The sequence below is a fragment of the Saccostrea cucullata genome, unplaced genomic scaffold (assembly GCF_032062105.1).
Source record: "Saccostrea cucullata isolate Sc308-1 unplaced genomic scaffold, CSIRO_AGI_Scuc_v1 ctg1111, whole genome shotgun sequence".
Lineage (NCBI taxonomy): Eukaryota > Metazoa > Mollusca > Bivalvia > Ostreida > Ostreidae > Saccostrea > Saccostrea cuccullata.
In genome coordinates this window covers 130,029-202,117 of record NW_026922636.1, presented here as the reverse complement: position 1 = coordinate 202,117, position 72,089 = coordinate 130,029, and the positions used below count along the sequence as shown (strand labels likewise).

At 32.7% G+C, this 72,089-nt stretch overlaps 1 protein-coding gene across 1 annotated transcript; it reads left to right on the top strand.

The window, feature by feature from the left end:
* The first annotated feature begins 38,088 nt into the window (after window positions 1–38,088).
* LOC134262116 (uncharacterized) lies at window positions 38,089–58,341 on the top strand. Its single transcript, XM_062744504.1, has 5 exons — window positions 38,089–38,293; window positions 51,231–51,463; window positions 51,664–51,946; window positions 52,187–56,061; window positions 58,258–58,341. Exons 1-5 carry the CDS (start codon window positions 38,089–38,091, stop codon window positions 58,339–58,341), a joined length of 4,680 nt encoding a protein of 1,559 aa, XP_062600488.1.
* The last annotated feature ends 13,748 nt before the right edge of the window (window positions 58,342–72,089 follow it).

Below are 72,089 nucleotides of genomic sequence, written 5' to 3'. Positions count from 1 at the left end.
ATATTATTTTGTACTTTTTCAGCTTTTTACCGCATTTTCAATAAATGGTTATACTGCTGTCTCCGGGACAGTACAAATATCATGAATAACACACGGGGTGTTTTATCTTGCATTATCGTATAGATATATATCACATACATTAATTTATATCAAAAGTTGTGGATCTAAATATAACGAACACATTTTTAAAAAGTAATTCAAGAATTAGTAAACGCTATTTGAAAATTGCTTTGAAGATTTTTATAATTATTTAGTAAATGAGGGTGTATTTTTTTGTAAAATTAAATTTTAAAATATCATTAATTTCATTTTATTTTGTTTTGGTTGATATTTTCTAAGGGAGGTACCTCACGTTTTAGATCAAGACTGTTTTTCACATGTAATCGCTAAGACGCACCGCGACGGTGTGATTTACCTGGATTACTGATTATCAAAATATTTTCCCCTTTCGAGATATAAAGCGTCAAAGATTTTACATTCTGACCACTTGTCGCCCCTATTTATGTGTCATATGACATAAAAATCATAATATATACTTGAAGAGTGTTAAGATAAACGTTTTTGTCAAAATATATTACAAAAATTTACAAATATTGTATGTTTTCACAAAATATTTATACTTTAAAAGATATGATACAAAAGGTCTCGAAAATTCACTTTTTATTCGTGTCCTTAATTTTGACCCCTACCGAGCTTCCATACTAGGCACTTTTGGAAAATTTGAAAACCCAGTTGCACAACTAGAACATTTGCCTACTATCACAAAAAAATTCAGCTCTCTAGCTTCTGTGATTTTTGAGTTTTTGAGTTGACAAAATGGTCATCTAAAATGCGATAAAAGGGCGATAACTTCTTACCTGAAGTGATACACAAAAAACAGAAATGCTGGAATTAACTTCAGATAAGGATGCATAAACCCTGTAAATTTGAACAAAATCGATCGAGCCATCTCCGAGAAATCCTCTGCACAAAATTTGTAAAGAAAAAAGTATAATAAAAGTGAAAAAGAAACAATAGAATTATAGAAGGGTCTTCTGCTGAAGACGGAAGACCCTAATAAAAGTGAAAAAGAAACAATACAATAATGAAAGGGTCTTCCGTTGGAGACGTAAGACACTAAAAACAGTAAAATCACTATAAGGTCTTCCGACTGAAACGGAAGACCTTAATAATAGGAAACCGACGGAAAAAAGGTCTTCTGAAGGAAGTCGGAGGACCTTAATAAGAATAAGAAGAAACAGTAGAATCTTTTCCGTTGGAGTCGGAAAACCTTCACTTGATGTGATCTCAGAACGAGAAACGAGTTGGTCTTCCGTCCGATATCTGATGGAATAAGACCTTTGTTATGTTAATTCCATTGATAGGATAAAACATGTCAAATAGGCACAAGAATTCTTCAAAATATGTTTAAAAACACAAAAAATGTAGGATCTATCAATTCCAATAAATAGGTACTACCTCTTCACTTCCTGTGCAACCGTATGTGCTCAAAACTACTTACAACTCTACATCAAGCATGCCGTAATCATCCCTGAAAGCTTTGATGGATTTTTAGACATCTTTTATTTGGAAATATTAAGTACTACGCATTCTTAAAATCTCTATAATGAACAATTATATTCATAAGAAAATGAAAAAAAAATGGCTATACATGTATTTAAATGACATGTACATGTACTTCCGGTTTACAACGGAAGTGTCGATAGAAAAAATGATCAAATTAAAAGTATGCATATTGTTAGGATCATTATTTTGACCATCTTTCGTTCAATATTGTTGATCAAAATATTAACACTTTTAGAGATATAAAACGTCAAAGATTTACCATTCTAGCCCCCTGTGACCCTTTATTACGGAACATATGATCAAATTTTTAGTTTATATTGTTGCAAATCGTTCAGTTAAAATATTTTCTTCAGTAATGTATCACAAAATATTGAACATTAAAGAGTTAAAGAGTTAAAAAAGAGATAGTTTTGGTCCCTTTATGCCCCTAATATGAAACGCTAACCCTATTTTCGTGATACCAAATGAAAGGTCTTACTATATTGCACATTTATTATTATATATATATCTGAATAAAATATTAACCAGTTAAAGATATGAAAGAAAACGTATCAATTTTTGCGATATGCGTATGAGCCTATTTTTTGAACCCAAGTGAGCGTCCATGCATTTTTACCTGCAAAGCTATATATATAAAATTTCACATCTACTATCCTTCTTCTACCTTCACTGAAAATCTCAAGTTGATATCTTCAGTCGTTTAGGAGGACCCTCTAAAAATCAGAAAATCTTCCATATCTCACGACCGAAATTGACTTTATCAACGAAAAAAAAAAAATCCGACAAGTTTCTGATGAATATCGAAAGTTTGGTGAAAATCGGGCCAGCCGTTTCCGAAAAATCGCGTGCACAAAATCGGTGAGAAAAATTATAATAGGGAAAAAGAAACAAACCGAAAACAATAAGGTCTTCCGTTGAAGACGGAAGACCTTAACTAGATGCTCTCTCGTTGCAAGCAAAGACTAGGTCTTCCGTCCGATATCTGATGGAATAAGACCCGTGTTTTGATAATTCCAATGATAGGATAAAAAATGTCAAAAAGTCACAAGAATTCTTCAAAATATGTTAAGAAACACAAAATTTTGTAGGATCCATCAATTCCAATCAACTTCCGGTTGTTCTTTTTCAATTTCGGTGCGACCATATGTGCTAAAAACGACTTTTAATTCTACATCAAGCATGTACTAATCATCCCTGAAAGTTTCGATGGAAAATACTTAATTTTAGGCAACTTCCGGTTGGAACAAACCGTACTTCCGATGGATATATTGAGACGCTACGCATTTTTTAAGGAAGGGATAAATAACGAGATGGTGTTGAATTGTTTAGAGAAAACATTTTCTCTGAGGGCCGAAGGCCGAATGAGGGGATGTTTTCTGTAATCTATTCAACACTATCGAGTTATTTATCTTACTTTTAAAAATTCCGTACTTTGGGCCCCAAAGAAACATTTACCCATTCAAATATCCAAATTGCTGTAATTCAGTATGATGTAGCCAAATAAAAAATCCAACCGTGAATCAAAACAATAGCCTAATCGAACACCCCTTTTATTCATGGACTAGTGAGCATGAAACTACATGGTGCTGATTTCATTTTAACCCTTTTCATTGAACTGAACATTCATGAAATTAGATGAAGGATATTTTTAAATCAGATGTTAATTAGAAAGGTGAGAGCTGAAAGCTGAAGAAAACTACAGGATTTTTTATAAAAGGTTGAGATTTTGTCATTACACATCATAAGGAAAAGCGTTGAATACTTATGGAGTTCCATTCGGACATTACTTATGAACAATTTCTTAAACGAGGTAAATTATTGACAAGCAAGTTGATGAAACAAGAATATCAACAGTCTCGTTTAAAGTCATCATTTCGTAAATTCTATGGTTGATACAATGACCATGTCAGCAAATACAATTTATCATTGAATGAAATGCTGACTGACGTTTTTCATACCAATTGTTAGTCCATTATTTATACACTGAATTGACCACGGATTTTTTCCGTTATTTCCTGATTATGACAACGAGCACACGGTGGGTGTGACCGGTCGGCAGGGGATGCTCACTCCTCCATGGCACCTGATCCCAATTCTGATGTTTCGGAAGTCCGTGTTTGCTCTGCTCTTATTTTGTATATTTGTTTCATGGACGTTGAGATTGAATACTGTTCGTTATTTCCATATCCTTCTACTTGCAATAGTGCTTAAACATATACAACGTTTGGCGGTGTTATGCTGAACCTGCTGTAAAAAATTCTATATCAAGATCTGCAATCAAAATTGTGTCAAAAACTAGATGAACTGTCAATTATTCAAGTTCTTTTTGGAAGTAAGCCGGAAAAGAATGAAACAGAGATGAATATCGGATAGTTTGAAGGGAGATACTGATAACGGACCCTGAAATAATATTTAGCAATAAGAAGTAATGCAGTTTAGGATTCAAGGTGATAATGTATTTATGTGTTGTAAAGTGATGTTTTCGAGATTAAAGACCGAAAACATTCCTAAAAGTTTGCGTAATTCGGAGGAATTGTTTATTTCTGTGAGCAATGGAAGTGCATTTGAAACACAATAAATGTGAAGTTATTACGGTAATACGTTCTATTTCCACCATGGAAGAGTTATAGTTCTTAGTGCACTCTTTTGTGAAAAAGTCGGGGAAGGTACAGATCTCGCGGGATTTCTGGAACAAACGTAACATAAACATATGAACAACACATTGAATGTCGATGAACAAATCCTAACAAAATGCATATGAAATATTTTATTGTTGTGGACTTTATTTAAATGATTGTATTGATTGATTGTATATTGTTTTAACGTCCCTCTCGAGAATTTTTCACTCATATGGAGACGTCACCGATGCCGGTGAAAGGCTTTAAATTTAGACCTATACTCGGCACTCAGGGCCATTGAGCAGTGAGGGTTCTTTATCGTGCCAGCGCCTACCGTGACACGGGACCTACGTTTTTAAGGTCATATCCGAAAGACCCGTGATTTTCACTTCTAATGCCGAGCGCTTGGCGAAGGAACAGTCGCTACCTATTTTTACGTCTTAGGTTTGACGCAGCGCCGGGAACAAGATTCGAACCCGGGCCTCCCTATCACGAAGCGAACGCTCTACCACTAGGCTACCGTGAACGGTTTATTTAAATGAAGAGTAGAGATGACGAGGATATTGATTTACATCTTTTGGTGATCGTATATATCTATTTTTCGTAATGGTACATTTTAAGTCAATACACATACCTCGGAAATGTCGTATTTTTAATAATAGACGATAAAGTTAGGGGTTTCGCTCTTTTTCATATGTCTTTTAGTTCTTTTATTCTTAGTTATGTAACCGGGTTTTCCCAATAACGATACGAAAACACAGGTTATGTTGATGTGGGTTCTTTAATATTGATGATAAGAATATAAATGGATAACAACCCAAGTTGTGGACCTAGGCTGTCCTCTAATAAATCAGGGCGTCACGTCCAAACCATATTTGACTATAATCAGGTCTTATGTCCAGTCACAAAAGAATTATATCTAGATGTATATCAGACAATACTAATAAACTAGCGCTCTGGCTTGTGGCTAGATTCAAAGTGAATTTTAGAATAACAAATGAAAACTCACTAAGGAATTTGACCTCAGTGACCTACCAATAAAAACTCTCCATAACAAGAATAGCCAATCGACTATGCTTGACCTAGACTGGTTCTCCTGAAAATACCTGAATGAACTAAAGAGTTCTAGCTAAGATTAGATAACTCTAAATCTAAAATAAGTACTACCATGCAGTGTGAAGTAAGTTTAGTAAATTAAATTATCAAATGGAGTTTAAGTTTAAATTCATATTTATTTATAGCAGTAAGTTTGTTTATTAAGTTATTTCATATTTAATTTATTTACAGTTTAAAATATAACAAATAACCCGTTATTACAACCCCCCCCCCCCCCTGTTGAAACAGGTGTAACAGTTGGTGTAACATCTAGATCTGCTATTGTTCTTGAATTGTTGATCTGCTGTATAATGGCACTGGTGTTATTATATGGAAACCTCTTGTCCATAAACCCTTCAATATTCACTGTAGTGTTGGGTGGAATGATAACAGGTTCCCTGTGAGCAGATCTTATAACAGCAAGTCTTTGATCCTGTTTCCTTAAGAATCTCTCCCTCAAACCAATGCATCTAAATGTGAGATACCAATTTGTCTGGAGTTTTGCTCGCTGTAGAAATCTTTCACCAAGTTCTGCTTTAGCATCTTCTATCAAGGCTTTAAGAATGTTTGTTCCAAGTAAAATTGGCACTGACGAATGATAATCCGTGTCATCAACAATCAGGAAAAGTCTCTTATGTTGTTTCCCATCTCCTAAGCCTTCTGCATGTAATTTCACCTCGATGCATCCTCGGTATGGTAAAATACTGCCATCTGCACATTTCAATTCAAACAATTCCTCTATGTTCCGAATAGGTCTATCAGCAAAATGTTCCTCATAAAAACTTAGTGCCATGGTAGAAACTGTTGAACCAGTGTCCAAAAGTGCATGCGTTTCCACATCTTCAATCCTAATTGAAACTTCCACCGGCTCTCCTACCAAATTGTGACGCTGTTGATTAATCAGACCTATCTGCCGCGTCTCGCCATAGGCCTCCTCATGTTTAAAGATCTTCTGTTATGGTCCAAGAGTACACGACATCCGTACTTGACATGTCCTTCTTGCCCACAACGATAACAAACTACAGGGCCTCTTTGAGCACTGTCTTGTGGTGGCCTCATTGTGTTGTAAGTTGTTGGTTGAACACTGTTCCTAGCTCCCCTAAAACGTTGTGATGCATATTGACTTGACCTCTGTTGGTGGTATCCTTGGTCATTATCAGCTGAGTAAACTTTCCTCTTCATTTCTGTGACATCTTTGTTCAGATTTTGGATCATTGCTTTAATCTCTTGAAATTCATCACTTGTAGCAATAGCCTGTGTTCTCTCGGTTTTTCTTGATCTCTTTCTCAGATTCAGCTCTTCTTCCTTAATCCTAATTTCATGTCTAAGTTCATCAAAGTTGGGGATTTTGTCAAATATAAATCTGGTTGCATCCTTTAATTCTGCTTTGAGTCCTTCATAGAACATGTTTTTCAACATTTCATTCCTTGCTGAAGCTTGTACGAGTCCTTAAATTATAGCTTTATTCAAAAGGTCCTCCAATCTACAGCCCCATGCAGCTACACTTTCTTCCTCCTGCTGTCTAGCACTGTAAAATTTGGAAAGTACTGTAGCTTTGCTATGAATAGTTCCATAAACACTTTCGAATTTCGTCAAAATATCCGAAATGTTTGCATCAGGTCCTAAAACCATAACAGTTCGAGCAGCTTGCCCCTTGACCGATCTCCTTATGGCTTGGTTAATTACAGATTCTGAATAATTTTCTTTCAGTAAACACTGAACTTCATATTTCCATATATCAAAGTTTGTTTCTCCTTTTTGTCCACTGAATGAAGGTAATCTTGGAAATTTTTCTAAGGCATAATGATGAGGTGTTGCTTCTGCACTAGTTGCACCATGTGTTGATCTTTCGCTTTTCACTTTTGGTTTAGCTGCTGTTGCATAGTCATATAGCCATTTCTTAAATTCCTCTGGTGTTCCTGCTTTTGGTTGAAGACCAAGATCTGTGAATGCTTTTGACATAGAATCAACTTCCTTTTCTTGAAAATGGTTGTAATATCTTTGTTCGCAATAAACAGGTTGAAGATATTTTATGACAGTCAGTAGTGCAAATAAATTCCGGAAACTAAATGCATTCATTCACAAGATTTCATGAAGATGGAAAGAAAAAAAAAATATGCACAGTAAAAAAAAAATTGCGCGTCAAATTCAAGAAACCGCACGACTCAATGAAAACAAACGCGACAAATGTTCCGTAGAACAGTGATGAAAACAAACTGTTATTACAATTCGTTTTCCAGGAAATGAAACTTAATTCTCTAAATTTCACACCATGATTTCAATTTTAACACAGACAGACACACAACCAAATGCTACTGACAGACAGACTATACCTGGTGTCTACTCTTTTTAATTCCCTTTTTTATTTTATTTTATTTTAAATTTGTTGCTATTGATTTATAACTTGTATTTATATCCCTGTTTTACATGATTTACAATTTATTCTGAATATGAAATTCTAATAAACTTTTTTTTAAATTAATTTATTTTGAATCAATTTAATTTAATTTAATTTATTGATTTACTCTTTTAAACCAGCTTTTTTATTGTTTATTTGTTTAATTTATTTGTTTGTCTTGTTTATCTGTTTATTTTTGACCTTTTTTAATTTTTTTTTATTTAATTAAGTGCAGAGGTTAGTAATCAACTAACTAAACTAAATTGCTAAACTAATCAAGTCTTATCTAGACTTCAATAAACCTAAATGATAAACAAAAAAAAATAGAACTGAAAATGTAAAGCAACAGTAATGCTAAACCAATGGAATGCTTACCAACAACTGTACAACTGCCTGTTCTGTAATGTAAAGGTCAAGGTCAATGGAGAAGATAGGTATTATTTATCTACTACTCTTCCTTCCACTTTACTTTCACTTTCACCAACTACTCTGGTTTATATCATTGTAAAAAAAAATTCTATGAAATAGACATGATCAAGAATTGAATAAACACACACACAGGCCTGGAATAATTGAAAACAAAATAATAAACAATGTCATTGTGAATGTGAGCGCTCAAATACCAGTACAGCCACCTACTACAATCAGCTGTTCGTAGTAAAAATGAAAATCAGCTGTTCGGAATACCACGTGGTTTACATGCAAACTAAACAATTGATAAATGAGTCAAATATGCAATAGCAATGTTTGTTTGTCTCTGCTTTCTTACCACACGAAGTCTGGTAACGAAGTCTTTCACTGCTTGTCCATGGAAGCCAAGTCCAACGAATAATATCACAAGTCACAACACTGTAGGCCTAATGTTTAGAAAGCATGGTAACTTTCGGCGACTTCCGGTATGCGCTGTGACGTCATCTTCAGGCGGGATATTCAAACACCATTGTTGGGCGCCAAATTTTGTAACCGGGTTTTCCCAATAACGATACGAATACACAGGTTATGTTGATGTGGGTTCTTTAATATTTATGATAAGAATATAAATGGATAACAACCCAAGTTGTGGACCTAGGCTGTCCTCTAATAAATCAGGGCGTCACGTCCAAACCATATTTGACTATAATCAGGTCTTATGTCCAGTCACAAAAGAATTATATCTAGATGTATATCAGACAATACTAATAAACTAGCGCTCTGGCTTATGGCTAGATTCAAAGTGAATTTTAGAATAACAAATGAAAACTCACTAAGGAATTTGACCTCAATGACCTACCAATAAAAACTCTCCATAACAAGAATAGCCAATAGACTATGCTTGACCTAGACTGGTTCTCCTGAAAATTCCTGAATGAACTAAAGAGTTCTAACTAAGAAAAGATAACTCTAAATCTAAAATAAGTACTACCATGCAGTGTACGAAGTAAGTTTAGTAAATGTAATTATCAAATGGAGTTTAAGTTTAAATTAATATTTATTTATGACAGTAAGTTTGTTTATTAAGTTATTTCATATTTAATTTATTTACAGTTTGAAATATAACAAATAACCCATTATTACAGTTAGAATGACAAATGCACTTAACATTTAAAATTGAATTGATACTGGCATGTTTTGTATAATCCGCAATGCCAAATGAATGCTGTCCCAGTCAGACGACCAAACGCACCTCTAATTATGAAGAGTACACTAATGGAAATACAACGTATTCCGTGTGCACTGGAAATTAATTCTAATAGTGTGGCAAATTTGGAGAAAATATTTTATTTGTCATATGCATTGGGCCTCGTGGGGATCCGGGTTAGAATAGGTCCTCAGTATCCCCCACAGGAAGAAACAAGACGTTTCAGTTAAAACTGAAAGGCGGCATTCAGTGAATTTTCAGTGGCCATTCAGCCACTGAATGGCACGCACATTTCAGTGACCTTTCAGTTGCCTTTCTGTCACATTTCAGATACCTTTCAGTCATCATTCAGCGGACACATTTCCGTCAACTTTCAGTGGCCTTTCCATCAACTTTCAGTGACCTTTCCATTTACTTTCAGTGACCTCTCCGTCGATTTTCAGTGACCTTTCTGTCGTCTTTCAGTGACCATTCCGTCGACTTTCAGTGACGTTTCTGTCGTCTTTCAGTGACCTTTCCGCCACCTTTCAGTGATATTTAAGTTTCAATTTAGCAATTTTTTTCTTTAGCGTATTATCAAAAAATCAGATATTTTTCCATAACAAGGAAGCAATATTATGAATAAAGATTTATTGTTCAATCTTAATTGTGTGTTTTTTTTTACTTATTGTGATCAAATTCGGGTACCTTAAAATATGTCTAAGTAATTATTATTATTTTATAAAATATGTGAGACTTATTCAAAATGATTTTTAATTTTTTATTAACATTTAGAAAACAAAAATTCTTTAATTAATAAAACATGATGATCCGATAACCAATTCAGAATTTAAATAAATGTATAACATTCTATAGTTCTTATACGTGTATTTTTTCGTGGAAATATATAGTTTTGATTGATGAGACAGAATTTATATTATTTAAACAATTTCTTGAAGATCGCAAGTATTACTGATCAATATCGTTTCTTAATTATATCATTGTCAAAATTGCAGGATATTTAGTTTTTGAAAGACATTATTTTAAATTCATTTTTTATTAAAAGAATAAATAAATCGTTTATACATGCCTCTTGTAGAAAAAAAAAATATATAGGAGATTTAAACTTTCTAAATGATATTGCTTTAATAAAATCATTATACTAAGATAGAGAATTTACAACGATCTTAAATCTTTGACACAGGAACAGGTGCCCGTCTCTGATAATTGTAATCATCCCGATAGGAGATGTGTAATTAACTGATGGCCAGTTGGATCTTTAAATATACAACTAGTGCTAGTTGAATCGGTAGAAAATATGTAGACTGATAACAATGGATGACGTCAAAGAAGTTTTAAATCTTTATAATGAACAATTCCATTCATTATAAAAAGAAAGAAAAATTGTTATATTTGAACTACTTCCAGTTTTCAACGGAAGTGTCGACGGAAAAAACGAAAAATGAAAAAAATTAAAAGTATCAATATTGTTCAGAACCATATTCTGACCATCCTTTGTTCAATATTGCTTATCAGAATATTTACGCTCTTCGAGATACATGTATAAAGCGTCAAAGATTTAGCATTATAGCCGCCGGATACCCCTCATTGCATAACATATGATCAAAATTGTATTATATATTGTTGCAAATTGTCGCAAATTGTTCAGATGAATATCTTAGCCTCAGTAATGTATTTTAAAGTATTGATCAATTTATAGTTATATATGAGAGAGTTTTGGCCCCTTTAGGCCCCTAAATTGAAGGGTTAACCCCATTTTTATGATATCAAATGGAAGGACTTATTATACTGCATATATAATTTATTATATTTGTCTTAACAAAATATCATCAAGTAAAAGACATAAAAAAAATAAACGTGTCAGATTTTGCGAGATGCTTGTAAACCTATTTTTTGAACCCAGGCGAGCATCGATGCCTTTTCCCCTGGAAAGGTTTATATGCAAAATGTCAGATGTACAATTCTTCATCTACCTCCACTGAAAATCTCAACTCAATATCTTAAGTCGTTTAGGAGGAGATCCTAGGACAAGCCGTCCGCCTAAAAATCAGAAAATCGTCCATATCTCACGACCGGAAGTGACGTCATCAACGACGAAAATTGCCGACAAGTTTCAGATGAATATCTATCAAATCTGAAAGTTTAATTAAAATCGGCAGAGGCGTTTCTGAAAATCGCGTGCACGAAATCGGTAAGAAAAATAAAAATAGGGAAAAAGAAACCGAACGAAAACAATGAGGTCTTCCGTTGGAGAATGATGACCTTGATAGGGAAAAAGAAACCCAACGAAAACAATATGTTCCCATACTCCGTTTGGGGAACATAATAACAAGATTTTTTAAATCCAATGCAGCGTGAAAACAGAGGTTTAAGGTATTGTAAAATACACGTACTTTCATTTATAGTGTAGCAAGGTCGATTTTTTTAGCTCGGTACTTATTTGTTATTTTCTTTCTTCATTTGCTTTGATGTCCATAACATTTCACAAACTATGTCACGATTCTAAAATGTAATAGTTTTAGCTCACACGAGCATCCTCAGGTTGTGAAGTTTTAATTTTTTTCAAATCATGACCCCCGGCGGTAGAACGGGGCAACGATTGACGATTAAAGTTTTACAAAGGAATACATAGCAAAATCTTTAAAAATCTCCTTGAGAACAGCAATGCTATGATTGGTCATATTTATGTGGAAGCATTCTTAGATAGTGTAGACCAAAGTTTGACAAAATTATGATCCCCTTGAGTAGGCGCAGCCTCAATGAACGATCAAAGTTTTACTTAAAAATATATAGGATTTTTTTTTTTAAATTCTCTTTGAGAACTGCAGTGCCATCATTGGTCATATTTAAATGGACAAATCCTCGGGTAGTGTAGATTGAACTGGGGTAGGGCGGGGCCACAATGAACAATCCAAGGTTTACATAGGAATATACTGTAAACCAACTTTTATTCACGAAGACTTTATTTCTCGATTTACCGAGAGTAAACTAGTTCGCGACGATTTGTTTTCGTTTTAATAGTAAAAAAGACTCTAAGGACCCTTTCGCGGCGAGAAATATTTGCGATAACGAATCTCTTGCGAACCTTGCGAAAATTTCTCGCACGCGATAAAAAGATGGTTTACAGTATAGGAAAAATCTTTTTTTTGTGAAAAACAAAGCCATGATTGGTCATATTTTTATGGAATGATCCTCTTGTAGTGAAGATGCAAGATTTTTCAATGCATGACAACCGAAGGCAGGGCGAAGCCACAACGGACGAGTTTTGCATATGAATTTATAGAAAAAATCTTCTTGAGAACAGCAAAGTCATGATGAGTTTTGTTTATATGAGAGCATTCTCAGGTATTTGTTAAAACTATTACTCCCAGGGTTTGATGGGACCCTAATAAAAGTTCAAACTTATCGGGCATAAGCCACAGTTATTTAAACAAATGTAAGCATAGTTAGTGTAGATTCACTTTTGCATAGATTAAAGTTTGTTTTAATCAGACATCACCTCTTTTAGAATCAGGACCACTTAGGCATTTAATAATTGATTTTTCCAAGCTACCGTGCTCAGATGAGCAAAGTGGCCCATGGCCCTCTAGTTTACAGACTGTTTGGAGAAGAAACATTCCATATAGCTATATATGTGTTTAATATTTTGTCTTCTTAACGTATTTATCCTTGTAGGTTTTAAATTGAATAAGGCGTTTACTTCATCTTTTTAAACATTTTGTAATATCAAGCCAGGTGTAAAATTTTACTGCCTCATCCAACATAATATTTGTAGATAATAAATTTAAAAGGCACTTCAACTTAAAGCCTGGTTTTGTAAGAGAATATCTATCCTTTAAACATAAAACAATTCTGCACTGTTTTTTACACACGCACTCAACTTAACGCCCCTCTTCACATACACGGATAAGAACGTTTCATTGTATCCTCTTCAAATTCATTGTAAGGGAATTGAACTTTTTGCAAGAAAAACATACTTTTACGTTTGAGACATTGGCTCTATAAGCCGCCTTAGCTACTACACTCATCTACCCGAAACGTAGATAATGAACAGGAAATACTTGGCAGACGAAATATGACTGTTAGGGGAAAGTTTTGTGGTATAGCACCATTTTTTTTCTTAAGATACATTAACTTTATTTCACTTACCTGTAAAAAAAAAAAGTGGAAGGCCAATTTGCCTTTAATTGAAAATTTTTAATAATTCAATTTATATTTAGAAAACGTGGCCCCTCCCCCTGCTGCTATGTGTCTGTCTTATGGCAATTTACCATAGAACATAATATCATGAATATGTATCAGTCTAATGAATATGATAAGGTTTGGGCTTCACATGCAGGGTAGCCGGTTAAAAAAGTAGTTCTAACCGTTTTGTTAAAAATACTGAAATTATGAGGGAAATACCCCATAGGTTGACATAAGTATGTAATAAATGAATTTGTATAAGTCAATTTGGAGAATGCAAAAGGAAAACAAATTATGAATAGACTTTGTTTTATTCATACCATAGCGTACGAATAAAGGAAAATAGTTCAAGACTTCTTTATCGAGACAACCCGATGCACCCAAAACTTCCAAGCAGAAAAATGCTAAAAAAAACACTGGAAATTTTTCGAGTAATCTAATTTAGGAACTTGAAATACTGCATGGCAGAGAAAAAGGTAGGAATTGAATCTTTTCTGTTCAATATTCAATTTTTTCCGTAATTTGGTCCGTCTTGTTAGTGGATTTTTTTTACTAATCTAAATTCCCTTTGATATCGAGTTTCAGTGTTTATTTTGGACCATTAGGCCCGTTTTCATATGTTTCTCCAAGCATCTGTTCTGAAACTTTATACTTGTGTCTTGATTTTTTTTTCTAAAAAGGAAAAAAAAATGTGTATGTTTTTAATGGAATGCTTCTTAAATTCACGTTTCTCACAGATAAAAAAAAAATATGATAAGGTTAGGCTTTTAAATCTTAACACTACTTGTAAAAGGCATAGTCCATCATATTTTCCACTCGGCGATGCTGTTTTCTACAACTCCTACATGTATATAAGGAGCAGATCTGCTCATTATATAGGGGTTGTAGAGAGCAGCATCGACACTCTGCTACAAAAATCACTTTAAAAAATTTAAAATTTGTAATATTGATTTTCATAAAGAACTAAAATATTAGAGTCACATGGAAAATAGTTTGAAGCATGAAGCGCTGTTTATTTGTTTTAGAAATGATTTTTTATGTCAGATCATTATATGAAGAAATCGAACACAGGGAACAAAAAGAGTAACAATTTATTATCACAACATAAAATTTTAAATATAAAGTGCATATGAAAATAATACTTAGTATAATACCTATTACAATCATGTTAGAAAACATTATGAAGCGATGCTTCCTAAGTCAGAAAATCACAATGTTGTTTGCAGTTGTAAGAGAAAAAAATTATCTATTAGGAGGCTTTATCTTTTTTCTAAATATTTCTTCTTCTGAAAAAAGTCATACTAACAAAATTAGTGTGTTCAGTACTTAAACATTAAACCAATTTTAAAATGGCCCCTTAAAAGATACAACTATTACTTATTCGATTTATAAGGCTTTTGAAGTTTGAATTTTATATGTTTTATTGTTTAATATAATAAAACAATTACACAAAAATTGGCAAAAGATGTTAGATTTCATCGAATTGACTACTCTTAGAGGTCTTAATTAGGAAATTCTTATTAAGAAAACTGTGACTAATATTCACATTTTGTACTTTGAAAGTTATCTATCTTATCAGAAGGTCGATATGCCTTAAATGTACTTCTCTGTAGATGTCAGACGAGTCTAGATGTACATCTCACACCGCCGTGCTACTTCTGAAATGCGCCATGAAATTAAGTTTTAGAATTAGTTTTAAATGTGCCATCGGGTGTAAAGATATCGAAGGGTTTAAAATATCAATACCTGTCTGACAGTGCCTATTTACAAGCCACGTTCTGCTTAAAAGACAGCGTTGGTATTCAGTCTTTAAATATGAAAAAAACAGATGATTAAAATAGAGGCATTCAATTTAAAACTTCTTTTGAAAACAGCTTTTAATTGTGATCTACTCGAGATAAAAAAAATATTGGACAAAACTTGCTTGAAGTTGTTCACATTGTCAATATATGTCCTGGAGTGTTTTTCACTTTTTTATTTAATGTGCATACAGATTGGAACTTCTTTGTATCTTGCCTATTTGTAAAACAGTAATTTTGATGTGTGAGCTATGACGAAGGCTATGGCAAGACCAAACGGTACAGAAATTAAGATCTGTACATATATATGATATTATTCAGCATAAGCTTCAAGGCAGGGATAACCCTTTAATCCAGGTCGTATATGAGGATTCTATCCCGATTTAATTTTTTTCTGTTTTCCCAAAAATTAGCGTATAAATTCCAAAGAGACACAAATATTGATTTTTTGTCACTTTCTCTGCCCCTATAATCGAAGATTCAATGTATATATTGCTTGCCGTGTCCTCCTCCTGTCTGTCTGTGCGCAGAAAACTTTAACCTTGCTCATAACTATAAATTTAATCGATTTATGACTTTTATATTTCACTTGTGTATTTCTTGTGATATGATATTTACTTAGGTACCATCAAGTATGACATTTTAACGTTTGCCTTGGAGTTTGACACACTTTACATAACAATTCCTATCGTTTACATTGGCTATAAGTTAATAGCAAATACAAAGAAAAGTTGAAATTTTCAATTTTAATGATCACTACCTGTGACAACCGAAAGTGACGGATGGGCTCATAACCCAAATGAATTTGCCTACTTAAGACGATCTATTAATTAAGTCACCTGAGTCACTCAGATGACATTTTGCTATCCGTTTTTGTCCGTCGTCCGTTGTGTATCGTGCCTTAAAATTTGTACAATTTTAGCTTCTTCTCTGAAAGCACTGAACCAATTTCAACCAAATTTATTATACAGAATCTATGGGTGAAGGGGAAAAATGTTTAAATTTTATGGTCTCCCGCCTCCCTGGGACCTGAGGGGTAGGGCCAAAACCACTAAAATCTTCTACTTAAATCATTAAATTCATTGCCCCAGGGTAAGGGGTTCTTGTGCTAGGGCGGGGATACAAAGATTACATTGTGAAAATGCATTATTTCTTCTCTACTTCTGGGTGTAAAAGAAAGAAACTAAGTACATAGTTATGATGAGCAAGGGTGCCTCTTCCGAAATTGCTAATTTTATGGTTCCAGGGTCAGGGGTTCTTGTGTCAGGGAGGGTTCTCTTGCTTATAGTGAAAATGTATTAGATCTTATTAAATGAATTAAATCTCTGAAAATCCTCACCTCTGCTCCCGGGTATTAAAAAAATTAAATTAGTACATAGTTATGGTGAGCAAGAGTGTCTCATTCAAAATTGTGAAATTTATGGCCCTAGGGTCAGGGATTTTGGTGTTAGGGCGGGCTCTATTGTTTATATTGTGAAAATGCATTAAGTCTATGCAAATCTTCTTCTCTGCTACTGGGTATTAGATAACTTAACTAAGTATATCTTTATGATGAGCAAGAGTGCCTCATTCGAAATTATGAATTTTATGGCCCCAGGATCAGGGGCCCTAGTGTTAGGGCGGGGTTTTGATCATTATATAATGAAAATGAATAAAATCTTTGAAAAGCTTTCTCTCTGCTCCTGAGTATTATATAAAGTTACTTAGTATATATTGTAATGAGGAAGTGTTTCTCAGCTATCTTAAGGAAGGTCAGAGTTCACATTCCTTGTACACCGTATTTGAAGTTTAATTGTGACGTCATTGAAATTTAACAAGTCACAAAAATTAAATAACGACATGATCATGCGTTGATAACAGCTTGAATTTATTTATTTTATTAATTATTTATAAGATCTTGTAAAGTTACAATACTTGATAGGAATACAGTCGAATAATACATGTAGAATAAAGTCTTTCGTCAAATATGACTTCATCAGCCTTAGCTTGACATGACGCAACACAGGTAACCCAGAGGACTAGATTTACTGGTTTAATAACTACAAGAATGCTAAAATAATGCTAATCGTTAAAACTAAAAGAAAATAATTTATTGAATACAATTTGTATAGAATATGAATGTATCTAGTAGTATTGGAGCTGTACAGTGACAATGAATGTAGAGAATATTGCTAAAATGATAATCGTATTCGTGATTTACATCAAAAGTGCAAGGGCATAGACTATTTTGTTTCAGCTGAAATTTGGAATATTTATTGCATGGTTATAAAGTGTATATATTGAAAAGTGCTGGGAGCTAATCCTTGTCAGCATAACATTATTTTTTTTATAACAAAATTTAAGCAAAGTGGAAGTTTTCAGCTATTATAAGCATTTTCGGCAAAATTTCAGTATTTCGCAAACAGCACAGCACAGCACAGACTAGCTCCAAGCACTATTTGGGTAGAGGAAATGAACATTGACGTCGTGCTTATGAACGTTACTAAGCAATTTTATATTCAACTTTTAACTGTCTGAAGAGCCATTAAGCAGAAAGCGCTAACAGTAAAAATGGTTTTCGAGTCTTGTAATTTCTGACTTTTTTTCATTGGATATATATATATATAAATATTAGGGATGGCAATTTGTAACCGGTTAACCGATTACTCGGTCGGAACGATCCCAATCTGTTAGAAAATCTTTAATCGGTTAGTCGGAAAAAATAAAATTTATGTAAATTTGAACCAAATTTTGATTAAAATTCATTTTTGAAAAAAAAAATCTTTGTACAAACGTTGATAATCCAAATTGACTTGGATGTTCTTATCGTTCTCCGGATTGAGATTATAGGGTAATTTGCCATTGTTAGTTTGAAGTGATAATTACTGTTAAAACTCCGCGCATATCGTTACGCTGACTGTCCTGTATATATCTATATATATATATATATATATATATATATATATATATATATATATATATATATATATATATATATATATATATATATATATATATATATTGGATATGTATCCAAATTTCATTTAACACAGGCGCTTTCTGGATTTCATAATCCGTCTTCAGGTGTACATATTTTAACTGATTGCTTTGCTTGGTAACGTTAACTATAACAGTTCAAACTGTATATATATTTTCTCTCAATTCAGGAAAGGTCGCGTGATCCACTGTTGTAAACGATCGGATGTCGCCGTAAATTTCAAACATCAGGAAATAGCATCATTTTTTTTTTATTTTCAGCGACGGTTTTGTTCAGAATCTTTATAACATTCATATCCTTTTTTTTGTCACAAGTACTAGTAATCATTCGTGAACTAGTATGTAATATCAGTATATGGACAGTCAGTTTAGGATCTTTTAAGAATAGAAAAGAACATGTAGTTTACAAATGCCAAAAGAATTAGAAAACAAAAATTGGATAGTAGTTTCATGCAATACTTCTAAATGTATTTCATAACCATGTACTTTATAACCATCTGAGATTAACGGCAGATTTCACAAAAGAAAAGCATGTCACTATAAGAAACAAAATATGACCATGTTATTGGCGAGCAAAAATTGCTGCTTTATAGATATTTATTTATCAATATTTTTTGTATTCATTTGTTATAAAGGAGAGGATGCATGTTCTAAGTTTTAAGAACTTGTGTCCGATTCTTTTGCTGTAACATCTACACAATAATATATTTTCAAACCAAGCCAAGCGGTAATTTGAAATAAAAATATCCCCGTACATCTGACATGTCACTTAGTAATTATAAGTACACGAGCACCTAATACCATTCTTGCAGACAATCACGTTTTTAACCTGGAAAAACCAACAATTCATGTGACCTTGACATGCTGTAATTCATACCAATTGTAGTGGAAGAGACAAGTAAAGAAAAAAAAATGTACATGAACGTAAAACATAAATACATTGTTTCATTCCACTGGCCTTATCAACAGGTATACATTTAATTTAGTTCTAAAAACCACAGCTGAAATATTTTATTTCCGCATCACTCCTGGTTTACACATTGAGCAGGATAATGTACAGATCAATTAAAAATTGAGAATATTTAAACATGTTTAAGTTAACTGACACCTCTCAAGAACAGATGAATTGCAGTATAAAGTATTGCTCATGCATTTACATATGTTGTATATCCTATTTATTATAATATTACAAAAAAAACAAATCAAAATTACTACCGGTATTATACAATGAACTGGATGGGGGGGTGGGGGGGGGGGGGGGGCACTGCATGATTGACGCAGGTCTAGTTGCACAAAGTGTATATCATGCGCTGCCTAATAAAACTTACAGTTTAATGCACATAGAGAGTTCTTTTGCAAAGAAAATAAAATTACACTTATTATTGTTCAACAGTCGAAAAAAATAGAGAATTATGTATATTCACGCGCACAGCCCAACTTTATTACATGTAGAGCCTTCGGGTTTTCAAACTGTTTCATATTTACAGGCTTATATGGCGAATGCTAAAAAAATATATCTCGATCTTTATTATGCATAATTGTGAAGGGAAAAGCCTTCATATTAACGAGAGTTCATATGCTAACTCTTCAGTTAATCAGTGAAGTATGTATAATGCTGATAATCTATAAATTTACCACTGATTCTCAAATAATAGTCTCAATTCGCTTTCAATAATGTACCGTGTTTTAAGTGATATAAAATTTCTAATAAATTTCGTTTTCTGCCTGTCATATAAACCATTGTTGGTTGTTGATTAAACACAACAATTGTTTGTTGAAACTTGTATGACTGTCTTAGGCGAAAATCGCATTTTATAGCAGAAATCGATATTTACGTTACTGTCGCCGATCATAGTGAAGTTTTTATTTTAAACTCAAAAGAAGTTTTAAATCACCTACATATCTTTTTCTTAGTAAGATTGTCCTACATTTGAATTATATTTCCTGAATATCACACTCTTCACACATATGCGTGTCACAAATTTGTAAAAATTTTAATATATTTATCAAATTTTGATGTCACAGCAAAATCATTACTTTTCTATTTGGAAATTCAAAAGGACTTGAAGGATTGCTGAACTGACTCAATGGGATTAAGTTGTAACTTTTTAACATCATGAACACCTCTTCTATTGCATGGAAAGGTAAAAAAGACACTGTTTACCTGTATTTCTGGAAAATCCCCCCCTTTTCTTATAAGTCCAATGGTTAAAAAGTCATCGATATTTACGTGTGAGTATTTATTCACAAATTAAGTAAGAGAACTACACGTCTCCTATGGGTCAAACTGCCTTACACGCAAGCACTAGAATATGCCTTTAATTAGCAGTGGAATAATTAAACAACAGCATTAAAAATTACGATAAATCTCAGAAAGATATTTACGTTACCGATATTTACCTGTTACCAATATTTACGTTACCATGTTTTAAAGTAAATTAAAATTGAAATCTAAAGCTGTTTGACCAGATTTTCGAGTGAATTTTAATTATTTAAAAACTAAAAGCATGAAGAAATACACTGTTTCTTCAAATGGCATTATTTTCTGTAGCAAGAGTGCAGAAATGCAAATGAAGTGCACATGCAAAGGTGAACCTTTTTTACTTTGTGCATCCGTGTGATTTGAAAATTGAATTGACATACGAGTAATATTATTCACAAGTAGAATTGTGGTTTAATGATCGAATGTTTCCATTTTGTGCAATTGGTTATATTGCATAGCTTTAAGTGTAATGTACGTCATCATTCAGAACGTAAATCTTAAATGAAACTTTCTTAAAGTTTGTATTTTGCTGATTGTTTGAACTGATAGTGTATCATCAACTTAAAAAACTCGTAATATGCACTTAAATTGTATACCAAGCTAAACATTTTGAAGAAGAAAATGTCATTTTTCGTAGGAAATATAATTCCACAGAAAAGGCCCTGCGCTGCGCTGCATTGGGGGGGGGGGGGCTTCCACATCGGTTAAAAGAAAGAAGAGGGCTATGTGTGTTGGCTCTATAGTGCACATATGCATATTATTTGCTAGTGTATTTATTAACAAACCTTTTTAAGGATGGTGGGGGTAACTTTGTTTTGTTTTAGAGATTTGACGATAAAGTTTTCACAAGCAATAAAGCATTTGAAATAATCAACAAATTAAATGAAGGAAAGGGGGTGTCATAAATTAAATGATTCCTTTACAGATAAGTAATATCTTGAATCTTCAATTCAACAATTTGTCAAGAAAACAGATAAGAAAATTCATAAAATTCAATAATTTGAAACAATATATTCATTTTTCCCCGAATATACTTTTATTTTTGTATAAATTTATGTGCGATTTTTAAGTGATATTTAACAAACTCTTCGTAATCAGGTAACATTTTGAGAAATATTTCACCTGCTGATATTTTAAATAATGTGCGTCTCTCTGAATAGATTAATAAAGAATTAAATAATGAAGTATTTTAGGTAATATTGTCATTATTTACCTTATCGTCAGATTTGATAAAAACTTTTTAAAATAAAAAAAAAAATAATTTCATTCAAGTGAAAATTATGCCTACTTTGTTTTTGCTAATAATTGAATCAAAGTTTCACACCCTTTTACAAATGTTTCATAAATGTTTATAGTTAACAAAATTCGATGTGTATTATCTTTATTTTGCTTTTTTTTCACAATTTTTTTTTTCGTTTCCAAATATGGCTTTTCAACATCACGTAAATATTTTGGTGTAAAATTAGCCCTCCAACTGCATTCATATCGAAGGAGGTCAACAAAACACAGCATGAGGTATGTAAATCAAATTGTGATTTTTAATAACTATACACTTGCATGTTTCAAATGAGATATAAAAGTGTTAGTTTCAGTTCACATTTTTTTTTTTTACTTTTCCCAAAGTCGATTTGGCACTATAAATTGAGAATGCGTGTTATACAAAGCAATTTACTAATAAACAATGTGTACACAAAGTGTTAAGGAGGGGGTTGGGGGTATTTTCCTGATAATTTATTTGAAATTTAGATATAGTAATTAATAAACTGGACACCATTTTCTCTACTCTCATAAATGCAGTAAATTTTGAATGATTGTACGGCATTGCGATGTACATTATGTATGTATCTGTCCTGTCATGTAGCTCGATCATCAATAGCTTAATCATTTTTTATGAGTGGCGGTCTGTAAATTATTACTACTTAATATATTATACGTAATCAGAAAAAGACGGTGACTTGAAATTTAATACAACATGTATTTTATAAAATATAAAATATTTCTCTCCTCACTCACACTTTTACGCGAATAAATTTAATCTTAGGAATTTAGATATTTTAGAAATCACTTCAGTTAAATAAAATGATCAAATAGATACTGGATAATATTTGAATACTATTGATTGATTGATTGTATGTTGTTTAACGTCCCTCTCGAGAATTTTTCACTCATATGGAGACGCCACTACTTGCCGGTGGAGGGCTAAAAATTTTGTTCTATGTTCAGCACTCAGGGCTTTGAGTAGTAAGGGATCTTTTTCGTGCCAGAATTACTGCGACACAGGGCCTCGGTTTATACGGTCTCATCCGAAGGACCGGTCTCCACGTCCAAAGTTGGATTCGAACCTGCGACCTAAGGATTGACTCCTTACTTCGCGACTCTAGAGCAGACTTTCTATCCACTGCGCCACGCGGGCGACAATTGGATACTAAGAAATAATTTAACAATTATTTCTTACCGTAATTCTAGACTGAATGCCACAATATCGTAAGATATAAAGTTGTGTTGGGGAGAGAGAACGTCTTCCCTCTCGAAAGTCTAAGGTTGGAGTGCTCGAGAAGTTAGTATTGGCACGAATGCCGAAGAGACATTGAAAAACTAGTTTAACCACTCACACACTCGGATACTCTCACTGACCACTCACCCTTCAAGGCATTGAATGAACGTAGTAAATTCCGTAATGACGACGGAATTCACTAGTTACTATAATAAAATGATGCCTTATAATAATATATGAAAATGATATGAATGATAATTAGTAATATCAATCAATAAATTATAATTCACCCTGTGACAGAAGTACAAAGTAATTTTCCAGAAATGCATCAAATCGGGCAAATCATGAAATAAAATGCATTTTTTTTATTTGTGAGAAAATCAGCAATAAAAGGTATTCTTTTTCAATTCAAAGGTCAAAACTGTTGATATCCAAGGATGGTCTTGTCACAAAAAATAAACCTTTAAAATATAAAAGCCCTACTACTATCAGCTCAAATGTTCAAAAAGGTCAAACTAGTAATTCAAGGTCAAATATTTTAATTTAAACCAATTGAAAGATCTTGTCACAGTAAATACACAAGTGAAGTATGACAGACCTAGCAAAAAAAGTTATGGCCCATATTCAAGTTTTGGACCTTTCTTAGAAGTGAGTCATACTCAAAGTTCAAGTCATAGGGTTAAATTGGGTGTCCCGGCAGAAAGGTCTTGTCACAATGATTACACAGGTCTGCAAAATATGAAAAACATACTTTCAACGGCTAAAATGGTATGGCCAATGTGAAAAGTTTTTGCAGACAGACAGGGCAAAACTATATACATGTACCCTAGAATCTTTTATGATTTTTATGATTTATGAGTCAATGTATTTTTAGTATATGATCAATTCAGCTGCATGTATCTTATCATGCGACAGGACTTCCATTTACAGTTCACTTCACAGTCCATTTTGTCCTGCCACATGGGTGTACATGCAGAGGGCCAGCTCACCCTCTAGTACATATAAAATTGATACAATTAATATACATATTATTATAAGTTTTGTGACAGAAGTTCAAGAATTTTAAAATCTGAATTAATACATTTTGTCTTTTTAATAGTAAAATACATTTGCATCAGCGCACTTTTTAAAAAGCGACACACTCCTTCATATGTAACCTGGTCTTTAACAATTCTACATTTCATTTTATATTTGTAAATCTTGCACGCCAAGAATGACAATGTGTTATCTAAAATAAGAGTGTATTTGTTGTTGAAAAAAATAAATCCTATAACAATCATTTTCCATGTTATATCTATCTTTATTAATTGAGAAATTTTACTCCAGATTGGCTTTATCAAGTCACATTCGAAGATCTAATGTTTGATATTTTCTTGTGTATCACAGAAATCGCAGTTGCCACTGTTGTTTTTATCCCACTTACTAACGGATAGATTTGTAGTCAACAGATTATGTAGTAACTTATAACTAAATTCTGATACAGATTTATCAAATAATGAGCGAACTTTATTTTCATATATAGTGTCGAAATGACTCTTATCTATTTGGAATTCTCTACACCAGATATTTTCCATGATTGGATTGTGCGATTTCTTTTTTATTAAAATGTTGTAGAAAAAACAAGTTTTTTTATTAGAAATTTCTTCAAATTTTCCGTCAAAATAGAATTGTTGATTAGCGTTTGTGTTTACGAAGTTTATAGTTTGCATGTTTATGCGTGAATAGTGTTTCTTTAAGGCGGTCTTTACCATTAGATATTCGCAAAGGAAATTATTAGTGGATGCTAATTTTTCTTTAATTTCATTCACAGTTTTGAAACCATTGTGATTAAAGAGGTCTTTTACTAACAAAATACCCCCTTTAGTCCAATTCGGAAAGAATAGTGGTTTACCTTTGAAGCAGATGTTTTTATGAAGCCAAATATTCTGATTTGCAAGATTTGTAAAAGTATTATCCTTACATTCATTAAAAGCCAAGACAACCTCTTTATAAAACTCAGGAAGGGAGTTTAGTATGAGATCATTGTAATTTGTAACACTTGAATTTGTTAAAAACGCAAAATCTATATTATTTTCGTATAAAACAGCATTTACAAGAGAGAGTAGACTACTTTTATCTTTCGTAATCTTTGTAATCCATGAGGCTTTAATAGCTTTGACTTTAGACTCAAAGTCAGTGATACCGATTCCGCCTTCGTTTATGCTTCTTATTAAGGTTTTGCGTTTTATTCTTTCACGGTTACCCCAAATGAAGGAGAATATTATTTTGTTAAGACTTTTGATGAAAAATTCTTCTGGATTCTCTAATATAGAAGCAGTGTATAATATTTTTGAAATTAATAGAGAATTTATAACCTGACATTTTCCAAAAATAGTTAATTTTCTGCTTCGCCAAGAGTCAAGTATTTTTTCAAAATCTCTTAATTTGCATAACCAGTTTTTCTCATTGTTTTCTGCTTTGTCATGCCCAATGTATATGCCGAGGCATTTTATTGTTTTTGAGTTAATTCTGACACCATGTAGAGATGTCTCCCCTTCCATGTCTTGTTTAAGATCTCCCAATAGAATACATTCTGTTTTTGATAAGTTCAACTTTGTGCCGGAGATCGACCCGAAATCTTCAATGATTTTAATTACATGTTTAAGAGATTCTTCATCTTTGACTGGAAAAGTACTATCATCCGCATGCTGTATGCATTTTATTTCCTTTTGCATATTACATATTTTAAAACCTTGGACATTATCTGATTTATTTACCTTTGTAGATAAGATTTCCATTACAAATAGAAATAATATAGCTGAGACAGGACACCCCTGTCTGATGCCTCTATTCATCTGACATTTTCTAGAAATCCAGCCATTATTTTTTATGTGAAAGTAAGGGTTTGTATATATTCTGTAGTATTCTGTAGTAGTATTTTATTTGAACCGGAGACATTACATCTCATAGGTAAACAATATTCATACATAAGATTTGTACAGGCTATACAATATACATGTAATAATTGCATAACAATATCATTTAATTATTATTTAGAACATCATTTCTTAATTGATGAGAAAAATACAAAAATTTGCCCAGGTTACATAATTCTTTAGTATTTGTAGAACTCAATAGCTGTACTAATTTAAATACTGATGGTTTTTTAAAATAATAACACTTAATATATTTAATTCTAAGTTCTTCATATCGAGGACATTTTAATACAAAATGAAATTCGTCCTCTATCTCACCTGACCTACATATTTCACATTTTCTATCTTTTCTTTCTATATTACTGTACCTTCTCCTTTCTATTCTTAAATCATGAGCTGATAGCCTTAAACGACTGATAGGTATTCTATACTTAGAATGCAATGGTTTTCTTAAATAAGTCTGTAATGCAACTTTATCCACTAAATGTTGAAATAGAAAATATTTAGGAGAATTACAAATTCTTGCCATAATTTCTTGTTTATAACAGTCATACATTCTTTGAAATATAATGTTCAGAGTATTATTATCAATACAATCACTATTATACATGTCAGCTAAACCAAGCCTTTGGAATTCCTTCTTAATGTTTACAATCCATTCATCATTATCTTCAATCACATCTTGATAACATGCTTGTAATATACAATTATCACTGTTTTTTAATTTCACCCAGTATTTCAAAATTTTCTTTTTCCTTTCAAGTATAAGTGGAAATCTACCTGATTCACAGTAAATTGCATCATTACTAGTGCTTTGTCTGACCTTTAAGACTCGTTTACAATAATTCAAGTGAACATTTTCTATGTCTTGACCCTTGTGAAATCCCCATACTTCAGCTCCATAACTCATAACACTGTTAACATAAGTATCGAATACAGCTAATTGTGTTTCTACGTTAAAATGCAAATCCCTGATTTTACTATTTACACCATACATAGCTTTTTTACCTTGACATGAAAAATGTTTCTGTGTTTCAGTAAATTTTCCATTATAATTAAATAACATACCTAGATAATTAAACTGATTAACAACTTCAACATTGCAACCGTTGTATATCCAACGTTCATTTTCCAGTATTTTACGACTATTGCGAAAAATTAATATTTTTGTTTTTTCAACATTAACAGTTAGATTCCACTCCGTTGTGTATGTATATAATGCATCCAACATTCTTTGTAAACCCTCAGCTGAGTCAGATATCAAAACAGTATCATCTGCATACATCAGTAAAAATATATTTATCATCTGCAGTTCGATTGATGGACAATTATTTGTAATAAAGTGACGTTCAAAGTCATTCAAATACATAGAAAATAATAATGGTGATAAAATTTCACCTTGTAACACACCAGACGTAATTTTGAAATACTCTGTAAGTAAACCATTATATTTTACACATGCCTTAATATTATCATATAAAGATTTGATAATACAAAATAATTTCCCTTGAATACCCTGAGTACTAATTTTAAGCCACAAGTAAATTCTATTGATATAATCGAAGGCTTTTTGATAATCTACAAAACAACAATAAAGTTTTCTTTTGTTCCTTAAGAATTTGTTAACTAATGTCTGTAGAACAAATATTGCATCAATGGTACTTGCACCTGACTTGAATCCAAATTGCGCGTCTGTAGTTATGTTATACTCTTTATCCCAATTCATCAGTCTATTATTTAATATGCTTGTAAATAATTTAGCCATGCAACTAACAAGTGTAATTCCCCTATAATTATTAGGATTATTACTATCCCCTTTCTTAAAAACTGGCACTATACACCCAGTAGCCCAACTCTCTGGATAATGGCCTGACGTAAAGATTTTATTGAACAACATGCATAAAATAGGCATGAGTATTTGTTTACAATGGATGAAGAATTCGTTAATCATGCAATCTTCTGCATTACTTTTATTATGATTTAATTTATCAATAGCATATTCAATTTCTTGTACCGTAATTTCCTGATCTAATTCACAGTATACTGATGATTGTGTCTCTACGTAATTAAATTCATTATTCCAATTGTTTTCTGTATTACATTCAAGCAAGGTTTTGAAATGTTCTAAGAAATCGTTTGCCGATAAATCTGAACTTACTTGCCCTTTCTTACGTTCAAACAATTTGTAAAATTTTTTGGGGTTATACTTCCGAATATACTCGATTTTATTACCTTGATGTCTCTCATAATTGTGTCTACATTTTTTCATAACTTTCTTGTAAGCCGCTTTTTTATTAACTAATATTAATCTATTATCAGTAGATTTCTGTTTATTAAAATGGTTTAGAGCTGTCTCATATTCTATGTACTTTGTCTTACACTCTTCATTAAACCATGGTTTATCTTCAGTATGTTTTGAATTAATATTTCTATTCATATTAATAGATCTATTACTCTGTGTTATTTTACAGTATGGCAGAATTAAATCACATAATGTCTTACTAAAATTATTAACACACTGATTTACTACTTCTGTGCTATCAAACGAATGATTCAGACAATCAGAAAGCAAGTCAAAGTTATTATTGAGAGTAGTATTTATCTGCGTTACATTTTCTTCAACCCATTTTACTGATTTAAAAACCGTTCTACCTGATTGCTCTTGACCACAATCAACCTCACTTTCTTTAAATGCACCACCTATAGAAAAAATAATTGGTGCGTGATCTGAAAAAACAGAAAAATCTCCTAAAGTAAAATCTACAATATTACTAGCGTTTTCACTCTTTGTTATTAGATAATCAATAGTACTCATACCATTTGCACCATAAAAAGTTATACCCCCATGTTGATCATTTTTATGTCTTCCATTGATAATTCGCATACCAGTGGTTTTACACAAGTCTATCAATTTTCTACCAAAATTATTCACAAAACTATCACTGTTGTTCCTTGTAGACTCGTTTGTATCTAAATCGTAATCAGTAAAAGCTTGCATATTATCTGTTACCGATTTATTTATCATATCGTTCCTTATAAAATCATCTAAATTACCACATCTAGCATTTAAGTCTCCTGTTAAATAAATCTTTCCCTTGCTAGCAAATCTGCAAATTGATTCTTCTAAATACTGAAAAATATCTACATCTTCTTTTTTATAAAAAGTACTTTTTTCAGGTGGTATGTAGCAAGAAGCTAAATAAATAGGCTTTTCATTTACATTTGACTCTTTTCTAATTTCTAGCCAGATAACAGTATTGCAAAAACATTCTATAATATTAACACTGATACTGGGCATGTTTTTATAAAAAATGACAATACCTCCCCCTCTTCCACAATTTCTAGGGAAAGTGTAACAATTGTACTCATCTAAATAAATACCTAATTCATGCATTTTATTTCCTTTTGCATATTACATATTTTAAAACCTTGGACATTATCTGATTTATTTACCTTTGTAGATAAGATTTCCATTACAAATAGAAATAATATAGCTGAGACAGGACACCCCTGTCTGATGCCTCTATTCATCTGACATTTTCTAGAAATCCAGCCATTATTTTTTATGTGAAAGTAAGGGTTTGTATATAAGATCTTGATCCATCTGACAAAGTTGTCACCGAAGTTAAACTTCTTCATTGATTGAATCAGAAATTCCCACTCAACTGAGTCAAACGCTTTCTGAAAGTCAGCAAATAACAGTATACCCGATTCATTGTTTCTTTCCCAGTATTCAAAGATATCTAAAATAAGTCTTGCATTACTACCTATATATCGTCCTTTTATATACCCAGACTGATCCGGGTTAATTAATTTATTTATGAATTTTTTTAAACGCCGAGAAAATACGCAGGCTATAATTTTGTAATCGCAATTTGTTAAACTTATGGGACGGTAATTTTGAGGTTTATCAAGATCACCTTTCTTGTGAATTAAAGACAAGACGGAACATTTTTGTGTATTTGTTAATTCTTGTTCTTCGTAAGATTTAATTAGCGCATCATACATGTATTGTTTTAAATGTTTCCAAAACATTTTGTAAAACTCAACCGGTAAGCCGTCGAGTCCAGGGGACTTGTTGTTTTTCATTTCAAATACTGCCTCGGAGCATTCTTTTAATGTAGGAAATTTGTCAAAAAAATCTTTCTCGTCATCAGTAAGTATAGTTTGCATTTCAATATCGCGTAGATAATTATCTATTCTTTCAACTGTAATTTTCTGAGATGAATACAAATTTTCATAAAATACGCATAGTTGATTAAGTATATCGTCGGTCTTGGTAAGGATTTCTTCATTGACTTTGATTCTGTTTATAACGTTATGTGATTGATGTTTGTTTTCGAGCCTTAAAAAGTATGCTGTATTCTTTTCACCCTCATCTATCCATCTTGTTCTTGATCGAATCTGAGCTCCTTTTGCCTTATTTTCATAATAATTATCGAGTTGATTTTCAAGATCTTTTTTTCGTGTCATATCTATTTCTGTAAAGTGTTTATTTTCCATTTGTTCAATTTCGTTTTCGATCTTTTGAATTTTTTCCCTTTGAGTTTTGTTTCTGTTTTTACAGTAGTCAATACTAAGTTTCTTGATATTAAACTTAATTAGTTCCCATTTAGTTTTACAATTGCTGTTATTTATAATTTCTTCGGGTAGGTTAGCGAAAAAATTGTTGATTAAATCACAATACGCCGATTCTTTTAAGATCGATGTGTTTAACTTCCAATAACCTTTTCCGCGTGTATTTCCAGAAATTTCACATTTAAAAACGAGAGCAAGATGATCGCTTAATCTTGACTTAGAAACATTTGGCGGTTTTCGTAGAAAGAAATTTAAAGGTTTGTGGCAAAAGTTGTCAGTGAAAAATACATAATCAATTCTACTTTTAGATACGTTTTGCCCGTCACACCAAGTATTACCAGTTTTCTGTTGATTTAAATTTAACCAGAGATCAAGAAATGAAAACTTAAAAATTATATCTTGCAATATTTTTGCGCTTTTGTCTTTCTTATTGTTTGAAGCACAATTGAGATCGCCAACAAAAATAATGTTTTCTTCATTTAAACTATATTGCGATATCCATTTAGAAACCTTTTTGAAAAAATCAGATCTTAAATTTTCAGTGTTTGGTGCATATATATTGATAAGGGTTATATTTTTGTTATCGTGTTCAATATTTAACAATATGATGCGACCGTCATTAGATCTGTGTTGATTTATAAACTTAAATGAGAATTCTTTTTTAAACAATATTGTAACGCCTCTACTGTGGGGGGAGTTAGAAAAACAATGATAAGAGGACCCTAGCCATCTTGCATTGTACTGCGTCTCCTTTTCTGAAACAAAATGAGTTTCTTGCAAAAATGCTATGTCACAGTCAACGTTTTTTAACCACTCATACAAAATACATCTTTTGTTATAATCATTCAACCCCCTACAGTTTAACGACAGACATTTTAAGGTAGACATTGTGACAAAAGGAAAATTATTGCTTTACAAAGAGAGAGATAGAAAAAAGGAAATAGAGAGTTTCTAAAATTTACAGTAAACATATTACCCTAAGTAGCTGTCAATTCCTTGCTGCTTGGCCTTGCGCTGGGGCCTTGGTTGGGACGCCGCGCGTGGCCTGTGTTTGCATTTATCTGCAATTCGCTGAATGATTTTTCCCATCACGTTTTTACCAGGCCAGGCATCTGGGTTTGTGCACATGGTTTTCTCCGCGTCTAACCCGGTTAATCAATAATCAATAATCAATAATTCAAACTGAATATAAGCGTTATCAAATTAATAATATAAGCCAGTGTAATATATTTAACAATATTTTGATCTATGGAGTCACCTTCATAGACGATCGGATTCTATAATATCCGTTTCCAGTTACTCAAAACATTTTAGATCAAATAGAATACAAGGCTTAGTGTGAGAATGTTTTTAAAATAGTGCAGTTTATTTGATCAGAAATCATTGTCTTATAAATCTTTCTAACGTTTAAGTTAACATTCATTATAAATTTTGCATGAAATACCGTATATACTCGCCTAGAAGTCGGTCCGCCTATAAGTCGGTTGTATTAAATAAGCTTATATATCATAGAGACTGACCTCATATAATACCATTCATTTTATAGCTCGCCTATAAGTCGGAAATAGAGTTTTGGACCAGAGATTAACTCCCAAAAATCCGACTTATAGGCGAGTATATACGGTAATTGTACCGAATATTACGCAGTTTCTATAACAAAACGTAAGATTTAAAATAAAGGGGGATAATATTCCTGATTAATTTTGCATTGTATATTTACATGTAGCTACCTGTAGATATCCTTTCACACACGAATTAGTATTCTTTTAAATCAATAATTAATCTTTGAAAAAGAATATTATCAGCAAGTAAAAAAAAACGACTTAAATCCCCCTCCCTCTTTTCACTTTCATCGCAAGTTTAAATAAAATTGACTTGAGAAAACTCAACGACCGGGCAAGAATGTATGAGGAAGAATGTCTCTTATAAAATATAACTTTTAGCCGTAGGGTATGCCGGTCAATTAAACTCGAAAACTAAGCATCTTTTTCTAGGATTATCACTCCACTAATAGGCTTAGAACCGTTTTCGGGTTCTCGTTAGGGGTGTCTTTAGAATGATGCACTAACAAGCTAATTCAGAGAATTTGTATCCCCCACTAAGGAAAAAGTAAACCATGCGCAGTTCGGGGGTCAGATCCCCTTGACTGAATTCGTAGAATTATTAAATGTATACATGTATACTGAAGCAAAAAAATATGCCAATATGCATATAAAGGTTTGATTGCTTATTCTTTATCATTTGTACAGAAGATTCTTTTTATATGGAATATTTATCACACTGTAATAATGATTTTATGAATTTGTACAAACCAGACCTCATAATTTTTTTCATTTCACATGCTGAATACTATCATTTAGTAAAAAAAGTATTTCGAAAAAGAATTGGATCGTTCACAATGCGAACCCGGGCCCTCTCACATATAAAGCGAGAGACGTACCACTAGACCAACTGCCATCTGCCTGAAAACATCCCTTTTCATTTGTAACCCCAGCATCTTCAGCAATGTCTTCAGAGCAATCAAACATTGTATTTTCTGCAATGTATCCGCTTGCAAAGGTGCTGATGTTAGGATTTGGTCTTTCATTATTCATACTTGTCAGTATGAATTACTTGACTTATACCTCTGTATCCACAGTTTACTTTATAAGTGACATTGGAACACTTTATAATAATTTCTAATGGTCCTTGCCAATATGATGTTAATATGGGAGATGTACAAGTCTTACGTTTTGGGAAGTAAATGTAAACTCTATCACCTGGCTTAAATGACTGCCTATTTAATTTTCTATCATGGTACCACTTTTGTCGTTCTATACTCTCTTTTGTCATTTCCCTGACAACTGCGTGTGCTTCTTCTAATTTTTCTTGTAACTCCCAAACCCATTTATTCTGTGGAATTCTCTTAATATCAGAATGGACCTCGTATACGATATCCAAAGGTGTAGCGACATCTCTACCTAACATCATTTTGTTTGGAGTTGCACCCTTTGATTCGTGGACTGCTGCTCTGTATGCCGTCATTACGTATGGGAGATGTTCGTCCTAATCCGTATGATGCTCATTGACATAGGCTGATAACATGGTAGCCAGCGTTTTGTTGAATCTTTCAACCGTCCCGTCCAATTGGGGGTGGTGCGGGGTGGTGTGTGTTTTCTTTATATTCAAAAGCCGGCACATTTCTATAAAAAAATTGCTTTCAAACTGGACTCCTTGATCGGAGTGAATAGTTCCAGGCACTCCAAAACGGGCTATGACTTTTTCCACTATCACCTTAGCTACAGTTGCGGCTTTCATATAAGCCATAGGAAAATTTTCTGTCTATGTAGTAAAGTAATTCGATACAACTAGTATATATCGGTTACCATTATTGGACATGGGAAGTGTGCCAAATATATCTGTAGCAATAAGTTCCATCGGTGCGCCGCAAGTGACAACTTGCATCGGGGCACATTTAGTAGTATTTGGAGATTTTCGCCTTTGGTAATTTTTACAACCAGCAATGTACAATTTAACATCTTTCTGCAATCCTGGCCAATAGTATTTGCATTTTATCTTCGCCAATGTTTTCTTTATCCCATGATTACAGATGTCCTTTCATCATGGAACTGTCATAATATTGTACGTCTTTCACAATATGGCACAACAGCTTGCAGAGAAACTTTTTCGTGCTTTTTCTTTCGGAAGAGCATTTCATCCTCTAATACCAGAGCATCCCACTGAGAACATAGAGACTTAATGAAGTTGCTATGACCAGAAATCTCTGATGACTCTGTCTTCACAGCTTTTCCAATCCATTTGATTAGCTGATTTATGTCTCTGTCATCGTTTTGTTTGGCTTTCAAAACAATCTCTCGGTCATCGCTTTCAAAGACAACCTATCCTTAGGTGTTACACTATTTATAGTATTTACTGTACATTCAGAAGATGTACAACATGCTTTTCTACAAGGTAAACAGCTGAGGGCATCAGCATTTGCATGCTTATTCCCTGGTCTGTGTTCAATGGTCATTTGAAAATTGCTCAGCGTTTCAAACCATCAAGCAACCTGGCCTTCTGGATTCTTGCTGTTCATTAGCCATTTAAAAGAACTGTGATCTGTTCTGACTAAAAACTGTTTGCCATACAATTAGTGTTTGTTATACTGTGTAAAGTAGACAACGGCCAACAGCTCCTTTCTTGTAACGCAATATTTCCGTTCGGTTTTTGACTAGGTTCTGCTTCCAAAAGCAATTACTCTTTCTACTCCATTTTGTTTCTGTGAAAGAACTGTTCCTATTGCAACGTCACTAGCATCTGTATCCAAAAAAATGAATGAAAAGTCAGGATGGGCAAAAATTGGTACAGGGATAAGTGCATGTGAGTAAAAGGATGCTTGATAATCATCTGTTTATTTGAAATTTGATCCCTTCTCAGTCAATTGGTTCAGTGGCTTTGCCTTTGCTGCAAAGTTGTGTATAGTCTGTAGTAGCTGCAAAGACCTAAAAAACTTTTTACCTCTGTTAGATTAGTAGGCACAGACAAATTTTGTACTTCAGATATTTTGAAGTATCTGTGCTTATTCCTTCCTCTGATATTACATGTCCGAGAAATTCAACAGTTTTATAAAACAAGTGACACTTTCTTGCTTTCAGTTTTAGGTTAGCAGATGACAGCCTATTAAATACATGTGTGGGGTTTTCTTACATGTTGGTAAACGATGTTCCGATAACAATGATATCACCTAGGTATACCAAACATATTTGCCATTATAAGCCACTCAGAACAGTTTCCATTAGCCTTTTGAAGGTTGCCGAGGCATTGCAAAGGCTAAACGGCATTACATTAAAATGGTATAAACCACATTTAGTTGCAAATGCCATTTTTAGTTTATCTGAGTCATCCATGCTAACTTGCCAATACCCGGAGCACAAGTCGAGGGTTGAGAACCACTTTGCTCCGGCAAGACTGTATAACGAGTCGTCCATGCGTGGAATATTGTAGGCGTCTTTGACTTTAGCTGCATTTAAACCTCTGTAATCCACACAAAATTGCAAAGAACCATCTTTTTTTGGCTAAAACGACTCCTGATGCCCATGGACTATATATTCGATTTATCTATGATTTCCCTGTCAAGCATGTCATTTAATTCATTTAATTGCTTCTCAGATAGGTTAAGACCGCCCATAGGAAATATGCGTTAAAATATTCCGATAAAATCAATATAATGTTGATATATTTTTTGTCCTATACAAGTCATTTTGATTCGAATTTGCAAATCTCTCCTCTAATGCATTCACAAGTAAGACACAGTCATGCTTATGTGTGTTAGACAAATTCCCCAGTACCCCTTGAGCCTGTCCTCTAAAGGAAACTGCTTTCTCCTTTCTCTTTTTCCGTCCATTTGTTCAACATGTTGCATGCATCAAAATGGGAACGATAATCAAACCAGGATCCCGTACCATCAAATGTTGCAGGTTTTATATGGGTCTGTGGTTTCTTTTCTGTTGCCGTTATGATATTGGTCTCTGTATCCTGTCTACTAAATGACGATCCTTTCAGCGATTAGTAATGTTTGACTCTGTTGCACCTCCAGAGACTGGTGTTGACATAAATAACCAGGTCTTTTGTCCTCATCAGAAGGAACACTACTTGTACCAAACAACATTTCATCTTCCCAAGAAACTTTTCCTACGAGATGCTTTTTCGGTTTAACATCACCGTGAACGTCTATATCGGAAAATCTGCCTGATGCAAAACTTGAATCTTTTGATTTCGTATCTGATCGAACATCTGGGATACTTGTTTTATAAGCACTTGCATCCTTGGCTAAACTAGCATTGTGAATGCTAAAACTGCCATTTTTTAACTCTTGTAACTTCTGCTCTATGAATGTTATTTAATTGTTAATGTCGGTTATGTCCTTGTAAGCCATGTTTTACAATATGCCCGCAAAATGAAAACAAATAATCGATAAACAAATGATATAAAATATATAAACCTAATATTCTTAAAACTGCTGCCACGAAATTTGTAACGTTTTTACAAAGTACAAATAATTATTTATTGGGTCCGCTTAGGATTCTTTCCTAAGAATCACGTTTATATCGAATTAAAACAAACTTCAATAACAATGGCAAACAACTGACTGAAATTCACTATATATGTATATACTTTTTCCTCCGTCCTATTTGGGTATTGATTTATTATTAAATCAAAAAACTTGATAAAAACGAACTATAACGACAGAATCACTGACAATCACTAACAATCAACCAAATAATCAAATATAATGTTCACGTATCTCTGTAGTTGCAGACTGAGTTGTATAACCAACAATTCTGTTGTTTCCCGACACAGTCTGCAACTATACCTAAAGAACACACCCTAAAAGTCACTGAGACACCTTTATGAAAAGTCACCGAGACAAAAATATAAATGAATTCACCAAAACACTACATAAATAAGTCACCAAGACACTAATAAAGAACTAGATTCCAGAGCTGAGTGGTCTAGCGAACAATTCTGCTGTTTCCCGACACAGCCCAAGAACCTGGCCCTAGAGGTGTTATTCAAGCGATGAGTAACCACTAAGTAACCGATTGCTTCGTGGGTGTCTGTAATTATACTGTTTCTAATAACTAATGATTGGTTGATAATTCGGGAACTCTGATTGGCTTTAATGCAAATGTTGATTGGTTAATTATCAAATGATTCAAATGGTCGAATTCAAAGGCATTTAAATCCACTTTGATTTTCTGTTTCATTGCACAAAGTTTATCACAAGTTTGAGCGTGTAATGTTTTTTTTTTTATTTTTGCATCATATAAGGGGCCAGGTTCGGTATTTTATATACCTTGTCTTTGAATCGAAAAAGTATAAAATTGATCAAGTGAGGAATTTATCAGAATGTATATGAATTGAAAATAATGATTGGAAAGCTTTACTAATTATTGTCACAAATTATTTAACTCTTACATTATGTCTATGCGGACCTCCAATTTCACTCTTTGGTCTGTCACTAATTTCTAATTTCGAGCGAGTCTCCCAGAGCAGAACATGGTCTTTTCTATTTTAAGCGAGGAATTATTTAGTGAGAACAGTTCTCACAGTACCTATAGATTTTATAAACTTTAAACCTAGATGCATTCCTTAAACACACTCTCTCTCTCTCTCTATCTCTGTCTCATTTACAATTTTTACATACTTAAATCTAATATTGTTCTAGTGAATCACTTATGATGTCATTTTTATTCAAACTTGCAATTTAATTTCATAGTTTTACCGTAAATCTGAAAATTTTTACGTCGATTTTATTTTGCAAATTCAGGACAAAATGGTGTTGATTTATTTGTACGTTTCAAATTTTTGCAAATTACCACTGCTTCGTTTATATTTTCTTATTGGTATTTTACTTTTAAGAAAAATATTTTTGCGAAACAAAGAACTCGCAAAATTGCTAAAAATTTATCTACAGCAAAAATTTCCAGATTTACGGTATTATTTTCGTTTATTTACTGATAAAACAATTGTTAATCTCTTTCAATTTCATATTTTAATGCAATCTAAGTTATATAACTCATTTAATATTTTAAAAGGGAGAAATGGCTGTGATTCCACATGCTCAAACACGCTATTTACGTGCAGTAAATGCTACCGTGGTTGTCATTCCAAAGGCAATCAGGAAGTTTTTTCTTACTAAACACCAAATAACAACTTTGACGAAAGATTTGTCGGATAAAGAAGAAGAAATCAAGAAATATCCTGGAGTGACAAAAGGAAATTTACATTTACTCCTTCCAGGAAAGGGTAAATATATTTGATATCTATTATGGAAAGTCTAGTGATAACATTTTTATACAGCGAAATAATGAGTACTTTGAATTCATTGATTTTTATAAAAATATTTCAATATTTTGTTTTATTTTTAAAGTAGAAGCAATATTCAAAGTTGATTAATGAAACTATTAATATCTTAAACATATAAAACGGTATACAAATAATTTCTTTATTAATTTTTATTACTACAAGTGTAACTATTTCTTACATTTATTCGATTCAACAAATAAAAGAGTTTCTTACCTAACTAGTGCATTAAGTGATAAGAATTGATTCCTTTTCGAATGGTTATTAGAGATATTATTGCAAACAGTTTATTTTTTATGCCCCGTAATGGAAGATAAAAGGGTATTTTGTTTTTCTCTTGTCTGTCCGTCTGTCAGTCTGTCCACAAAGTATTTCATAAGCATTTTAAAACGCCTTTCAATAATTTACATCCATGATGAATATAAAAATAGTTGTCTCATTATGCACAATTTTAATTCCTTTTGTGCGTATTTGACATTATTAATTGTTTTTAATTGAAAAAAATCGGTTTTCAAAACCCGAACACCGTTCTGAAAAAAAAACTTCAAAGCCACTGATCGTGTACCAGCGATTCAGGGTACACAATCATACACCTTTTGTCTTTTTTACTAGCCATAAGGTAATTAAAAGAATTGATAATTTCCTAAAGTTCATTATTCTACGTTAATGAAAATTAACGCATCACCTATTCCTGAATATTAAAATTTTGGTTTTTGCGGTGTTAACGGTTAGATTCAATGAGGATATATATACCTGTAAAGCATAAGGCAAGTTGTGTAATTCTTCTGGTGAGTTAGCGAATATTACTGTGTCATATGCAAACATCAAAACAAAAAAGATTTAATTCCCTTATTTCTACGGACTTTGCATTCTACGGAAGATTGTGCACAATGAGACGCTTATTCTGATATCCATCATGGAACTAGTATGATAAAAATTGGTCTGATATGCTTCAAATATACTTTGACACATATTTTATCGTAAAACACCTTGCCTAGAATAAAACAAATAAATCCAGTTTTCGAGTATATTATTATTTTGTTTTTTTTAATTTGTATCGACATTTTTTAAAATATAACAAAAAATAGATCTAATTTTTATAGTAAATTATTACATGCAGTTAGATAGTTATATTTATTTATAATACATTAAAAATTAATTAGTGTGATTTCACTAATTTTCGTGGGGGGGGGGGGGGGTTATTATTATGAATTTCTGGGTATGAAAAAACCCAACAAATTTATGTCCACAACGAAATTCAATTTTTCACATATATTACTACTGAACGATTCTTAAACTACGAAATCAAATCCCCATGAACCAAAATATTTTTTCTCAAACCACAAACATCGACCCCTAAAAAATAAATGATTTTTTGAATTGAATTAGTTTTCAAAACTAGAATTTTTCAATTACTATCTATATAGTATTGTACCATACCCCTGCTGTGTTTTTTATTTTCAAAAGATGCAAATTTGCGCCAAATATTCTATGGATTAAACAGGTGTAAGAAAAAATAAAAATAAACAAATAAAGCAATTTATCTATTAATAATATATAAAAAATTAGTGTACTTATCTATTTTGAAAAATAACTTTGCCAACAAAATAAAAAGAATCATAAACAAATAAGAATTAGAATACACCTGTTGATATAAATAGATACATAAAAATATTATATAAATAATTAAGTAGCCCCCCAAAATAATCAATTATTCATTATTAAATATCAATCTATTTATTAAATTATTTCACTAACTTTACGATACAAATAAAATAATTTGTTATTTATTCAAAAATGAAAAAAAATTGGCCTTTTCTATATTAATCATTTTACGATAATATATGTGTCAAAATATTTTTAAAACATATTAAAATCAATTTTAATAACAGTACTTCAATTATGGATATCAAATTAATCGTCTCATTATGCACAATTTCAATTCATCAATAGCTTTTTGGATGCTATTATTTTGTTTTGATTGAAAAATCTAATACAGAGAGAAAATGCTATTTTAAACCGCTCCATAGTGGACACGGTCGCTTTGCCACAAATTAAAGAAGGGATAGCGGTCAGTGAAAGAGACAATAGTTATCATGACTGTGTACATTGAGTCACTAAACTATCAATGGCTTTGAAGTTCATCCAGAACGGTGTTACGGTTTTGAAATCCGATTTTTTTCAATGAAAATAATACAAAGCAAAAGTATCAAAACGCAATTAACAAATAAAGATTGTTCATAATGAGATGATTATTTTGATATCTATCATGGACATCAAATAAATAAAATTTGTTTTTAAAATATGCTCATAAAATATATTGTAACATATTTTAAAATCAAACTCATCATATAAAATGAACCTATCAAGTCAAATTTGAGGTATGTTTAAATTATGAATAAATTTGTTCAATTTTTAATTTCAAAAGTAAATAAATTGATATTTTCAATATCTATTCCTTCCTGTCCGTTTGTAATTCAAGTGAAAATATTCTTCACTGGATACCAAAGACTTTGACCCTTCGACTTTGACCCTGGATTTTAGCTTCTTTTAAAACGCAAACCATGGCCATAACTTTGGAAAAGTTAGAGCTAGTAAAATCATACTTTAAATATTTGGATTTTAAATTCTTGGGACAAGATCTTTTATTTGATTGAAAGAAACTTTGACTCTTGGCCTTGGACTTGACCTACTTTCGGAAATTCTTAGCCTTGGTCATAACCTTTAAGGGGATAAGGCTAGGGTTTCCATTATTCACATATGTATTCATTTGGCAATACCTTTCGGTGAATACCAATTACTTTGATCTTTTGACCTTGACTTTGGATAATTCTGTACTTATGAAAAAACTTTAACCTTGGCCAAAGATGTTGAACGGCAAGGGCTAGTGCAGCCATACTTCACATATGTAATTTTTGTGAAAAGACCCTTCAATGCATAGCAAGAACTTGACCCTTTGAGGTTGACCTTGGAGTTTGACCTACTTTTAAAAACAAACTTTTACCATATGTTAAAAATGTTTGGGCTAATGCTTTCATACTTCTCATTTTTAATCCCTTTGACAAGACCTTTAATTTGATATCAAGAAATTTTACCCTCTAACCTTGACCTTAGACCTTTGCCTAAACTTTTGAAGAGTTTAGGCTAGGACTTTCATTTTTCAAATATCTATTTTTTATGGCAAAACCTTTCTTTCGATACCAATTACCTTAATCTTTCGACCTTGGCCTTGGAGATTTCCGTACTTATGAAAAAAAATCCTTTATCATTGGCCTACCTTTATATTTCACAATTGTTTTTCCTGTGAGAATATCCTATTTTTGGTACGAATACATTAAAAATGCATTTATGAAAAAGTTAATCTTGTTTTTATACGTGGGCATCAGTTTTTCACAAACAAATTTTGTTTTCATCCAAAGACCTTTAATCAATTAAAAATCAATCTTTTAAAAGTTAACATAGTTCTAGTTTGTTGTAAAAATTATATTTATTTGATATATTAGGAAATTTTTTATTCAACTTACATTTGAAAAGTTATTTATGTCTTTGATTGTGTAAAATTATAAAAAAAAAATATATAGATAATTATAAATTCATTGTTGTATAATAATTTTGATATGCAGGAAAGAAGTTTTTTTCAGACGATACCATTCCGCCAAAAAGAAATAGTCCTTGCTAGTTTTCAATCGCGCTTTACAAATTCTATTCAAAGTTGTAGAGTTGTGATGAGGAAAGAAAATACGGTCTTTTAAATACCTTACACATAAATCTATAAGACACATAAGCAAATGTACGTTGAATACTTAATTTAGTCAGAAACCAGCGAAGAATCCTACCTTAAGAAAGATCTGGTCACAAGAATTACTTAGGTTAAGTATGAAATTAAGCCCTAGTCCTAAGTGTTCGAAAGTTATGGACAAGGTTTAACATTTTAAAAAGGAAGGTCAAACCCCAAAGTGAAGTCAAAGTTCATGATATCCACTGAAAGGACTTGTCACTAGCAATAAATATGTGAAGTATGAATCCCTAGCCCTTTGAAAGTTTTAGTCATACTTTGTTTTTTAAGTAAAAAAACTCAAAGGTCAAAGGGTCAAAGTTATTGGTTAGCAATAAAGGGGCTCTTAACAAGAATTACATATGTGAAGTATGAAAGCCCTAGCCTTCACCCTTCGAAAGTTATGACAATTATAATTTTTTTTAATAAGTACGGACATCTCTGAGGCCAAGGTCTGAAGTTCAAATTTGTTGGTATCAAATGAAGATCTTGCCATAAAAAATACGTATATGAAGTACAAAAGTTCTGTTATATACTGTTCTAAAGACATGGCCAAAGTAAACGCATGGAATTTTGTGTAAATGAAGGTTAAATTCCAAGTTCAAAAGTTCAAATGTGGTGGTACCCAAAGAAAAGTTATCACAAGGAATACACATGTGAATATGAAAGTCAGAGCTCTAGTGCATCAAAAAATTATAGGCAAAGTTTTTTCTCTCGGACAAACAGATAGATAAATGGAGCACAACAAAAATTATGTACCCCAGAAACTTCATTTACGAGGGGCATAAAAATATGCATGTTACAATGAACTTAAGGTAGAATTTTTTTTTATGCTTCAAAAATGATCATCATACACAACATACATCCTATCATTTATTTTCAAATATTGCTATGACTTCATGCCTTTGGTTTTTTTTTTTTTCACTCTAAAAATGTACCTGTAGCCGTCCGAAAATAATAATTACCAGTCTTATACTGTATTAACGGACGATAATGATCGGACGGGAAAAACAAAGAGAAGAGTGAAATTAATGTTAAATATGTCAACCCCCCCCCCCCCCCTCAGCTAATGATAGGTAAAAATTTAGGTAAAGCATACACAAGGAAAAATTAAGTTGCTACAAAATAGTAATTCCATGAAAAAAATCGAGTTTTAACCTTCCTAAAAATAATTACTTCCCTCCACTGTAAAGTGTTTTTGATACAGCACTTTGAATATGCAAATTTAAATCCATTTCTAATAATTTTATAAGAATTCTTTCCAGGTGACTGCACAATTTAAATTTGAGAATTTCCATTAAACATGTATAAACTAAAATCTAGGATGAAAATTTGCATTTTTTACTTTCTAATAATATCATAATATAACCCAAAAATTATATCTGTAGCAATGTTAGTTTACGCACATAATAAATAAAAATGTTCCAAATTAGAATTCTTCACCACTGGACCCCTGTCCTGCTTAGCTAAACGACTGCGATTGAATGAATGAATATATGAAACAAGAGTTCACTAACTGTTTTTACTTTCTCTTTTCTTATGTTTATTTATTAGTCTTTTGATGACGTATGACACAAAAAATGAACCACCATTGTTTCGACTGTTTTTTTCCTGATCATGACAACGAGCACACGGCGGGTGTGACCGGTCGGCAGGGGATGCTCACTTCTCCATGGCACCTGATCCCACCTCTGATGTTTCGGAGGTCCGTGTTTGCTCTGCTCTTATTTTGTATATTATTTAATGGACATTGAGATTGAATACTGTTTGTTATCCCCATATCCTTCTTTCTCTGCTTTTCTCTTGTAAAGGTACCTCTTTAATATGACCTTGACCTTTACAGAACTTTAAAAATAGTCTACATGAATCATGTGGTGTTATAAACAGTGAAAATAAAGTAACAAATTCATTATGCATAAACCAAGAAAGGTTGCTTTTAAGAAGCAACAAAAAGAGCCAAATCTTCGCCAAACAAGTAATTACATAGCGAAGCAGTGAGTTGTATCAATCCCTTGCATGTTTGTATGGAGGAAATTCGAGTTAAAATCTACAACTTTGTTAAAATTTAAAAAGTTTTTTATTTGCACTATTGACTGAGTTGCTGTTAATATATGTATTTGCTCTATTGAATAGAATATATACTCTAGACGTTTAAAGCTTTGTTCTGAATTTTAGATGTAATGTTAAAACGTTCCTTAGTGTTTTGAGTCTTAGTAAATAGGAAAGATAACTCTTGAAAGTGGACTTTTTATACCAAGTATTTTTTTCTTAAATTGGAGGTCTCATTTCGTTGAAACATTCTTCATTCAATTTGTCATATCCAATTCATTCCCTGTCTTTTCAGCACTCATTTTCTCAATATGTTATGCACAGATTAAAAAGATAATGACATTAATTGATTTTTAGGAGAAACTTTTTTTTCTTATAAAATGAATATTAGGTATTATGAGATTATGAGGTATTTTCAATGTTTTAAGTAATGGATATATAGAGGATATCTATATTGTGCGATTTGATATTGCCTTTATCCAACGAGTTGAAATGGTGTATAATAATCGCGAGACTTGCCGAGCGAATATACACCATTTCAACGAGTTGGATAAAGCCAATATCAAATCACACAATTATAGATGTTCTGTTTATCTCATTCAACATTCTTTTTAACAAAACGTCGAGACTCCCCCCACGAAAAGACATGAATGATTGCCAATATTCAAATTAATGACGTATAAATTGATGACGTAGTACCGTTATGTTGACATGCCTCGAAAGAAAGTAGATCGTGTTAAAAATTAGAATTTTTGCTATCGGAGTCTTTGAAAACATTAAGTGACAATTGCTGGAGCTTGACATTAAACGAACTTCTGACTAAAATTGTTAGGACTATGGGAATCGTGAAAATCAACTCTTTTTACGATGGCGGTACAAAACGTGTTAGGGAAGGTTAGGGGCCTATTTGTCTAGATTCATTGCTGATCCATGGTAAGTTATAACTACATTACTAGGTAGGGATACGTATTATAATATAAGAAAGCATTGTTGAAGATGTCAAAGGAGTCTTATAACAACTTAACTGGTGGGCTTTAATCTCTCCGAGAACGATTTTAAGGGGGGGGGGGGGTAACATCTGTCTTCAGGTTCCTTGATAAAATAAGACACTTCTTTGACATACCAGTTTTTTCCTTGCTTTTAACGATATCATTCCCCTTTGACATTCATTTGATAAGGGCAGCAATTTTTACAGATAAAAGTTTCAATAAAATAAAATGTTGAAGAGAGGGATCGTGTCAAAACCGGAAGTACTATTGATAAAGCATCTACCCGTTGATAAAGCATAAGTTTATCCAACGGCCTGTCCCTAACAAAAAAAATACTAAAGTTAACTATAGTTAACTATAATTAACTATAGTTAACGATAGTGATAACTTTGACACTTTGAAAACTTTGATTTACTATAGTTATAACTTTGACACTTTGGAAAACTTTGGCGAAAACTTTGACACTTTGAAAAACTTTGGCGAAAACTTTGTCACTTTGAAAAACTTTGGCGAAAACTTTGACACTTTGAAAAACTTTGGCGAAAACTTTGACACTTTGAAAAACTTTGACACTTTGGAAAACTTTGACGAAAACTTTGACACTTTGAAAAACTTTGACACTTTGGAAAACTTTGACGAAAACTTTGACACTTTGAAAAACTTTGACACTTTGGAAAACTTTGACGAAAACTTTGACACTTTGAAAAACTTTGACGAAAACTTTGACACTTTGAAAAAATTTTGGCGAAAACTTTGACACTTTGAAAAACTTTGACGAAAACTTTGACACTTTGAAAAACTTTGACGAAAACTTTGACACTTTGAAAAAATTTTGGCGAAAACTTTGACACTTAGAAAAACTTTGGCGAAAACTTTGACACTTTGAAACTGTAATATAACTATAGTATTAACTATAGTATCTTTATGTTAGGGGTATCACGAACACGTACTAGAAAAATGTCGAAAACTATTCTATATGTAAAATTATCAGACAGTTTTCGGCCCTAACTGGCCTCAAACATACATATTGAACAGTATTCGACATATATCCATTACTTACTTAATACCCTTTCAAAATAGTTTTTTCTCATTTAGGATATGCAATACTCACCCAGGAAGAATAACCTTTTACTTTATATTTTAATTCAAATAATCTAACAATGAAGCAAAGCACCTTAATTATATTCACTTTTAAGAAGTCAATTTAAACCCATTTATAAGTCTTGCTCAGCTTCAAAATCCATAATTTAGTGCTGGATATTTAATGGCTAGAATTAGCTTCTAGTCCCTGTGTACAACTTGTGGACTTTCTTTGACGCTCATGGTGACCATTAAATTAACATTAAGTGTATACAGCATATAGGGCCATAATAGTGCAATGAAAGCGCACAAAATAGCTTGATTACAATTATCTGTTGTAAAATCACAAGCAATCATGTTTCCCTATCACAAACAGATGAAATCTCTTCAATATTTTCACAGTTTAGAACCCCAAACAAATTATTTTCATTATTTAAATGATAAAAAAATCGATAGAAATTGTCAATCGTATTACTGCATCATTTAAGAAATAGACAACGTTATGTAGTTTTCAATGAATAATCATTATTCATTTCTTATATTTACATATTTTGATGTTGTAAAGAATATCAGAGGAAATTCTGGCTTACATAAGGACAGGGATTTCTTGCCTCCAGTAAAGAAAAACACATGGCTATAAAATAAGTCGACATGATTAATGTACCTTTTTTCTAATAAATAGAAAATTTTTAAGTAGTTATCTCATAACCACAGTTATCTAAATACAATCAGCGCCGCCATCACATTCTCTTAATTCCTGTTTTGATGGAATTTTGACGTCAACGTTCTAAATTGTTGAAACCCTCAGAGAAAAATCAATAACGCTATGATGAAAAAGAGAATGCTTTTTAAAATAATGATTATTATTGAAGTTTTTCTATAATTTTTGATGTGCTTTAATCAATTTTCAAGAGCTAAAATTGTTTTTGAGATAGATTTATGATAAAAGAAATTTTAATTTTTAGGCATGCAGAGCACCCAAGTGTGAAGAATTATTGTTATTTGTAAAATTATGCCAAAATATGAAATCATAAAAATATGGTAGTTTTTATCAATTTTTAAACAGTATTATACAATCAAATATATTGACCATAAATAAATTTTTGAAGATATGAATTTTAATTCTTTGAATTTTTTTTTCTTCAGAAAATATTATTAGCTCATCTACGCCTAAGGCTCAAGTGAGCGTTTCTGAGTAAATTTTGTCCGTTGTCTGTCGTTGAGTTTGTTGGCGTCGGCGGTGTTGGCGTTGTTGTAAACTGTTTACATTTTTATCTTCTTCTTATGAATAACACGACCAATTTCAACCAGACTGGTTTTAAGTATTCCTGGGTAAAGGGGATTCAAGTTTGTTCAAATGAAAGGCCAAGTCCTCTTCAAAGTGAGGAAATAATTATGAGTTAGTGAAAATTTTATGGCATTTTTGAAAAGATTTTTTCTCAAGAACCACTGGGCCAGGAAAGATGAAACTCACTTGGAATCATCCTCAGGTAATGTAGATGTAATTTTTTTATCAAATCATGACGCCTAGGGCAAGAATGGAGCCGCCATGGCCGATCAAAGTCTTCCATAGGAATATACAGGAATTGTTTTTTCAATATCTTCTTAAGATCCATAGGGAAAGGAAAGATGAAACTCATCTTGAATTATCCACAGGTACTGTATATCAATGTTTGTTTAAATCATGACCCCGGGGGTGGGTTGGGGCTATGATGGGTAATCACATTTCTACATAGGAATATATATCAGGAAAAATCTTCTTTTCAAGATCTATAGGGACAGGAAAGATGAAACTCATGTGGAATTATCCTCAGGTATAGTACCTTCAAGTTTATCCAAATCCTGACCCTGGGGCAAGGGTGAGGCCACAATGGTCGATCAAAGTTTTACATAGGAATACCGATATTTAGAAAAATCTTTAAAATCTTCTCCTCAAGATCTATAGGAACGGGGAGGATGAAGCTATTGTTGAATCATCCTTGAGTAGTGTACATTGAAGTTTGTTCAAATGATGACCCCCGAAGGTAGGATTGGGCTACAATGTCGTTCAAAGTTTTACATAGGAATGCCTTGGGAATACATCTTTTACCCCCTGATAAGTGATATTTATATTGAAGCATCTTCAATATACTAAATTGATGCTTATTTTTTTTCAAAGTCAAAATGACACCCGCAGTTCCATTGAAAAGTAGAAAGAATAAAAATTTTAACTCATTTTCTTTTCTATATACACCCAAAGCGCATGCAAACGCTATATAGAAATAAAAGACTTGTAACGAACTAACTGAAACAATATTGAAGGAAGTGGGAAGGGAAAACTACTTATATATTTTCTCCTTATAAGACAGACAAGTGAGAAAAATAGAAAAGGAATATTCACTGAGTGCTTTTGGCATTTCAGTAATTAAATTTTTATTATAAAGATGTATTAATAAACATCAACATATTTCAAACATTGAACATTTTTATTTTATTTTATTTTTTTATACTTTTGAAAAATAAAATTCATTCAAAGATCTAAAATATACAGGTATAAGGTTCAAAACGTTATAACAACGTTATGACTTTTTAACGTTATTTTGACGTAACGTCAATGTGTACCAACACCGTGCGCAACGTCGTAGGAAATTCTTTTAAAAACTTCTCAAGAATCATTGCGACAGGAAAGATGAAACTCATATTGACTCATCCTCAGATAGTCTACACAAATTTGAAGTTAATATTTTCTCTATAATATGACGACTTATATATTAAGATTGCAACTTTTCTTAAGCATTAAGAATAAAATTAAAATTTGTGAAAGTGCAAGGATGTGTCAATCAAACCAACCCAAAAATTTGAAGTTTTAATAATTTTTAAATGAAATAAGATTTTTAATTAAATTTTGTGTGAAATGCTAATAAAATATATAAATCGAATATCTTAGAGAAAATATTAACGTCAAATTTGAGTCCAAGTACCTTTAATATGAAGTCAAATTTGGATCTTTTATGAATGCAGATCTGTAAACTGGTCACATTACTTGACAATTATTAATAATGAAATTTAGTACTGAACCAGTAAATGGAAATCGCTGGTCTCCAAAAGTAAGTTATAAGAGTCTGTAAAATCACAGTCTTAGTCAATTTTCATGAAGACAAAGAAGAAAAGTTTGACGGTAAACCAATGACCATAAGTATATGGAGATAACGAACAGGATTCAATCTCAAAATCCATTAAACAGTACAAAATAAGAGGAAAGCAAACACGGACCTCCGTAAGATCAGAAGTGGGATAAGGTGCCATGGAGGAATGAGCATCCCCTGCTGTCAAAAGAAGATAAAACCCAATGAAAACCTATTTCATAAACAACGTCCCAATGAGAATCAATACGACACAAAAACCTTTGACCCGCCCTAAGGTAACTAATTTCATGTATCTATATATATAGCTGTACAATTAGGCCTAGGGATATACAGGGGTGAATCTGAATTTTTATTTATCATGGTTGCTTAATTAAATTTTAAATCGCCTGAGCTGAAGGCTCAATTGAGCTTTTCTGATCACATTTTGTCCGGCGTCCGTCTGTCTGTCTGTCTGCCTAGCTGTCTGTCCGTCTGTCTGTAAACTTTTCACGTTTTCGACTTCTTTTCAAGAATTGCTGGGCCAATTTCAACCAAACTTCCCCAGTGTTAAAGTCAAGTCGTGTTTTATTAGGTTCTTTTTTTTTGTTATTAGTGGTCTAGATTACAACCATGGTATATAAAAATCTAATCATTTGTAGTATTACTAACATATAAAACAATTCAAATAGTTTGTCTATGAGCGATATTAATGAGAAAATTAAACATCGAAATAACGTGGTTTATGTCTTAACCAGGAAGTTGACGTTTTGTTTGCGATGAAATCTAAAATTCTTAAAAACAACGAAAGAGATACAATAAATTGATATAAGATTTGATTTAAAAGAGCAAAACAACTGACGCATTTATCTCTAATATTTTCACTTATTCATTAAGATATATTATTCACAGTTTGTAGTCTAAATACCTTAGCTAGGTCTTACTCAGATAACTTCCTATTTGGAGGACATGAAAACACGCAACCGGTAGGGAATTTTACAAAGATGTTGACGTAACTTTAGACTTTTGCTCTCTAAATAACATATCCAAAAATATTTCCTTTTAAAACTCTACTTAGATATAGAAGATATATACAAGATATTGATAAAAAAGTAAATTATGTATGTTACATGTATCTCTTATAACCGAAAGTTGTCGTTTTGTTTCAGGTGTTACTGACATATTTCAAAACTTCAAATGAGATGCAAAAAGAAAAAAAAAATAAAAGAGCATTTAAAATTCTCGATGTTTTTATCACTTTCTATAAAGACTGGAAGAAACAAAAACCGAAATAGGTTTTACTACTCCGCAAGATCTGATACTCATATAACTGTATACAGGGCTATTTTCGTCCCGTGTTATTTTCGCCCTTTCACACTTGCAGACATTTTGCCCCGTTTTAAATTCGCCCAGACATAGTTTTGTTTAATTGATTTAATCGCGTATTCTTTGAATTCGCCCTGTTTAAAATTCACCCGAAATGACGTTAGGACGAAAGGGGCGAAAATAAAACGGGAATGAAAATTCCCCAGTATACAATAGTTTGGTGTCTTAAACTCTAATTTTCTGATATATGAGTACGGCAAAATATTTTTGAAAAAAAAAATCGAACAAATCGGATGGAAGTGAATTGAGAGAAAAATGAAAAAAAAAGTTCTAGGGTATTTTTTTTCACTATATCATCCCTGAGAATTTCAATATAATCCGCTCTAGAACAGAAGAATTTGATAAGAGTGTTATGCTCGCCTCTGTCTAGTGCACTATTTATAAAACCCTGACAACTATTAAGACATTGTGCATGCAATGTTCAACACTTTTACATAAATAATTTGGTTTAATATCTAGATAAACAAATGATTACATCAACATTTGTTTCTTGTTCTCAGGAAAACTGGTCAACCCTGAAGAATTTGACATAACATTATTAACAACTCTCCTCCGTAACTTCACAAAAATTTCTCCTCCTTCAACAGGATGGAATAATGCTCCTTTTGCGACAGACACTAGTGAAGGGGCAGACTTAGTCAGGATACGTTTAATACGGAATCAACTCATGCATAAGAATGATGGTGAATTAGATGAGCAAGAATTCAAATCCATTTGGAGTGAAATAAAGAATGTATATATATTCAATAATGTTTAAAATTCCCTGATATATGCAAACACTTCTTATATGTTATGCATGAATAATGAAAAAGAAAGATAAAACGATTTGTTAAGTATAAGAACAGTAAAATTATTTTCATTTAAATGATCTAATAAACATGATTTTTTTATTATATAAGCAAAACACGTTATGGAACTTATGATTTTTTAAAGGCTGTCAGTCGACTAGGAAAGGGAGCATTTGACTTAGAAATTACAAGTTTGCTGATTTCATCTATAGATGGATCTCAGAAAGATATTTTAACCCATTTCAAGAAACAAGTTTGTCAAATAGAAAAAATAGAGACCGAGGTGGATAACATCAAATTCTGTCAGAATGCGATCAAAAAGAGAATTGGAGCACTCGAAGAAGACATTAGAAATAACGATATGCTTATTCAGCTTCAAAGCAGACCAAACAACTACTTTTCAGATTCAATATCAGACACTTTTCTTTGTAAGTATTGGATGTAGTATGAACACTAAACCTTCGAATAAACGTTTTATCGGGGTTTTGTGTCAAACTCATTTGGTTCAAATTGATTTATGTTCCCTGTATGTTCCAACAAATCGTTTCCTTTACATTTTAAAATACAGTTATATCCTTTACATTTTAAAATACAGTTATATCCAAGTTATGCTGCCATAACAGGACATTCTACATAAAAAGATAAACAAATACATCTTTTTTTTTCAGGGGACATTGATGAACAAATTAAGTGCTGGAAGTCTGAAAATGAGACATTTCATGTTACTAAATTTGCAGAAAATCTTTATAATGCTATTTCATTGAACAACATTGTTACTGTTGTCGGTAATTCTGGTTCGGGGAAAACGGCAACAACTCGTTATGTAGCACTTAAATTAAAAGAGGAGGGATACAAAATTATACCAGTTAACAGACCCGAGGACATTCAGCGTTATCACAATAAAAACAAAAAACAGATCTTCGTTGTTGATGATGTTGTTGGTGACAAAACCTTAGATGAACATCTTTCTAACAGCTGGGAAAGAAAGAGTTTTATTGAATGGGCAAAACGAAACCATGTGATGTCAATAGAGGGAAATGCGGAAAACATAAAGAGGAATCTTACTGAAGATATAAGGAAAGACCAAATCAAGATCGACAAAGATTCAAAAAGTTGTAAAATTTTAGTTACTTGCAGATCAATTATAAGCAACAGCAGGCGTTTTAAAAGGATAAAAATTCTATGCTTAAACATTCTCAACATAGACTTTGCCACAAATAAAATTTCATATTTAGAAAGAAAGGAAATTTTACAGAAATACACCAACTTACATTTAAATATTACGGAAGTTGATTTCATGCGTCACGACAATTTTCCATTGTTATGCAAAATTTTTTCAAAAAACGATTCTTTACACTCAGCTCCTGAAGCGTTTTTTCTCAATCCTTTCTCAGAATACATTAAAGAACTGGAGAATTTATTTGTACACAACAACTTTAAATACTGTACACTTGTATGCCTTTTACTCTTTGGAAATAAGTTTGTAACAGAGGAAAATGAAAATATTTCTGGAATTCAGGATGTGTTTAAAAGTTTTGGGATTTTATTTCAATGTTCCAGGGTTATAATACGAAATGCTTTGGAGGAACTCACAGATGTATATGTTAGACGAATTTCAGAATCATATGAATTCCTTCATGCCACACACACAGATATAATAGCATACCATCTTTGCATCACGCAAAAAAATTTCTGGCTGATGGCAAAGTACGGTCCAGTTTCTATCATCCGTGATCGTGTAAGACCTTACAAAACTTTAAATTCAGACGACCATAGAGATGAATATTTTATCATAATTGAAGGTTCTGATGTGGATCTATTAATCAGAAGGATTTACAAAGAAATTACAGAGCCTATGAATTGGGAAGATATATTTCATCTACCTTATTTTCCTAACGATTGTTTGGAGGAAAAACTCGGTAAAACCATCATTAAAGAAAGTCCAATGCTATTTTTGTCTGCCAAAACAGATTGCATTTTTTCTTCTGTTTACTGGGGAAATCTTTCAGAGTTGAGACATATATTTTTATTGAAATGTCCTCTATTGCTTTGGACCTTGGGCTTTGGATGGGCAAAATTATTTGATCTTGGTCTGAAATATCAATATTCAGAATATGCAGCACTTAAAGGGCTCCTATTAAACAGAGATGTTTGTTATGTCTTGTCTCTAATGAGTAGCAACACGAAGTTAGTGAAAAAAATTGATAGTCTATGTAAAGTGCAAAGTTCATGTCTGCTATGTGAAAATTATTCTGCTAAGCCTACATTCGAACACTCAGAAAATTGTCCAGTCAACTTTATCTCTGATATATACGTCCCTTGTGTGTCTGGAAGTGAAGATGTTATGAATTATTTTCTGTCAAAAAGTCCTCATATCTGTGTAAATGTAACACATCCATTGCCAAATTTTGAGCTGATTACACGTTCTTGTTATGTAACTCCACTTCAGGTCTCTTGTATGTTTGGATTTTATGATATTACAAACCTACTTTTAAAAGCGAATGCAGACGTGGAAGCAAGTGTTTCTAATACGGATTCTCCATTATTATTTGCTAGTAGAAGAGGTTTCTCAGAAGTTGTAGCATTGCTGATATCAAAAGGGGCAAGTATTAATAAATATAAAGGAAAAAAACCAGGACCCTTGATGGCAGCCATTTATTCTGGATCCAAAGAAGTAGTGCATGTGTTGCTTTCAAGTGGTATTTCAGTGAACGATGCCGATATTCGTGGAGACACTCCATTACATGCGGCCTCTAAAGCAAATCAGGAATCAATTGCGAAAATATTGATCGAATCCAAAGCAGATATGGATATTTCAAATAATTCCGGCAATACTCCACTATTGATAGCATGCTGTGAAGGAAATGAAGAAATCATATCTTTGTTACTCCGTAGTGGTGCTTCTCATACAGCCCATTTGAATTGTATGCCGCTTTTGTATTTCGCTATTCATTATGGATTTAAAGATATTGTATTAAAACTTCTTTCCAGGGGTGCTCTATCTACATATTGTAGTACACCGTATTTGCACAAGGCTGTTTATAAACAAGATATTGAAATCATTGAAATACTCCTTGAAAAAAAATCTGTTGTAAATATTGTTGATTCCTATGAAAACACACCTTTGCATGAATCCTGCAGAGTGAGTTCTGATGAAAAGATAGTTAAATGTTTGCTGTCTTATGGTGCAGACACAAATTTAAAAAATAGAGAAGGTGAGACAGCTCTTATAATTAGTGGGAAATATGGATGTAGTAAATCGATTCCCTTGCTTCTTGAAAAGGGAGCAAAGTTAAATCAGGAAGATAAAAGTGGGAGAACAGCTCTATGGTGGTCTTGTGTTAATGGTAATTTAGAATCTACAAGAATTCTCCTTAAGAGAAATGCCGACGTCAACAAACAGGATGTAGCAGGTTGTTCTCCTTTGTTTTGGGCTTGCAGCAACGGGTATATTAATACTGTGAAGGAACTTTTGTCATTTGGAGCAAAGATTATTGCGACAAAGGAATCTATTACCCCGTTTTGGGCCGCCTGTAGTTCAGGTAAAATAGAAGTTGTTTCCTTGCTTTTTAAAAAAGGAATCGATCCAACACTTTGCAATAACAGAAATGAATCGCCTCTCTGGATAGCCTGCAAAAATGGACATAGTATGGTAGTGTCCTTTTTACTTGAGAATAGTGCATATTCTGATAAAGAAATACATGAACGAAGTCCTTTAAGAATGGCATGTATATTACGAAAAAGAAATGTGATTGAAATCTTGCTGAGATTTGGTTTTGGAATTGGCGATTTTGAATATGCGCTAGCTCGAACTACTGAAAAGATAAAAAGGAAAATTAACTTTTCGTCTTTAATGGATTTCTTTTTAAATGGAGTTGAACGTCAATTTTTATCAACCAAATTACAACTGCAAATATTTGAGGATTGTTTTGGCAATTTAGATAAGAAGGATATTTATGGAAATACACCTTTACTAGTAGCTAGTAGAAACGGGTTTTCTAACATCGTTTTTCTTTTGCTTTCACAAGGGGCAAATCCTAACTATGAAAATCCAAATGATGGTATGACAGCTTTAATGTGGTCTCGTTTAAAAAAACATGATGACATAACCCTTATGTTAATGGGCTATGATTCAAAGTTAGTAACTACTGATTCTTTGTCGAAGCTTTTTAGTGAAAAAATAAAACATTGTTCTGAGGTTGTTCCAGTTGCATTCCAAAACAAACTAGTTGAAGAAATTGACAGTGGAACAAATTGTAAATTTACCCGGCCAATATTTATTGCTCTCCGTGAAGGTTATGAAGAGGTCCTTAGAATTTTACATGTATCTCAGTTTGAAGTTGATGTGAACGTTTCAAATAAGAACGGTGACACTGCGCTTATTATATGTTGTAAGTATTATCAGGTTAAAATGATCAAACTGCTATTAGAAAATAGAGCAGAAATCGATCAAAGAGATGGGTGTGGACGAACAGCCCTGTGGTGGGCTTGTGTGAATGGCGATATGAAAGTTGCAAGCTTGTTACTGGAGAAAAACGCAGACGTAAACCTTCATGATTTCGCAGGCACCACTCCTTTATTTTGGGCTTGTAGTAATGGTTTTAAAAATATAACAGTTCTTCTCCTTTCGTATGGAGCAAGAGTTAATTCTACAGAGATATGTCCGTCACCATTCTGGGCTGCCTGTGATTGTGGACATTTAGAAATTGTTACACTACTTTTTGAACACCACGTAAATGTTAGTTTGTGCAATCATAATGATGAATCGCCTTTCTGGACAGCCTGTAGAAAAGGGTGGTATCAGGTAGTAGAATTTCTACTTCAACAAGGTGCTTATACATTTAAAGATTACCATGAACGTAGCCCCTTAAGGATGTTGTGCATATCGAGTCAAGAAAAACTAGTTCTGATGTTAATGGAGTATCAGTTTGAAATAGGGGATCTTGAATATACAATAGCTCACAATGATGAAAGAATGAAGATAAAAAGAGATTTTACAATTATTTTAGAGAGGGAGTTATCAAAAATTTTGAATGGAAAAGAAAACACAAATGAAATGAAAATATTTGAAGACTGCTTTTGTAATCTAAACAAAAGAGATGATAATGGGAATACGCCTTTGATTGTTGCAAGTAAAAATGGATATTTTAAGATAGCTTCTCTGTTGCTTTCACAAGGGGCTCTATTGGATCAAAATAATCCAAAGGACGGCATGACACCTTTGTTGTGGGCAACTATAAAAGGATATACAAATATAGTTCTTCTATTAATAGGATATGGTGCAGATATTAATTTGTGTAATAAAAAAGGAAAAGGATCATTACTGTTTGCCCGTTTAAATGGATATGACAAAATCGAAAAATATTTACTCTATTTTGGTGCTATTATACACCAGAAGATTAAAAAAAGGTCAAACACCAGTGAAATATTTTCGTGCTGATGAGAACCAGAGTACTAGCACAATTTCGGAATCAAATATAACCAATTCTTCTCGGCATGAAATTGTTTGTTGCAATTTGCTTTAAATAGCCTATTTCAATGTGAAGGTGATTAATAGTGCGAATTGTTGAATTTTTGAAAACTCATTTGAAAATAGTAAAAGATCTTGGTTCGGCAAATAAAAAAATCTGTACCTTATGAACTGTTCAGGCATGAAAAAGTTGTTTTATTACCAAATTCCATTTTCACTATTCAATGTTCAGAATTGTATATTACAAAAGGTCTATAAACCACTATGCATTCACTTCATTGTAAATTAATACCTAGATGACCAAAATGATACATTAAACATAACACTGTAACAATTTATTATTTGATCAATAAAATGAAAAACAACAGGTTTACAAACTGGCTACTTGGTACATTGCCATTAAGGACCCTCTCTACACACGTGCAAATTTTTTTTGGAGGAAAATATATTGCAAAAAGGAGTTAACATTGTGCTTATTTATTTAATTTTCAAAGTACGGTGCGTGGCATTTACCCCCTGGAAAAATATTTTCAAAGAAACACAATATCAGTGAATAGAAATCACTGTTATTACTTCAATAAAGAAAATACAAGTAAGAGCAAGAGCCACTTTGGGCTTTATTTAGCCCTGAGAATTTCTAAAAATTCAAAACCGCTCAGTTTAGGTTGCAAATGCAGTATTTATCACTTGGAGAGCTGGTGACCACATATCTACTGATTGTTACGTAATTTCACATTTAGTTAATGCATTATGACGTCATAAAATGCGTCATTTTCCTCATATCCTGTAAATTCCTTTGAAAATGACATAAAGTTGAAACAATTTCTTCAATATATCATATAGAGCACAACCTCTGATCCAAAATATGCAAATACATATTGGGGGCTCTTAAATATGTTTTATTTCTTGGATCGTTGGCTGTGCTCATATTCTAATTATTTGCTAAAGGAAGTCAAATACGCATGTATTCTGCTTTCAAGAACATTGCAATTTCTCAAAGCCTGTTTTTCAATGTATGGATTCTCAAAACGAAATTTTATTATAGAAAATGAAAGCACCAAGTGTCTACTTTATTTTGATATATAAAATGGGAAAGAGGGTGATATTTAATTAATTGATATAAGTACAGGGCCATTTTATGCATAAGATGGCTCTTGCTCTTTGTCAGTTAATATACAGTTAATTGATTTTGCCCTTTTTAAAAGTGAAGAATACTTCAATTAATTACAATTTGAGCAATATAATGCAAATTTCTAATTTTTTTTTCAGAATTTAGATCTAATGGCAGATCACTCTAACTGCAGAAAATACCTTAGAATCAGAATAGAATTAGAACTCTTTAGTGTGTGGTGAAGGATATGGAGATAACGAACAGTATTTAATCTCAAAGTCCATAAAACAATACAAAATAAGAGCAGTGCAAACATGGACCCCCGAAACATCAGGTGTGATCAGGGTGCCATGGAGGAGTGATCATCCCCTGTCGACCGGTCACACCCGCCGTGTGCTCCTTGTCATGATCAGGATATAACGGGAAAAAAGTCCGGCGTCAATTCAGTTTAAAAATAATGGACTAAAAATTGGTATTTAAAAAGTCAGTCAGCATTTGACGCAGTGATAAATTGTATTTGCTGACACGGTTTGGTCCAAAAGTAGTATTTGCTCTGCGGTCGAATAATTTCCTAATAAAATTCACCTGGCTTGGCATATTTTTCTAAAGTTTATATTACTCTTTTAGCACCATGTAAACATATTCTGAAATTTGATTTTGAGGCTAATTATTTTTTTTGCGGACAGAAACAGAAAGGAAGGAAACCAGTTGTGGAGGACCCTGAAGGGGCGAAGGAATAAAAATGAAGATAACACGTTACTTTATTACAATATAATATATTATGCGTCTTCTGTGTCATCTGCAGTGACTATGTGAACTGTATTACATAATGATAGATATATATCTATCTTTGATGTAAAATTCATTTCTTTCAAATTTTATTGTTAGTAGTCCATTTCAAGATGAACAGGGACCTCAAGGACAGATGATACAAATAATTTTTTTCTTTGAACAAGATTAAATATCATGTGTAAAGTTTAGAAATGTGGATGGCTTTTAGAATTTTTTTCTCCTAAGAACTGAAATATGAAAAAGACTTGGAAAATATTAGTAATTTTTCAATGAAAAAACAAATATAGACAAATCACATTCAGGAAAGGTTTACAGGTGATAACAATTTTCAGAATATGTTAACATGGTGCTTAAAGTGTAATATTAACTTAAGAAAAATATACCAAGCCAGGTGAATTTTATTCGTAAAAGCTAAATGGTAAAAATCAGCCTATGTGTTATTGCTAATTATGTTCCCCAAACGAAGTTGGGGAACATATTGTTTTTACTCTGCTTCTTCTTATTATTTTTCTTCTTCCTTGGTACTTATTTTTGCGCAAATGATCTTGTAAACTGTTCATCTGATGTAGGTAAAACCCTTTTAGGGTAAGTAGACATGTTCTGAAAGTTTGCAGAATCAAGATCATTTTGTGCGCACGTGCTTGAAAGAGCGCGCACGTGCAACATGTAAAATGACCAATATAATTGATATAGCCGTAACTTTTCTATTTTTGATGAAATGCGTTGAAACTCAGATTATAAGAATACATTGGGATTATAGACAAAAGGACATGGTCAAATTATCATGAACTCACTGCATGCACGTGTGCTTCGCTCTGATTGGCTGAAACAAAAATCTCAATATCTTATCCGTTTTTTTTGACGAAATACTTTGAAATTTAAAACATAGTTATGCATTAATATATCCTACGATATGATATAAAATGATTTTCATGAAATCACGCGCATGCACGTGAGCTGCAATCTGATTGGCTAAAACTTGAAATGGCTATAACTCCCCTGGTTTTAAGCCAAACGGGATGGGATTTAGAACATAGATAGTCTTAATGGACCCCTACAAAAAGGTAATGTCATCATGCACGTGCAATGCCTATAATTACAAATGCACTTGATTTAGCCTATTTTGAATACTTTTTATGTTCCCCAAACGAAGTTGGGATACACCTTTGTTCAAATGAAGGGCTACGCCCTTATTCAAGGGGAGATAATAGGAAATTAATGAAAATTTGGTGGCATATTTTAAAAATCTTCTTCTCAAGAACCACTGTGCCAGAAAAGATGAAACTTATATGGAAGCATCCTCAGGTAGTGTAGATTCAAGTTTGTTCAAATCATGACCCCCTGGGGTAGGGCGGGGCCAAAATAGCCGACCAGTTTTAAAGTTTTAAATAGAATTATATTGGAAAATTCTTTAAACATCTTCTTCTCAAGTATGACAGAGCCATAATTCATCATATTTATATGGAAGCATGCTCAAGTAGTGTAGATTCAGATTTGTTCAAATCATGACCCCCAGGGTATGGCGGGGAAAAAATGACAGACCAAAATTTTTAAAGATATATATAGGTTAATTCTTTAAAAATCATTTTCTTATAAATGGGAAATCCATGATTGGTCAAGGGACTACTTTTGATTTAAACTTAAACAATAAAAAGCCATTTTCTACTTTTTCCTAGTGCTCAAGTGAGCGATGTGGCCCATGGACTTCTTGTTTTTCTTCTTCCTGAAAGTCATTTTGCGCGCACGTGCTTGCAAGGCCACGCATGTGCAACACAAAAATGACCAATATAATTGATATAAATGTAACTTTTTCAATTTTTGATTAAATGCACTGAAACTGATAATATAGGGATATTAGTAGCATATAAAAGATGACTTGGTCAAAATAGCAAGATCTCACGCGCAAGCACGTGCGCTTTGTTCTGAGTGGTTGAAACTAAGATCTCAATATCTTTCTTGTTTTTTTTATAAAATCCTTTGAAATTTTTTACATAGTCATATATTAGGGAGATCTACAGCATGATAATAATATTATTATACAAGAATTATCATGAAAGCATGCAGATGCACGTGTGCTTACGGTAGAGACTGTTTAGAAAAAAAGCATGTTTATTCTCTTATTTTTATATAGAAAAAAATAAACAGAGGTATAATAAAACGATATATTTGAAGCATAGACAAGACGACATGATCAAAATAGCAAGATCTCACGCGCATGCACGATATGGTTATACATTATGAAGATCTACAGCGTGATATACAAATGTATAAGAATTGGGATAAAAAACATGCGTGTCCATGTGTGCTGCAATCTGATTGGCTGAAACCTAAAATGCATATAACTTTCTTAGTTTTCAACAAAATGGGATAAGACTTAGAATATGAATAGGTATGATGGATTCCTACATTATGGTTTTGTCAAAATTGAATTCATGAACATGCATGCATTCAAGTGCGCGCGCGAAATATGCAAAATGACCAATATATTTGAAAACAGTAAAATGTATATTATGAAGATTTCTTTTGATTATTGATTCTCACGATATATAGATATGGTGATTGTTTAGACAACATGCCATGATCATCTTGCATGTGCATGCACGAGAGTGCGCGTACAATGCATTAAATGACATATTGTTGATATAATTGTAGCTTTTACAAGCTTGTTGCTTTGATAAAAATTCTTTGATCAAACTAGTCATATTTTTTAAATGTCTTACAGGAATTAGGAACAAAAAAGGGATTTGGGGAGCGTTTGAGGAACATCTGTAACGGTCCCCGTTACAATTAGCACTAGTTTTATTGTCATTTGGATCAATTCACCTGGCTTGGTATATTTTTCTAAGGTTCATATAACACTTTAAGCGCCAAGATAACATATTCTGAAATTTATTTTCACCTTTAACCTTTAACTGATTGTGATTTGTCTATTTTTGTTTTTTAAGGAATTATTACAAATATTTTCCAAGTCTATTTCATGTTTCAGTTTTACGGAAAAAAAATTTTAAGAACCACCCACTTCTAAACTTGTAACATGATATTAAATCTTTTAAAAGAAAAAAAATTATTTGTATCATCTGTCCTTAAATGTCATCTTAGTATCATGTAACAACTTTTTAGAAATATAATTTCGTACGTGTTGTATTCCAAAAGCCATGAAAAATACAATTTTGAAAGACACATCATTGCCTAACATTTTATACACTTAGCATGCTTACTCTGATTAAAGTACTTGATAACCAGAGGTAGATTAGAGTAACAAAGAGAAAATACATTTCAATTTATTACTACCAGTTGTGCACCCAATCCCGCATGAACCACTGACCCTGCAGCCACATTTTTTTGAAATTTTTGAAATATTATCATACATTTTATTTCATCATAAATGGTTGATTAATGCCAAAGAGCAGATTTCAAAATATAATTTTTGTTTCAGACAAAATTTTCCCCTCGGTACCTGCCCCATGGTACTTTTTTCCGTAATAACTTTACGCAATGAATGCGGTCACAAATTGTCCGAGGAAACGTGTCTCATTGTACATAAGATAATTGTAGGGAATATAGTGAGAGTCTCGAAAAATCCGCGTTATTATCAAGAGGAAATCGAGATTCTGTGGTATTATGACCCTATGACAAATAGTACGTCTTCGGTTACAATTTTGTAAAAGGAACCTTTTTTATCATGAATATGTAATTAGATCATTGGTACAGTAATCAGAATTCATGCATTTCACTATAATAAGAGCCCGGTCCTTATGCCAGAACCCCTGACCAAGGGGCCCTGAAATTCACAAATTGGAAAGATACAGTCTTTTGCAACATAACTAATACATGGTTAGTTTATTTAATTGAACAGGAGCAAAGAAGAAGATTTTTTAAAGACTTAATGTATTTTTACTATATATTCAAAGGAGGAGCTCAGCCCAAAACACACCAGAACCCATGACCCAGGGTCCCCGAAATTCACAAATTGGGAAAATGCTTATTCAACATAACTTTGTACTTGATAAGTTTATCTAATGTCCAGAAGCAGAGAATAGGTTTTTAAAGAATAAGTGTTTTTTTCATTATATAATCAATAGAGCCCAATCCTAACACCAGAACCCATGACCCAGGGGCCATGACATTCTTGCCAATCATAACTTTGTACTTGATTAGTCTATTTCTAAAATACCTATTTTATGTAATTTTACTATATAATCAATAGAGCTCCCCCCTAACACCAGAACCCCTGACCTTGGGCTATGAAATTCATGAAATTCATTCCATATAACAATGTACATGGTTAGTTTATTTATGCCCATGAGCAGAGAACACGATTTTCATAGAATTTATGTAATTTCACTATATTATCAATAGAGTTCCGCCTTAGCACTAGAATTCCTGACAATTTTGGTAGAGGCAGCCTTAATCAACATAGCTTTGCACTTGGTTAGTTTTTTAATGCCCATTAGCAGAGAAGAAGAATTTTAAAGAATTATGCATTTTAATTATACAATCTATTTAGCTCGCCCTAGCACTAAAACCCTTGACCCAAGGGCAATGAATTTCATAATATTGGTAGAGGACTCTATGTTGATTACAATCATGCCAATAGTGTGACTACTTGATTTCTAAGAGTAAAAAAGATTTTTAAAGACTGCTTTAATTCAAGTGCTTTTGATCCTATCCCTAAGGCCCCTTATAGAAACGGAACCACGAAATTCAAAATTTTCGTTTACCATTACCCATAGATGCTTTGTGCCAAATTTGGTTGAAATTGATTTAATGATCATAGCAGACAAGAAGCTGAGAATGCTCCAATGTTAACGCTCGACATACAACGTACGGCGACGGACAAAAACGGATAGCAATAGGTCACCTGAATTAACCTCATAAAAAAAGATTGTTCACATCCAGTCTAAAGGTAAAGAGAGTTGTCGCGCCTTCCAAGTAAGCTCACTGTGGTTCCGTTCCATTAAATATATGTACCAATATCCTATAGCTAGTATTTAACGAATCAGATAAAACCACAGTATACGTTGGAATGTAATAATACACATTGAAGAAATCTGTTGTTATTCATTATACCCCCCGCTTGAAAAGCGGGAGGGTATATAGTAATCGATAATTCTGTCCGTCCGTCCGTCTGTAACGCTTTAGGGTACCTATCTCTTATCCGCAACTCCTCTTATACCACTGAGTGGATTTTAATGAAACTTTCACATAATCTTTTTTATATATTGCCATTGTACACCTCCTATTTTACTTTTTGATCTTACACATATTTTGGGTTTCCCGGCCATGGCAAATTATGGACGTTGTCATCAGTTGTAACCATATGGGAGGCGGGGGGTATCATTTAGTGAGTTCATTGCTCACAGTACCTCTAGTTTCATTTTACTTTTAAATCATTAAGAAATAAATTCCGGGAAAAAGTGATATATGAGACAAGAACGTTTGAGGGCAAAGTATAATTAGAAATAATTCATCCATCAAATATGCAGCATGATAGCAAAATCATAAACTTTAATATTCAAAATTGATAAAAATTAATTCGAATGCCGTTTTTATATCAATAATGTTGTGTCTCATATAGGATAACTATCGGATTTAGCAATGAGAAATGCACACACATCTGTAATATTAATCAGCCATAATATGTTAATTACATTAACTTCCTGTCAATTTCAAGGGAGATCAATCAACTCAGCATTTAATCAGAGTTAGCTTTCTCAAAACATAGAATATAATTAATTATACACTACACCCTCCATTTCTTTTAAACAAATAACACTTATTTAAATGAATTGTAAATGGACGGATCTTATTAACTTTTAATTTTAACATAGTTTAGGAATTATCATAATATTTATTAATCAATGAAAAAAATAATTTGTACAAGATTACAAAACGCATGTTAGTTCATTACATAGTCCGCGAATTTCACCGGCAAAAAGCGTTGTCAAACTCGTCGTCTTTTTTGCATTGAACCTGTAATCTGATCTTGAACATTGCTTCTGGTTTCCTCTGCTGAAGAGTTTCCGGATGACACTTCCTGTAACTCATCTGAAATCACCTTTTTATCGAATGGATTCTTCATTTCCTTGGAATTTTTTTCACTTAGCACATTTTCATTCACATTTTCACTTGACACTTTCAGATTCCTTGAAATTAACAATTGTTTTCAAATGAGACACAATTCTATTGTAATGAACTCCTTCCATGGATTCTAACACACGACATTATTGCCGTTTTTCTCGATAATTTTGAAAGGATAACTATGATATGTCGAAGATAACTCGTTTCTTTGTTCGTCGTCATAAAAGCAAGATCTTCAGGTTAAGTGTAGCTCCTCTCCTAGCATAAGAATACATCTTCCCTTTTTACTTCTCTGCATTTATATCTTTAACTCTGCAATCTGTCTCACGATACGTGTGGATATCCGGTAATTTTGTATGAATAGCGGAACAATGACTCAGCTCGAATAACTCCTTTTGTTGTATGTGCCGATGAGCGATACATCATCAAATAAGTCTGAAGTTTCGATTTCTTTCTTTTCTGCTTGTGCAATCTTCAGTCTCTTCAGTATTGGTTTGCTCTAACATTCAATTTCACCATTGCCCTGTGGCAACTATTGGGTGATCTTCCTTTGGACGATAAAATTTTTTCACAATATGTTTTGAAATATTTGCTGACGATTTGTGGTCCGTTGTCTGTTGTAATAGAAACATCTTGAAATATTGAAAATCTTTATGAAAACTTCCCCCAATTTTATCCGCCGTTGTAGATCTCTTGACAGCCAGATCAATCTATCATGAATAATAATCAAAAATAGTAAAATGTAGTCTCCGGATGGTAACTCCTAGGAAATCAGCTGCTTAAAGTTCCAATGGTCGTGATGGTAGTCTTGTTCTGTGCATTGGTTCCATTATTTCAGGTTGTGATGACAGCTCACATCTAGAACAATAGTTGTTCCACTGCTCGTATCTTGGTCCATTTTAGGCCACCAAACCTTGAATCTAAATCGCTGCTTTATGATAACAATTCCAAGATATCCCTCATCACCTAGTGCCAGTATTTGGTCACGTGATGACTTAGATATGACATTCCTTGTTCCTCGTATAAGATGTCCAACAGTGCACAACTCTGATTTTAGTGTCAAATACTAGCAATCTTTGTTCTGTAACTGATACCATTTCCCTGTTATCAAGGATTCTCTCAAGTTCTTAAGATCCTCATCCTCAAATGACACTCTCTCAAGCTCATATACGGTCATTACGATTGGAACAGCTTCTTCTATCGCAAAGCGTAAGTATTCCTCTGTATCAATCGTCTTCAGACTTGATGATCTGTTGACAACATCCTTGACAATGAATCAGATATGTTTTTATTTATCTGGAATATAAAGAACTGTGTAGTTTTGCATCATTTACAACAAGCTTTATACACGTGCACATGGTTTCTATTTTGGCAAGAAAATGAATTCAAGTGGCCTTTTGTCTGTTAGCAATTAAAAAGTCTTCCCCATCAAGTTCTGTTTATGTAAAACTAATAATGTCCGGTTAAAAGGGGCACAAAATTATTTTTTTGTTGATAAACATCAAATAAGCCCGATTCGGCTAATTTTTCTCTTCGTTATGACCACATCAGAGGCTACGAAACCTGCTGCTTGTAAATATGTTTCATTTTTGTTTAAGTCTATCAGTTTCCTTCTTTTCTTTCTTTCTGCTTTCATTTGTCGGGGGTTGACAATACAAATCTACCACACGTGTTATGGGGGACCAAGTTGACAATAACCAGTTAGAAATACTCACAGTAAACTGCCAGGGCCTGGGTGATAAAAACAAAAGAAAAGATGTTTTAAATTACCTCAAAGGTAAAAAGTACAATGTATACTCAACAAAAAAAGAAACGCATATTGTTTCACTCGTCAAAGAAATTCTAAAAATTAACATGAAACAACTTTTTTTTATATCATTGGATACCTGTGACCTATTTAAAGGACAACATGGGGTTTTAAAACCCAAGTGTTGAATTAACTCCCTTGATTAAACATGTTTATGAAAGCAGTGTTTTTCATGATTTCTTGTAAATCGGATGTCTATTTTCATTGATATTTTGGATTCAGAGAAACTTTTAACACTTCTATTAAACCCATATTTAAGTTTTGATTGCAGTGTTGATACTGCAATGCCATGCCCAAACAAAGATGAATAAAACCAGGCTAACGATGATATTAAATGGAGCTACGCAACAGGAAGTTGCAACTGTATTTGAAATAAATCAATGGGCTTTGCAACCTTAAAACTAACGTCTGACGACCACTATCTGGCCATCTGCAGGTAACCACAACCCGGAACGACAGTCAGACACCCCATCCCCCTTCATCACCTCATGCTATTCAGAACTTGCTGTAAAAACTGCTGTTACAATTGCTGGATGAAAAAATCAGCATAAAAATGCATAAATTGTTCGCAAGAGACTGAAATGAGATGGTAGTCCTCCACGATATCCGTACATTGGAAACCAACTAGCATTGAGAGTTTGCACAGTACATATTGTTATGCACCTTGAATTTGGGGGCAATGAAAATGACCTCCACTTGACTTTTCAATTTGCAACATTGATTTTTATCACAAAACACTCTAAAATCGCTAAAATAATATAAACTTTAAACTGAAAACTTAAAATTTCATATTATTCTGATTATGCGTTTCTTTTTTTGTTCAGTATATATTTTCTTCAAGATACACACTTTACAAGTAGAGAAGAAATCTTTTTACGGTCACAATGAGGATACAAGGTCTTGTTTAGTTCATTTAACACAAATTCTCGCGGGGTTGCAATACTTTTCAATAACAATTGTGAGTTTGAAGTACATAAAACTGGTAAAGATGACGCTGGAATTTTTTTGATTGTAGATGTGACTATCAAGGGTTGAACTTTTTATTGGTAAATATTTATGGTCCAAATTTAGATACACCTATTTTTTATTCAAACCTTTTGGAAAAAATTGAAGATTTCTATACCTCACAGTATATAATAATGGGTGACATTTTTATATGACGTTATTTTTTGTGCACATGAAATATTACATGTAAAACTTATCAAAATAGAAAAATGGGCTACAATCAATATCAGATAATCTTTGTAGGGATTGACAGTTCACACGATCTCAAATATCTTCGTGCATGTCTTGAGATAGCCATATTTTTACGTATCTTGATTTCATTTCAAGACAAATATAACGAGCATACATAAGTACTCTGAAGTTGACATCAAGAAGATGCTTTAGTTTCTGATTGACAATATATATGTGGTTTTCGGAGACCAGGTTTTCCAACCATCTATTGGAATTCCCATGGGTACAAATTGCGCTCCGTTATTAGCAGACTTATTTTCATATTCATATGAAGCAGAATTTATACAAAACTTTATGCGTGAAAAGAAGAAAACACTTGGCCTTCAACTCGACATTTAGATATATCGACGACGTATTGTCAATTAATAATAATTCCCATTCCTACGTCGATACGATATATCCTGGTGAGCTTGAGATAAAAGATACCACAGAGTCCGTCACTTCTGCTTCATACTTGGATATTTTACTTGTAAAAGACACTAATGATAATCTAACAACCAAGCTATATATATATATGATAAACGTGATGACTTTAAGTTTTCTATCGTCAACTTCCCTTACTTATGCAGCAATATATCTTCATCACCTGCATACGGAGTATATATATCTCAGTTGATTCGATACGCAAGAGCGTGCTCTAAGTATAAAAAATTTCTTAAACGAGGCAAATTATTGACAAGCAAGTTGATGAATCAAGAATATCAACAGTCTCGTTTAAAGTCATCATTTCGTAAATTCTATGGTCGATACAATGACCTTGTCAGCAAATACAATTTATCATTGAGTCATATGCTGACTGACGTATTTCATACCAATTGTTAGTCCATTATTTATACACTGAATTGACGACGGATTTTTTTCCGTTATATCCTGATCATGACAACGAGCACACGGCGGTTGTGACAGGTCAGCAGGGGATGCTCACTTCTCCATGGCACCTGAACCCACCTCTGTTGTTTCAGAGGTCCGTGTTTGCTCTGCTCTTATTTTGTATATTGTTTAATGGATGTTGAGATTGTATACTGTTCGTTATCTCCATATCCTTTTTTTACCTCACCTGAGCCGAAGGCTCAAGTTTGTTCAAATCATGACCCCGGGGGTAGGGTTGGGCCAAAATGGCCGGTAATAGTTGTACATTGGAATATATAGAGAAACCTTTTAAAATCTTCTTTTCAAGTACCTTACAACCATTCTTAGTGATACATGATTGATTGATTGATTGTATATTGTTTAACGTCCCTCTTGAGAATTTTTCACTCATATGGAGACGTCACCGATGCCGGTGAAGGGCTTCAAATTTAGACCTATACTCGGCACTCAGGGCCATTGAGCAGTGAGGGTTCTTTATCGTGCCAACGCCTACCGTGACACGGGACCTACGTTTTTAAGGTAATATCCGAAAGACCCGTGACTTTCACTTCGAGTACCGAGCGCTTGGCGAAGGAACAGTCACTACCTTTGTTTACGTCTTAGGTATGACGCGGCGCCGCGATCGAGAATCGAACCCGGGCCTCCCGATCACGAAGCGAACGCTCTACCACTAGGCTACCGTGACCTAGTGATACATGTATTTATCTGGAATCATCCGCAGGTAGTGTAGACTCTAGATTGTTTAAACCATGGCACCGCTGGGGGGTTAAAATTCAATACCCCCCCCCCCCCCAAAAAAAAAAACCTCAGTAAACTTTCAGTTTTGATCTGAAATATCAAAAATTTAATTGAAAAAAGATTTAAATCTAAAATCATATAGTATAAATGTCAATACCGCTAGTTGAATTTTAATAATTCTATAAAATATAATACCACAAACTAGGTTAAGGAGAAGCAGGGGCATCATCAAGTTCCTGAATTTTCTGATTTCTGGTCAAGATCTAGTAAATGAAGGATGCTTACAGATTTATCAAGTTGAAGAAATGAATTCATTTCATGATACTTTACAAGTTGTAAGGTCATGTGAAGCGGTTCATTACACTAGGATTTTACTTTAAAAACATAAATACTGGTATGAAAGAGCGTCAAATTACGTAAGGTAAAAAATTTTGCCTTTGCTTAACAGAAAAATGAATGCTTAAACTTGCAACTTGAAATATTTGTTTCCCGCTTACTTTATCTTCCTTCTTGATATTGTGTTTTTATGACGACACAAAGACCCATTGATGTAATATCACATTATATCGAATGTAATTTTAACGTATTTTATTGTTTTTTTTCTTTTGTGGATACATAAATGTAATTATGTTTTAGATAGACTATCCTTTTGAAATCAAGATTCTTTCTTCTCCAATTGTGATAACAGTACTTGTTTTAAATTAATTCCTAAGAAACACAATCTTTTTTTTATTTGATACATATATGATACATGATCTTTTCCCCCAGTGAAATTGCGTAATTAACAGCAATAACCAAAGAAGCGTAATTAATTAACATTGACTTGAAGCCTCTTATATCATGGGCATGCAAAATCTCTAAAATATTTGTACATATTGAAAGGAAAACATATTCAGAAGAGCTCAAGGATATCTCTCTTTTCCCCTAAAAAAAAATACGAGGATGTTGAGGTTCATGATGAACATGGATCAATGAAAAGTCGACGTATTTGAATGCATGCAAGCTTCTGCAATCTAAAACACGGGAACTAATGAAACGAAATGTAGAAAAAGGGTCTTTTTTGACAACATCACGTTATTTTGCTGACATATGAAGCGTGTCTTAAGAGGAAATGGCCCGTAACTTACCAACATTACGAGTATGCACATGCATATACATGTACATGCAAATGTAATGATATTGTGCCGAGTTTCTACATCAGCTTGGCTGAGCAATTGCAGTTTGAAAATACTCGTACATGTTGTGCATTAATTGATCATTTGAAGAAAAAAACATACCCCCATCATCTCTAAGACTGAATCTAAACAATTCTTAGTTCAACATTCATTCTTTTAAAAAGCGAACTTTATAACCTTTGTTAAAATATAGTGACACTAATTTAGAAAATTCGAATTGTAAGGTAATATAAACAGAAAACTAAGATTATCTATATCTATATAATTACGTTTAATATCTAACTTAAAAATATGATTAAAATGTACAGTGTTATGTGTATATACAGTCACCGAATTTAGTATAAAAAATACGGAGAGAGAACGAAAGTCATTGAGAAAGGGAAAGCCAAAGAGACAAAAAGGAAAGCGATTGAGAGACTGAAGAGGTGAAATCCAAGAAGCCATAGAAGCATTTCATTTTAAAAAAAATGAAATGATTTATTTGCAAGTTCAGTTTTTCTTTCACACACCTCGTTCAATCGAATTCAGCTTTACTTAAAATGCACGTGCTACTGAACATATAGATAGCATAATTGATACGGTAGCATAATCTAATCACGACTTAATTTTTCTGATTGCAAATCAAATGAATATCAATACTCTTGAATAAGAAATTTATTCGGGTGTAAATGCTTCGTGACAGCTGTGTTCACATTTTTATAATTTAATTTCACTGGTATCAAGCAGTTTCATTGGCTGAATCATTCAGAGGAACATATAATATTTTGGATAACATAACTTGCCTACGTCACAATGAGTTTCGTCAAAAACGTATTAATCCGCTTGACGTTACTTTTAAAATGATGCTCAATTTGAAGTCTTTTTCCTGTGGAAATATTGTCTCATTGTCTACACTGGAATTAAATTATAAGGAATGAAGCTAATTTCAGCTTATGTTATCCGATATAAGAAAACTTGGGGCAGTTTACGCTTTTTTATAAACCGCTTCGCGGTTTATAAAGCGTAAACTGCCCCAAGTTATGTTATATCGGATAACATAAGTTGAAATTAGCTTCATTCCTTAAATAATAAATATTTAATATACATGTATGTATATTACTCGAATACAATACACTCTCTCCCTCTCTGGAAATAGTTTTTTTTCTCTCTCTTTTTATGTTGAAAGTCAAAGGACTACAATAAATTACACAGATAAAACATATTAAAATCTTGCAAACATGCAACGGGATGTTGAAAAACAAATGCTATCTTGTTTGAAAATCATATATTTATCCGAGGTTTTAGCCAAGAT

Excerpts from the sequence above, each read along its gene's own strand:
- LOC134262116 (XM_062744504.1), top strand. The coding sequence starts at position 38,089 with ATGGCTGTGATTCCACATGCTCAAACACGCTATTTACGTGCAGTAAAT. Across the intron at positions 51,947-52,186 it reads AATATCAGACACTTTTCTTT|GGGACATTGATGAACAAATT; the intron begins GTAAGTATTGGA and ends TTTTTTTTTCAG. Across the intron at positions 56,062-58,257 it reads TACTGGAGAAAAACGCAGAC|AATTTAGATCTAATGGCAGA; the intron begins GTAAACCTTCAT and ends TTTTTTTTTCAG.